The sequence below is a fragment of the Oncorhynchus mykiss genome, chromosome 7, assembly GCF_057628025.1.
Source record: "Oncorhynchus mykiss isolate SJ-2025 chromosome 7, ASM5762802v1, whole genome shotgun sequence".
NCBI lineage: Eukaryota > Metazoa > Chordata > Actinopteri > Salmoniformes > Salmonidae > Oncorhynchus > Oncorhynchus mykiss.
Genome location: NC_143028.1, coordinates 22358059 through 22430147, shown reverse-complemented (window position 1 = coordinate 22430147; position 72089 = coordinate 22358059). Strand labels below are relative to the sequence as shown.

At 41.0% G+C, this 72089-nt stretch overlaps 1 protein-coding gene and 1 long non-coding RNA gene across 3 annotated transcripts; both read right to left on the bottom strand.

Annotated features, from left to right (window-relative positions):
- Positions 1-1315: 1315 nt before the first annotated feature.
- Positions 1316-7546, bottom strand: LOC149982348 (uncharacterized). Its single transcript, XR_016497480.1, has 4 exons — positions 7459-7546; positions 4562-4618; positions 2095-2196; positions 1316-1768 (listed from the first exon to the last, which is right to left on the bottom strand). It is a non-coding gene; the product is annotated as an uncharacterized LOC149982348 (long non-coding RNA).
- A 5643-nt stretch (positions 7547-13189) lies between these two features.
- Positions 13190-45129, bottom strand: LOC110527592 (interleukin-10 receptor subunit beta). 2 transcript variants are annotated; one of them, XM_021608977.3, is made up of 11 exons: positions 44951-45129; positions 44547-44667; positions 38311-38483; positions 38054-38217; positions 34632-34800; positions 32619-32739; positions 26417-26589; positions 26160-26323; positions 17653-17821; positions 17269-17417; positions 13190-17027 (listed from the first exon to the last, which is right to left on the bottom strand). In XM_021608977.3, exons 1-11 carry the CDS (start codon positions 44994-44996, stop codon positions 16794-16796), a joined length of 1683 nt encoding a protein of 560 aa, XP_021464652.3. In that variant the 5' UTR covers positions 44997-45129; the 3' UTR covers positions 13190-16793. The 2 variants fall into 2 exon arrangements, with proteins under 2 accessions (XP_021464652.3, XP_090096668.1); XM_090240542.1 differs by lacking the exons at positions 34632-34800; positions 38054-38217; positions 38311-38483; positions 44547-44667; positions 44951-45129 and adding an exon at positions 33023-33159.
- Positions 45130-72089: the final 26960 nt, after the last annotated feature.

Here is a 72089-nt window from a genome sequence, read left to right as displayed (position 1 = left end):
TTAATGGCCATGTACTCTTATAATCTCCACCCAGCACAGACAGAAGAGGACTGGCCACCCCTTAAAGCCTTGTTCCTCTCTATGTTCCTGCATTTCTAGGGAGTTTTTCCTAGCCACTATGCTTCTACATCAGCATTGCTTGCTGTTTGGGGTTTTAGGCTGTGTTTCTGTATAAGCACTTTGTGACATCTGCTGATGTAAAAAGAGCTTTATAAATAATTTGATTGATTTATGGATATTTATTGCACTACTTGTGACCAGGGCCTATAGGGCTCTGGTCAAAAGTAGTGCACTAGACTAGGGAATAGGGTGCCATTTGGAATGTACTTACTCCGCTGCCTGTCCTATTGTGTACTACTTTGTATTGAGTCAGTGACCAATCAGAGAGGGCGCTAAGCATCCTGGGTAATGATGGGAGTGACAGTGATGAAAGGAGAAAGCCATTTAATTGGATCATTTTTTAGGACCAATCTGAGTGGGAGTCTGACGGAGAAGCCTTGTAAATCACAGCAGTGTGTGTGCACAGACATGCATCTGTGTGTGTGTGTGCGCCTGCGTGTGTGTGATGCATGAGCACAGGAGAGTGCACCTTTATTCTGAGAATGTACCTTCATCATTAGGTCTTTCATCCATCTATTATTTGGATGAAGGGATATGTCATCTTCTTTGATCCTTTCTGTCTGTGTCCGTATTCTCTGCTGGAGGCAAAAGCAGCCTGATGTCTGAGCAAAAGTTAATGAATCCCTCTGATGTAATTGAATAACCATAATTTTATGAATAAATAGCTACCGATTAATGTTTGAAAATGAGCACAGAATTAAAGGGGCAATCGGCGATTCAAACAACAACAAAGCGATCACCCTGGTCAAATTCCCAAATTGATGTACCATTCCCAGATTTCCCCTTCAATAGATAGAGGTTCAGAGTTTGTGTATTAGGCTATTTGCTTATTCTCTCTCTCTTCCCTAGTTAGCTTCATCCATAGTAGGTTCTGTCTTACCTGGTAGGTTCAAATTTGGACAAATACTAAAAGTGAAAAGGGAGTAGATTTAACACACATTGGTCTTGCTCTTCGCTGGCATGTAATTGGCACTTTATTCTCCCTAACAAAGAAATCGGAGGGGAGACTATGGCTCTGTCTCCGTCCGTTCGTACATTAGTAATTCCAAACTTTGAACAAGCATATCTCCTGTCCCATTTGAGCATGAAATGTTGTCACTAATTGGCGAAAGGGGAGGTGCTGCATCATTCGCAAGGGATGACATCTTTACTGTTGCCTTGTTATTAATTAAAGCGATTGAACGGGATCTTAAGCACTTACAAATTCATAATATATATGAATTGCAGGATTTTATTAAAAAAACATTTTCCGGGATGTAACATATCATACGAAATGGTTGGCGTTGTACACAATCGTGTACATTTCCTGTGAACCTGTTTTGGCTCGTGAGCAATGCTTTCAAAAACTCTGCTGCATCACTTTAACAATATGATTTTAACTGGCAATCTATCTAGATAAATGTATTTAAAATGAATAAAAGCACATGACTTAATATAGACTTTTGTATTATTGTATAGTATTTCTCAGATCAGCATCACACACAGTCATCATAATCTTCTTCAGAGGAGTCTTCTGGGGAGTCATCCATTGCAGCTGCAGCCATCGTGGTCATCTCCATGTTAGACGGGCCAGCCTGTGGGGATTCTTCATTGGAACACTGCATTATACTGCCCTCTGGTGGTGGGATCCACACAGGACAGCATTTTCCTGCAGGTCACAGGGGTGACATTCAGTAACATAAGCGGACCACTAGACCCAACACGCTATGCACTTGTGGAGATCTGAGAGGATTTGACAGGTGCAATCAATATGATAACAACTCCTACTTGCCCTCGGGAAAGGCTAGGTTAAAGTGTTTTAACTTTGCTTATAGCGATCAAATAATCCCAAAAGTTTTAGGTATCCATTTGGGATTGGTCCAAAGTCTCCCAACAACGATTTCATAACAAAACATAAAAGGAAATGTAAAACATGGATATTGTCCTCTGTTCGTTTAGATTATTTTAGCTGAAGTAGGAAGATTGGTACCATACCTTTCTCTTTCATAACCCAACGCCCACACAACCCCATGACAACCAAAGTGAGAGACACGAACAAGACGATGCGCATGATGTTCCCGATGACACTGAGCTTGTCTTTAGAAAAGGCAAAAAATAAATAAAAAAGTGTTAGGTAATCTGTTGGATGTCTACATTGTTATGCATTGCAAAAATAATTGCAATATAAACAGAAAAGTAAATGTGATGATAATAGGTTAAAACGTCTCCCCAGCAGTGTGTGAGTGAGATTTAAAAAGTACAGAATTTTTTGGGGATGAATAACTGTAGGTTAAGGGGATTTGTTCATTCTGAAATGTCATGACTCTCCTGTGAAAATCCAAAGGATCAGGTTACAGTGGGTCGAAGTTGGCCAGTTTTATGATGGAACTGTCTCTCATTTACCATGCAGGCTTGAGGGGAAATAACCTTTTTGTTAAAAGGAGATTGGTGTTTTGTGATATCATTAAGGACTGTATAACAAAAGTCTGGTAACTCTACAAATGTATACGTCCCAGTTATCAGATTTACATTTAGATGTTGTAAAACTTATATGATTTAATATGAACCAATTTGTGAGAAGATTAAATGTGATTTTAGCCTTCCAAATGAGATTTGTTTTTCATGTAAAGTTTTACCCAGTCAGTAACCACGCCCACGTGAGCACAGACATCATGCCAAAAGGATGGAACACCCTTTTTGCCAGAGTGCTTATAAAGGGCTCCTAAATAATTAACATATTAGACCAAGCAGGTGGACGGTGTTGAGACAGACGTCACGAATGGTTAGACTATACCAGACCAGCGTGACAGACAGCGTGAGCTGAACGTTACGAAATGGGTTAAAACTAAAGACCAGTATATGTGCACCGCGAGCTGAATACTTTACGAAATGGTTTAAAGACTACAATACCAGAAAATAGTAAGACTCTGAAACTCTCCAGAAGAAGAAGACTACACAGGAACATTCTGCAGCTGTTTATGCGCAGTTAGCCTAGGAAACTCGACTGAAGACGAGAGACAAAGAACAATTTCCTCTCACCACTATAGGTATCTCTCGGGTATCAATGCTAAACAAACAGAGCGAAGGACAAGGCCCGCGGAACACAGTGTGGTACACCTCTGAAAGATCCGTTCTAACAGACAATACCAGACTTTCTGTCAACTGACTCCCCAGGAAATGGACAGGGCGTTTTCAACAAAGTAAGAAGACAAAGACATACAAGCGTAAATATGTACAATGCATTTCTAAATTTGAATGAGTGGTTGTTAGGGTGCTAAATATCTAAATTTACGATGAGCACATTATTTAACTGCATGTACGATAGTTGAATTCCTTTGTCTCTCCTTCTCCCTCTCTTTCTTTCCCCACCCCCTCACCATAACAACCACTCATTCGGATTTAGAAATGCAGTGCTCTCTGCTGCCAATGACTGTAATGAATTGCAAAAATCTCTGAAGATGGAGTCTTAAATCTCCCTTTCTAACTTTAAGCATCAGCTGTCAGAGCAGCTTACCGATCACTGTACCTGTACACAGCCGATCTGTAAATAGCACACCCGACTACCTCATCCCCATATTATTACTTACCCTAGATCTTTCTATTTTTATTTTATTTCATGTTATTGACTATATGTTTGTTTATGTGCAACTTCGTGTTGTTTTTGTCGCACTGCTTTGCTTAAACTTGGCCAGGTCGCTGTTGTAAATGAGAACTTGTTCTCAACTGGCCTACCTGGTTAAATAAAGTTGAAATAATAAATAAATAAATTGTGTAACAAGCCGTCATAATGGTTTAGTCCACTAGGGACTTTTCATTGCATTATGTTAATATTCAATTATATCCTGTGTGTGTGTTTATTTCTGTGTGATTATTTCATTAGTCAGTAAATAAATAATTAAGTCAATCTGATTCATCATGGAGACTAGGGTTCGTGCAGATTTCTAGGATATTACGACATTCAGAATGAGACTGAAATAGGAGCAAATGATTGATGGATGACGGCTATGATATCGAGATATTTTGAGTTAATTTGGGAAATGGTATCTCGTTAAATGAACTTTTCCCGTGGTGCCCCAGACTACTACTTAATAAATTGTTATATTTTTAATTTAATTGCGTAGTAATTACAAATAGTTAATTATTTTATAAATAGCATTTGATTCGCATTAATGGTAGTCATGACAGAACTTAGTGAGAGGGAATGTCATACCTCCCCTGCTTATTCTCATTCTCTTCACCCTGATCTACCACAAATTTCCTCTATCCTGCTAAACAGAACCTTTTCATCATTGACCAACTGAACAATCACTCATGGATCAAACATCAATGATATTATAGCAAGTCCGTTTGGGTGAGGTGACGAGATTTGAAAAAGTACATTATTATTTATTGACTAGCTAGCTATAAGCAAAGGTGATTTGGTCATACAGAAAGCATAGTGAGTGAGAGGGTCATACTGTACCTTAACCTGGGTTATTGTCATTCTCTTCCCCACGCTCTACCACAAGTTTCCTCTCGCCTGCAAAACAGAACATATTCATCACCCACTGGGCACTGAAAATACATTGGATTTGAAAAAAGTTATCAAAGTAAAATGTTTTTTTTTTAGGGTAAAATTTAAATCACAGGATTATCTCATCATAGTAACCAATTTTCAACAGAGCACCTTCTGTCTACATAAACCTACTATTGTGTACCTTCAGCAGAGCTGATTTGATTTAGTCCTATTCTTTAACTTAGATTTTTTGGGTAAGATGGAGACATGAATCCAACATATGAATAATTATTTTGCAGACAACTGGAATTAAAACCAGACTAAGACAGTGGTAGAAAAGGTACATCTCCTTCAAATGTTGATATTTGGTTGCATTGATAACCAAACACAATTCAGTATCACAATTGCAATACAATAAATAGCCTATTAATTAACTTGTCGATAAGTTAAGAAATTGTTGTCGTGACGTCTCCATCCAAACAAAAAAATAAAAGTTAAAGAATAGGATTAAGCGAGGGGCTCAGATAAAATGTATAATCATTTATTCTACTTTTATAGTGCTACTCATAATATTAAAAAAATATCAAAGGGCTGCACAACAACAACAACAACAACAACAACAACAAATAACGAGCAAATTAAAAACAACATAATTAATAATCATGAGTAATCACAGTCCAGAGACAGAAGGTTGAGAAAGTTAATGGGTTCAGTAAGGTCAGTAAGGTCAACTGGCATTAGACACATCACCTTAAAAATTTTAAGATTTAGTTGCGTTGTCAACCAAACAATTCAATATGACTTTTGTAATACAGTAAATAGCCTAGAGTTCAAGCTATCTTACAAACTAATTTATCAGCATTTATTCAACCTTAAAATGAGTAACACATCCACGGCCACATTTTGAGGTCAATGTGACTATACATTTCTTATGTAAATCATAGAAAGCGTGCATCTTCAAGACAACATGCAAAGGTCGCTGGTCTGTGGAGAGCTTGTTATAATAACGTGCAGAATCTCAAACACCATTGATCACTTGCACTAACCAACATTTTTTGAATTTGGTTGTGCTTTTAAATGGTTAAAAGCACGATAACACATTGGGAATTCAACACACTTCTAGCTATCTTTTTTGAGTGGGTTAATACGATTTTGAATTCTCATTGATCAGCATCTCAACCAAATATTACCCACATTTTCACTTTGAAATGACGTGGTGTGCCCAGTGACCAACTCAACACTTACGGAATCAAATATCAATGGTGTCTAAGTAAAGCTGAGTTTGTGTAACAAAATAAGATAACATTATATCCTTTGACTGATGCAATATGTATTACAATCTGAGAACGGTGATTAATGAACTGCTTACCTGAGACGATAACCTTGATGGAATGACTTACAAAACTGAGAGATTCACACCTGTATAGACCAGAATCTGCATTGGATATGTTGACAAAAACTAGAAATGGCATCCCTGTAATGTTTGTCAAATCTCTCCACCATGTTTGAACGTGAGCATTAATGTTGACAGCAACGCAATGCATTTCTTCATCCCATTTACACCATGAGACTGATGATGATAATGAGTTGGGACATAAACCAATAGAACAGTTAATCTTCAGGTGATTCCCCGGTGAAGTTTTCCACACAATGTTCCGTGGCACTCTAATTTCTGGGAAACATTCATAATCTTCTCCTAAAGACAAATATGAGAATGAACTGCAATCAAATTATTCTGAACACAGTGGACTTGATGCTAGAACTTACATTGTGACATGTGTGTTCCCCATTCTTGTGTATATAAAACAATCCAAAGGAAATTACCGAAGACTGTTTTACATTATCATCAGCTACATTTTGCCAAGGGAATATCAAATCAAATTGTATTTATCACATGCGCCGAATACAACTGAAGAGATTTACGTGAAATTCTTGCTATCCAGCCCTTCCCAAAAATGCAGAATGTATGTGTGTGGTACAGAGATTGGGTAGTCATTCAAAAATCATGTTCACCACTATTATTGAACACAGAATGAGTCAATTAAACTTATTACGCGATTTGTTAATTAAGCACATTTTTATTCCTAAATGTATTTTGGGCTTGCCATAACAAAGGGTTTGAATACTTATAGACAAGACATTTTAGCTTTGTATTTTGTATGAACGACAAAACATTTCTAAAAACAAATTCCACTTTGACATTATGGGTGCAGGCTGTAAAACAACAAAAGGTGGAAAAACTCCAGGTGTGTAAATACTATTTGAATGCACTGTATATATATATATATATATATATGTATATATATATACAGAGTTTTAGTCTGAATTTTACATAGACCTTAGCCAAATACATTTAAACTCAGTTTTTCACAATTCCTGACATTTAAGGTAAAAAAGAAAATCCCTGTTTTAGGTCAGTTATTTGAGGTATTTGAGGTAGATAATGTAGGCAGGATAACGTGACATGACGGCAGGGTAACGTTACATGACATGAAGGCAAGGTAACGTGACTAGGCATCAGGATAGATAATACGAGTAAAGTAAATTACAGAGCAGAAAATGTGTAAAAGTGTGTATGTAGGTTTTTGTGTGTGTTCGTGTGTGTGTATGTATTTGTTTGAGTGTTGTCGGTGTCTGTATTCATATGTAGTGTTTAAGTATGTAGTTTATAAGATAGAAAAACAAATCAAATATTTTGTAACAGTAAACACGAAGGCATACAAAAACAACAATATTATTTCCCCAACAAGAAAATACAATTGTGCCGTTCATACATTCGTTACTTATAATATATAATAAACACATATGTCAAATTTGAACATTATATACACAATTTGGATACAATGAAAGACTAAAATGTTTACCTTGAATTTGGTTTCCTAATAAGATGATGATACCAACCAAGGCATTCAACATGATCATTGTATTGGTGTGGCCCCTGGTTGTTCTCTAGCGTGGTAACAAATGTTATCTGAATGCATAGCATACTTTTCCCCTCCCCATGCTGTAAGGCGGAGGAGATCATTTGAACAAATATAGACTTCTTGTAGATGTGGTTTTAACTGAGACATTCAAGTGTGTAAACTCATTGTTAATTACAACTGTGATCGCCATTGTTTCCATGTTTTAGGTAACACTTTACAGTATTTTTCATTATATGTATTAGAAACATTTCTTCATCTTATTGTCTTCTTTGGAACAAATCTTTTTTTGTAATATTCATTTTTTTTATACACAAAACTTACAAATACAAAAAACATACATAAGCATACAAACATCCACAAAATTAGCCCTACCCAGACCCACCTGCCCACATCATCTCCAGCTCCTGAATCACCCTATCACATAGCCTCAAACTGCACCATTTAGTTTTTTTCCGTCACCCACGGACATTCCACATTTAGGTGATAAAGCATTGTGTTATCGATAGAGGATTAGCTGATTTCCAGTTTAAGTTTAAGTTTTTCCAAGATGATTGACGAGAAAAAGTATTGTCCAACCCATCGGGTTTCTCACTGCACTCTCATATGCCATGTCTTGAACTATGCAGACAGACAGATTAAAAGTACATTTATATTGTAATACTTCTGACAGCCAACTTTCTAACTCTGCCCTTGAATTTTGGACTTCATATCATTCCCAGAAGGCATAGCTTATTGAGTCATTGTTAGTTTTACACATAAGACATGACTCTGCCATTGTGCTGTTGAATTTGTGAATTTTGTCTCGTGTCATACATTAGTTTATGTTGGACTTATGAAGGGTACATTTTCATTAAATGTAATTTTGTTAGCAATGGTAAACATTAAAACATTTTAAATGTCCCTGTTCTCATGATTTGTTCCAGGGTGTGCATGGCGCAACCATCCCGTTAGCGGGATCATTTTCATCAACATCCACTTTGGCAGAGCGCCAAATTCAAATTAAATTACAGAAAATATTTTATTTTCATGAAATCACAAGTGCAATATAACAAACCACAGCTTAGCTTGTTGTTAATCCACCTGGCGTGTCAGATTTCAAAAAAGCTTTACAGCACAAGCTATCCAAGCGTTTATGTTAGGATATCTCTCTCAGCAGACAAAACATTACAAACAGCTAGCTGCAAAATAGACTGGTCACGAAAGTCAGAAAAGCAATAAAATGAATCACTTACCTTTGATGATCTTCGGATGCTTGCACTCTTGAGACTCCCAGTTACACAATAAATGTTCCTTTTGTTCGATAAAGATTATTTTTTATATCCAAATACCTCCATTTGGTTGGCACACTTTGTTCAGAAATCCACAGGCTCGTGCAGGTCATGACGGGCAGATGAAAATTCCAAATAGTATCCGTAAAGTTCGTAGAAACATGTCAAACGTTTTTCATAATCAATCCTCAGGTTGTTTTTACAATAAATAATTGATAATATTTCAACTGGACCATAGCTTTTTCAATAGGAGAGAGAGAGAAAATGTCTGCTCCAAGCTGTTGTGCATGTAAAATTCTGCTTGCACCCAGCCATCCACAGACGCGATGTGATCGGACTCGCTCATTTTTCAGAATAAAAGACTGAAACTATGTCTAAAGACTGTTCACACCATGTGGAAGCCATAGGGAAAGGAATCTGGTTGATATCCCTTTAAATGGAGGGAAGGCATGCAATGGAACAGGGAGATTCGTTTTTCTTAGGCACTTCCTGGTTGGATTTGCTTCAGGTTTTCGCCGACAATATCAGTTCTGTTATACTCACAGACAATATTTTAACAGTTTTGGAAACTTAAGAGTGTTTTCTATCCTAATATGACAATTATATCCATATTCTAGATTCTGGGCCTGAGAAATAGGAAGTTTCATTTGGATACGTTTTTCATCCAAACATCAAAATACTGCACCCTACACTCAACAGGTAAAAAAAACATCTAGACATTATCTGACATTTCTTTTAGACTAACATTTATAAAAAACATACAGAAGCACTCAAACATCCACAATATCACCCTTAATCGAATACAAAGTACTACGCATGGTGTGTATGCCTGTTTGAAAGCATACACAGGGGGAGATTATTAGGGAGAAAAGATGGAGAATCTTCAGACCACAAAGTTTAAAACCCCCCCACCCCTTTCCATCAGCAGTAAGCATCATGTTTTCATGTGTCGTATTTACCATGTCTGCTAACTCTACTTTGACATTTCCGGCCTCCACAACTCGGAGGAAAATAAATGAATTGATGTGGTCAATTGCATCAGAAGCGAGAGAGGACATGGAGAGCGAGAGAAAGAGGGGTAGAGAGTGTGGGAAAGAGATTGTGAGTGTGCAAGAGAGAGAGAGATAGAGAGAGTGTGCTTGTGTGTGAGGGAGTGCCTTGTATGCTTGCGGGTAGAATAACAATGGTCTATGACTCCATCGCCCCTAGTGGTAAAGGATAGGTGTTGATGGATGTTGGGCATCATGCGTCTTAATGACGCGGAATTAAAATCCTCCGGCAATCAGAAAAGCAGTCTCTGGATGAACGATTTCCCACTTGTTTATAGCCTTGCACAGTTCGTAAGTGACAGCTTATTATTTTTCTTGTCCTGGGGTGGAATGTATACGAAGGGTCATGATAACAGCTGAAAACTCCATTGGGAGGTAGAAGTGACTTTATGCTACTATTGGAACAGGAACAATGGTGGCCCTGTTGAAGCATGTGGGAACAGCAGACTGGGATAAGGATTTATTGAATATGTCTGTAAACACACCAGCAAGCTGGTCTGCGCATGCTCTGAGGACGCGGCCGGGGATGCCGTCTGGGCCTGCAGCCTTGCGAGAGTTAACGTGTTTAAATGTTTTGGAGGCGGGCCGTGTCAGTGGCACTGTATTGTCCTCAAAGCGAGCAAAAAAGTTGTTTAGTCTGTCTGGGATTAAGGCATCGTGGTCCGCGATGGGGCTGGGTCTTCTTTTGTAGCCCGTGATTGACTGTAGACCCTGCCACATACATCTCGTGTCTGAGCCGTTGAATTGCGACTCCACTTTGTCGAAATACTGAAGCTTAGCTTGTTTGATTGCCCTGCGGAGGGAATAGCTACACTGTTTGTATTTGGTCATTTTTCCGGTCACCTTTCCATGATTAAAAGCAGTGGTTCGCACTTTCAGTTTTACACGAATGCTGCCATCAATCCACGGTTTCTGGTTGGGGAATGTTTTAATAGACGCTGCGGGTACAACATCACCGATGCACTTGCTAATAAACTCACCGAATCAGCGTATTCGTCAATGTTGTTGTTCGACGTTATGCGGAACATATCCCAGTCCACGTGATCAAAGCAATCTTGAAGCGTGAAATCCGATTGGTCGGAACAGTGTTGAACAGACCTGAGTGCGGGTGCTTCCTGTTTTAGTTTCTGTCTATAGGCTAGGATAGCTTTTCCAAAGGGAGCGCGATGGAGGGCCTTATATGCGTCGCGGAAGATAGAATAACAGTGATCTAGGGTTTTGCCAGCCCTGGTAGCACAATCGATATGCTGATAGAATTTGGGGAGCCTTGTTTTCAGATTAACCTTGTTAAAATCCCCAGCTACAATAGATGCAGCCTCAGGATATCTGGTTTCCCGTTTACATAGAGTCGAATGAAGTTCTTTCAGGGCCTTGATGTGTCTGCTTAGGGGGGAATATAACTGTGATTGTGATCGAAGAGAATTCTCTTGGTAGATAATGCGGTCGGCATTTGATTGTGAGGAATTTTAAGTCATGAGATCCTGTATGTTGTTATGATCACACCACGTCTCGTTAATCATAAAGCATATACACCCCCGCCCTTCTTCTAACCAGAGAGATGCTTGTTTCTGTCGGCGCGATGCGTGAAGAAACCAGGTGGCTGTACCGACTCAGATAGCGTGTCTCGAGTGAGCCATGTTTCCGTGAAGCAAAGAACGTTACAGTCTCTGATGTCTCTCTGGAATGCTAGCCCTGCTCGGATTTCGTCTACCTTGTTGTCAAGAGACTGGACATTGGCGAGTAGTTTGCTCGGGAGCGGTGAGCGATGTGCCTGTCTACGGAGCCTGACCAGAAGACCTCTCCGTCTGCCTCTTCTACGGTGCCGTTGTTTTGGGTCGCCGGCTGGAATCCGATCCATTGTCCTGGGTGGTAGGGCAAACAGAGGATCCGCTTCGGGAAAGTCGTATTCCTGGTCTTAATGTTGGTGAGTTGACATTGCTCTTATATCCCATAGTTCCTCCCGATTGTATGTAATAAAACCTAAGATTTTCTGGGGTAACATTGTAAGAAATAATACATTAAAAAACAAAATACTGCATAGTTTCCTAGGAACGCGATGCGAGACGGCCATCTCTGTCGGCGCCGGAAGTAGTCCTCATCATTCCATAGAGGGGTCATAATAGTTACACATGATGTTGTAAGAAGATCGATTTTCAGGATGGCTCATGGCATGACAAATACTACACTTTCACCGCAGAAGTAGAACCTCTTAAGGATCGGACCCTTTTTTTCAATTTTCGCCTAAAATTACATACCCAAATCTAACTGCCTGTAGCTCAGGACCTGAAGCAAGGATATGTATATTCTTGATACCATTTAAATAGGAAACACTTTGAAGTTTGTGGGAATGTGAAATTAATGTAGGAGAATATAACACATTGGATCTGGTAAAATAAATTGTGCAAAGTTTTAGACTGATCCAATGAACCATTGCATATATGTTCCAAATGTTGTATGAATACTGCCCAAATGTGCTTAATTGGTTTATTAATTTAAAAATCAACTACATTGTTGTTACCATTATATAGCCCTTCTGTTTGCCAAAACTTGACTACAGTAGCTAGCTAGCTACTTGCTGAAGTTAGCAATGCAAATTGAAATAAATTGCACTAATTTGACACAAGAAGTTCTAAATCCAAGATTACAATATATAATCTTCCTCCTCCATCTCCTGTAGTTTGAAGAAACTAATTTGAAATGAATAATATCCAAAAAATTCTCAACTATCACTCTTTCGCTCTCAATCAATATGTCACCAACTCACCAAGCTTCTCAACACATAGAACTCCAATAATGCTCTGCGGCACAACCCCAGTACACCACACTAGGTTAGTTCTTTGATCTTAAATCTATGACTGGATGAACAACATGTCAGTTCCTATTGCAAAAGCTTTGCTTTTTTGGAGGATATCCTCCGTAGGTGATCATAATTACCATGTATCCATGTGTCCATGGATGTGGGTGAGGCCTACGAGCCTCCTAGGTATTGTATTGAAGTCAATATAGCCAGAGGAGGACGGAAAATAGCTGTCCTCCGGCTACACTATGGTGCTATCCTAAAGTGTGTTGTTGAGACTACTGTTAGACCTTCAACGCAAAACAGTGTGTTTTATTCAGGTATTTGGTGACATGAATATGTTTAGTATAGTTTTATCTAACAAGAATACATTTTTTTATATTTCATTATTCTTTGAGTAGGATGGCATTCCTCGTCCTCGTCCACTTTGTGAGAGGTGTTGATGGATGAGTGGAGGATCTTGATAGTAAGTTGAAGCAGACATATGCACTACCAGAGCAAGAATAATGCAGTGAATTTGGTCCAAAAGGGGGAAGTGAACATTAAAAACAAACACATTTACACAACTCATGACTCCTTTATTATGAATCATCTAAATGAACGACTATTGTAGCTGGAAACTGATGATTTTTAATGGAATATCTACATAGGCGTACAGAGGCCCTTTATCAGCTATCATCACCCCTATGTTCCAATAGCACATTGTGTTAGCTAATCCAAATTATCATTTTAAAAGGCTAATTGATCATTACAAAACCCTTTTGCCATTATGTTAGCACAGCTGAAAACTATTGTGCTGATTTAAAGAAGCAACAAAACTGCCTTCTTTAGACTAGTTGAGTATCTGGAGCACCAGCATTTGTGGGTTTGATTACAGGCTCAAAATGTCCAGAAACAAATAACGTTATTCTGAAACTCTTTCAGTTTATTCTTGTTCTGAGAAATGAAGGCTATTCCATGTGAGAAATTGCCAAGAAACTGAAGATCTCATACAACGCTATGTACTACTCCCTTCACAGAACACGGCAAACTGGCTCAAAACCAGAATATAAAGAGGAGTGGGATGCACCAGTGCACAACTGAGCAAGAGGACAATTAAATTAGTGTGTTTAGTTTGAGAAACAGACACCTCACAAGTCCTCAACTGGCAGCTTCAGTAAATAGTACCCGCAAAACACCAGTCTCAACATCAACAGTGAAGAGGCGTCTCCGGAATGCTGGCCTTTTAGGCAGAGTTGCAAAGAAAAAGCCATATCTCAGACTGGCCAATAAAAATAAAATACTAAGATGGGCAAAAGAACATAGACACTGGACAGAGGAAGATTGGAAAAAAAGTGTTATGGACAGACAAGTCTAAGTTTGAGGTTTTCGGATCACAAAGAGGAACATTCATGAGACGCAGAAAAAATGAAAAGATGCTGGAGGAGTGCTTGATGCCATCTGTCAAGTATGGTGGAGGTAATGTGATGGTCTGGGGGTGCTTTGGTGGTGGTCAAGTGGGAAATTTGTAGAGGGTGAAAGGAATTTTGAAGAAGGAAGGCTATCACTACATTTTGCATCGCCATGCCATACCCTGTGGAGGGCGCTTTATTGGAGACAATTTCCTCCTACAACAGGACAATGATCCAAAGCAAAACATCAAACTACGGAAGAAGCAGTCGGCTGGTAATCTGTCTATAATGGAGTGGCCAGCACAGTCACCGGATCTCAACCCTATTGAGCTGTTGTGGGAGCAGCTTGACCGTATGGTACATAAGAAGTGCCCATGAAGCCAATCCAATTTGTGGGAGGTGCTTCAGGAGCATGGGGTGAAATCTCTTCAGATTACCTCAACAAATTGACAACTAGAATACCGAAGGTCTGCAAGGCTGTAATTTCTGCAAATGGAGGATTCTTTGACGAAAGCAAAGTTTGAAGGTGTTTATATCTTTATATATACTGTGTATATATATATATATATATGTATATAAAATATATATATATATACAGTGGGGAGAACAAGTATTTGATACACTGCCAATTTGGCAGGTTTTCCTACTTACAAAGCATGTATAGGGCTGTAATTTTTTATCATAGGTACACTTGAACTATGAGAGAAGGAATCTAAAACAAAAATCCAGAAAATCACATTGTAGGATTTTTAAGTAATTCATTTGCATTTTATTGCATGACATACGTATTTGATACCTACCAACCAGTAAGAATTCCGGCTCTCACAGACCTGTTAGTTTTTATTTAAGAATCCCTCCTGTTCTCCACTCATTACCTGTATTAACTGCACCTGTTTGAACTCGTAACCTGTATAAAAGACACCTGTCCACACACTCAATCAAACAGACTCCAACCTCTCCACAATGGCAGAGACCAGAGAGCTGTGTAAGGACATCAGGGTAAAATTGTAGACCTGCACAAGGCTGGGATGGGCTACAGGACAAAAGGCAAGCAGCTTGGTGAGAAGGCAATAACTGTTGGCGCAATTATTAGAAAATGGAAGAAGTTAAAGATGACGGTCAATCACCCTCGGTCTGGGACTCCATGCAAGATCTCACCTCGTGGGGCATCAATGATCATGAGGAAGGTGAGGGATCAGCCCAGAACTACACGGCAGGACCTGGTCAATGACCTGAAGAGAGCTGGGACCACAGTCTCAAAGAAAACCATTAGTAACACACTACGCCGTCATGGATTAAAATCCTGCAGCGCACGCAAGGTCCCCCTGCTCAAGCCAGCGCATGTCCAGGCCCGTCTGAAGTTTGCCAATGACCATCTGGATGATCCAGAGGTGGAATGGGAGAAGGTCATGTGGTCTGATGAGACAAAAGTAGAGCTTTTTGGTCTAAACTCCTCTCGCCATGTTTGGAGGAAGAAGAAGGATGAGTACAACCCCAAGAACACCATCCCAACCGTGAAGCGTGGAGGTGGAAACATAATTCTTTGGGGATGCTTTTCTGCAAAGGGGACAGGACAACTGCACCGTATTGAGGGGAGGATGGATGAGGCCATGTATCGCAAGATCTTGGCCAACAATCTCCTTCCCTCAGTAAGAGCATTGAAGATGGGCATTGAACGACCCGAAACACACAGCCAGGGCAACTAAGGAGTGGCTCCATAAGAAGCATCTCAAGGAGTGGCCTAGCCAGTCTCCAGACCTGAACCCAATAGAAAATCTTTGGAGGGAGCTGAAAGTCCGTAATGCCCAGCGACAGCCCCGAAACCTGAAGGATCTAGAGAAGGTCTGTATGGAGGAGTGGGCCAAAATCCCTGCTGCAGTGTGTGCAAACCTGGTCAAGAACTACAGGAAACGTATGATCTCTGTAATTGCAAACAAAGGTTTCTGTAACAAATATTAAATTCTGCTTTTCTGGTGTATCAAATACTTATGTCATGCGATAAAATGAAAATGAATCACTTAAAAATCATACAATGTGATTTTCTGGATTTTTGTTTTAGATTCCGTCTCTCACAGATGAAGCGTACCTATTATAAAAAATTACAGACCTCTACATGCTTTGTAAGTTGGAAAACCTGCAAAATCGGCAGTGTATCAAATACTTGTTCTCCCCACTGTACATATATATACACATACATATATATATATATATATAAATATATATTTTCACAGATATATACATATATATATATACATTTACATACATATACATGTATATATATATACATATATATACACATTTATACTGAATTTGGATGATATACTGTACATTTATACTTTAATTTGGACACACCTACTCATTCAAGGGTTTTTCTTTATTTTGACTATTTTCTACATTGTAGAATAATAGTGAAGACATCAAAACTATCAAATAACACTGAAAAAATTTCTTCACTTTTATTTTAAAATGTAGAAAATATTTACAACAAAGAAAAACCCTTGAATAAGTAGGTATGTCCAAACTTTTGACTGGTAGTATGTATATATATAAAGTATGTAAAAAAAGCAACTAAAAAGTATGAAGTTGAATACGGTTTTGTAAGCAGGAAACTTTAAGAGAAAAAACACTTAAAAGTTAAAATATTTATGTTGAAGGGTAGGGGCCTATGCTAATGTTAATGGCTTGCAATCCATCATGACTACCTGTTATACTCAGATTCCATATGCCCATATACAGAATGATTACAGTAGCTCATGTCTTGATACCATTGTCAGATATTCTTGTAGGGCATGTAAAAAATGGCATTTTCAGCAACAGCATTGTAGTATTTAGGCATCTCCACAGAGACCCCACTATCCACATGGTAAAGGTTGTCCTCTGGTATGTCAGTCAGCACATTGTATGGATTTTCCTCACACAGAGCGCTGATCTGATCATACTTCTCTTGTAGAGGAGAGGTGATCTGCGAGGCCAGGTAAGGGTATTCATGAGAATCAATCAGGTGCTGTGGGGGAGAAAAACTTTCAGTCAATCAACCATCCAATGAATGGATGGATGAATGGGTGGGTGAATAGATGGATGGATTGATTAATTAATTAATTGAACACAGACCCACACAGATGTGCACCAAGTACGCAGGGGTGCACACACACACAAACACACACACACAAACACACACACACACACACACACACACACACACACACACACACACACACACACACACACACACACACACACAGTACCTGTTTCAAATGCTCAGGCAGCTTAACCTTGGGATGGAGAAACCTTTTCCCTTTGTAGATGACCCAGGGGACTAGGAGTAGTAGTGGAAAAGCCACAGCTACCGTCACCAAACTGACCACCAGGCCCTCAGACAACCTTCGCTCCCCATCTAAAGCACAGACACAGGTGGACACCAGTTAGAACGACCCTCAGAAACTGAACTGATGGCAGAGATCATTTAAATTTCTGTTTTGCTGAGGAAGTTTTACGTTCCATTTGCAACAAGGAACACAAATGCTCTTTGGTATCATCAAATTATGAAGGGTGGGGAAAAAAAGTGGAAGAAAGGGGGGAAGGGTGCGTGAGGGAGAAGGGAGAAGTGGTGGAGGAGGTGGAGAGCTCACCTGTGGTTGTGTTGTTTGTGGTGCTCATCACACACGCAGCCTTGCTGTACTGCCCCGTATTGTTGTGCGGCATTGGTATGTACACCTGGACCTGAACACAGTATCTGGTGTTGGGCTCCAGTGGCTTCAGCCTAACACGTTGCTCAGTCACCATCTCTCTCTCAGACACCTGTGATAACACATGGAGTGAGTGAGTGAGTGAGTGAGTGAGTGAGTGAGTGAGTGAGTGAGTGAGTGATGGGTGAGTTGAGTGAGTGAGGGGGTGGTGTGTGGGTGGGTGAGAGAAATAGTGGGAGTATGTGTGTGTTTGTGTGTGTGTATATACACTCACTGTATAAACATTAGGAATACCTGCTGTTTCCATGACATAGACTGAAAAGGTGAATTTAGGTGAAAGCTATTATCCCATTTCAATCAGTGTAGAAGAAGGGAAGGATTTTAAAGAAGGATGTTTTAGCCTTGAGACAATTGAGGCATGGATTGCATACATTGAATTCGGAAAGAATTCAGACCCCTTCCCTATTTCTAAATCTTATTCTAAAATGTATTTAAAAAAAACATACAGTTGAGGTCGGATGTTTATATACACCTTAACCAAAAACATTTAAACTAATTTTTTCACAATTCCTGACATTTAATCCAAGTAAAAATCCCCTGTTTTAGGTCAGTTAGGATCACCACTTAATTTTAAGAATGTGAAATGTCAGAATAATAGTAGAGAGAATGATTTACTTCAGCTTTTATTTCTTTTAAGATTTACATACACTCAATTGGTATTTGGTAGCATTGCCTTTAACAAAATGTTCCAAGATGGCGTAGCAGTAGGACGTGTTGTCGTGTTCCTTGTATATATCGTTTGTTTTCGTTTCGTTTTCTTTTCTTCACATATCTTTAAAACTTTTTGCTGAACCTCAACTTCTTCTAAATACTCTCCTGCAACCCGCCTCACCCAACGTAGCTTTTTTTCCTAAAGTATTTATATTTACTTCGGATCTGGAACCCCTCAACTGAAGCTAGCCAACTAGCAAACTAACTACCAGCTTAAGCAAAACATTGCTAGCGGTCTTCAGCTAACCGGTCAGCTAACCGGTCATCAGCTAACCTTTAGCTCGGAAAGCTCTCGCCAGTTCGAACAACGCGACTCTAACCAGAGCATAACGGACCTATCTATTATTTTATTTTTATTTTTCACCCCCCGGATTCCCATCGCAAACGGAACATTTTGAGCTCCTGGGCTACAATATCCAGACCCACGACCGGTCCATTGATGTCACCGCATGAAGAGGAATAAACAGACTCCCCCCATCGCGACGTCCCCAAAGGCTAACTCTCTAGCCCTTGCTATCTCCTTGCTTGCAAATTCGGCCTGCTAACTGCTAGCTTGTTTAGCCCGGTCCGCTAACTGCTACCGTGTTTAGCACCGTCTACTAACTGTTAGCTTGTTAGCACAGGCCTGCTAACCATCTGAATCGCCGCGTCCCAAACACTCACTGAACCCATATTTACTTTCTATCCCTTTTCGATTTTTTATTTGTTTATACCTTCCGGTAACCTGCCTCACCCAATGTGATACGGAACCGCTATTATCTTTACACTTTTAGAACACACTCAAGAACCTTCAGAAGCTAACCAGCTAACTGGCTACAAGCTATTTAGTCATTGTTAGTTTTCTAACCTGGATAACACTCGCCAGTCCAGCTTCCCTGCCCCATCCACCGCTGCCCCTTGGACACTGATCACTTGGCTACATAGCTGATGCATGCTGGACTGTCCATTAATTCACGGTAATCCATTCTGCTTGTTTATGTTTTATCTGTCGGCCCCAGCCGCATTTAGGCTCTGTGTGTAGTTAATCCGACCCTCTCTGCCTAATCAATCGCCATTCTACCTGCTGTTGTTGTGCTAGCTGATTAGCTGTTGTTGTCTCACCTACTGTTTTAGCTAGCTCTCCCAATTCAACACCTGTGATTACTGTATGCCTTGCTGTATGTCTCTCTCAAATGTCAATATGCCTTGTATACTGTTGTGCAGGTTAGTTATCATTGTTTTAGTTTACAATGGAGCCCCTAGTTCCACTCTTTATACCCCTGATACCTCCTTTGTCCCACCCCCCACACATGCGGTGACCTCACCCATTACAACCAGCATGTCCAGAGATACAACCTCTCTCATCATCACCCAGTGCCTGGGCTTACCTCCGCTGTACCCGCACCCCACCATACCCCTGTCTGCGCATTATGCCCTGAATATATTCTACCATGCCCAGAAACCTGCTCCTCTTATTCTCTGTCCCCAACGCCCTAGGCGACCAGTTTTGATAGCCTTCAGCCGCACCCTCATACTACTCCTTCTCTGTTCCGCGGGTGATGTGGAGGTAAACCCAGGCCCTGCATGTCCCCAGGCACCCTCATTTGTTGACTTCTGTGATCGAAAAAGCCTTGGTTTCATGCATGTCAACATCAGAAGCCTCCTCCCTAAGTGTGTCTTACTCACTGCTCTAGCACACTCTGCTAACCCTGATGTCCTTGCCGTGTCTGAATCCTGGCTCAGGAAGGCCACCAAAAATTCTGAGATTTCCATACCCAACTATAACATCTTCCGTCAAGATAGAACTGCCAAAGGGGGAGGAGTTGCAGTCTACTGCAGAGATAGCCTGCAAAGTAATGTCATACTCTCCAGGTCCATACCCAAACAGTTCGAACTACTAATTTTGAAAATTACTCTCTCCAGAAATAAGTCTCTCACTGTTGCCGCCTGCTACCGACCCCCCTCAGCTCCCAGCTGTGCCCTGGACACCATTTGTGAATTGATCGCCCCCCATCTAGCTTCAGAGTTTGTTCTGTTAGGTGACCTAAACTGGGATATGCTTAACACCCCGGCAGTCCTACAATCTAAGCTAGATGCCCTCAATCTCACTCAAATCATCAAGGAACCCACCAGGTACAACCCTAACTCTGTAAACAAGGGCACCCTCATTGACGTCATCCTGACCAACTGGCCCTCCAAATACACCTCCGCTGTCTACAACCAGGATCTCAGCGATCACTGCCTCATTGCCTGTATCCGCTACGGAGCCGCAGTCAAACGACCACCCCTCATCACTGTCAAACGCTCCCTAAAACACTTCTGTGAGCAGGCCTTTCTAATCGACCTGGCCCGGGTATCCTGGAAGGACATTGACCTCATCCCGTCAGTTGAGGATGCCTGGTCTTTCTTTAAAAGTAACTTCCTCACCATTTTAGATAAGCATGCTCCGTTCAAAAAATGCAGAACTAAGAACAGATATAGCCCCTGGTTCACTCCAGACCTGACTGCCCTCGACCAGCACAAAAACATCCTGTGGCGGACTGCGCTAACATCGAATAGTCCCCGCGATATGCAACTGTTCAGGGAAGTCAGGAACCAATACACACAGTCAGTCAGGAAAGCTAAAGCCAACTTCTTCAGGCAGAAGTTTGCATCCTGTAGCTCCAACTCCAAAAAGTTCTGGGACACTGTGAAGTCCATGGAGAACAAGAGCACCTCCTCCCAGCTGCCCACTGCACTGAGACTAGGTAACATGGTCACCACCGATAAATCCATGATTATCGAAAACTTCAACAAGCATTTCTCAACGGCTGGCCATGCCTTCCGCCTGGCTACTCCAACCTCGGACAACAGCTCCCCCCCCCCCGCAGCTACTCGCCCAAGCCTCTCCAGGTTCTCCTTTACCCAAATCCAGATAGCAGATGTCCTGAAAGAGCTGCAAAACCTGGACCCGTACAAATCAGCTGGGCTGGACAATCTGGACCCTCTATTCCTGAAACTATCCGCCGCCATTGTCGCAACCCCTATTACCAGCCTGTTCAACCTCTCTTTCATATCGTCTGAGATCCCCAAGGATTGGAAAGCTGCCGCAGTCATCCCCCTCTTCAAAGGGGGCGACACCCTGGACCCAAACTGTTACAGACCTATATCCATCCTGCCCTGCCTATCTAAGGTCTTCGAAAGCCAAGTCAACAAACAGGTCACTGACCATCTTGAATCCCACCGTACCTTCTCCGCTGTGCAATCTGGTTTCCGAGCCGGTCACGGGTGTACCTCAGCCACGCTCAAGGTACTAAACGATATCATAACCGCCATCGATAAAAGACAGTACTGTGCAGCCGTCTTCATAGACCTTGCCAAGGCTTTCGACTCTGTCAATCACCGTATTCTTATCGGCAGACTCAGTAGCCTCGGTTTTTCGGATGACTGCCTTGCCTGGTTCACCAATTACTTTGCAGACAGAGTTCAGTGTGTCAAATCGGAGGGCATGCTGTCCGGTCCTCTGGCAGTCTCTATGGGGGTGCCACAGGGTTCAATTCTCGGGCCGACTCTTTTCTCTGTATATATCAATGATGTTTCTCATGCTGCGGGCGATTCCCTGATCCACCTCTACGCAGACGACACCATTCTATATACTTCCGGCCCGTCCTTGGACACTGTGCTATCTAACCTCCAAACGAGCTTCAATGCCATACAGCACTCCTTCCGTGGCCTCCAACTGCTCTTAAACGCTAGTAAAACCAAATGCATGCTTTTCAACCGTTCGCTGCCTGCACCCGCACGCCTGACCAGCATCACCACCCTGGATGGTTCCGACCTTGAATATGTGGACATCTATAAGTACCTAGGTGTCTGGCTAGACTCTAAACTCTCCTTCCAGACCCATATCAAACATCTCCAATCGAAAATCAAATCAAGAGTCGGCTTTCTATTCCGCAACAAAGCCTCCTTCACTCACGCCGCCAAACTTACCCTAGTAAAACTGACTATCCTACCGATCCTCGACTTCGGCGACGTCATCTACAAAATTGCTTCCAACACTCTACTCAGCAAACTGGATGCAGTTTATCACAGTGCCATCCGTTTTGTCACTAAAGCACCTTATACCACCCACCACTGCGACTTGTATGCTCTAGTCGGCTGGCCCTCGCTACATATTCGTCGCCAGACCCACTGGCTCCAGGTCATCTACAAGTCCATGCTAGGTAAAGCTCCGCCTTATCTCAGTTCACTGGTTACGATGGCAACACCCATCCGTAGCACGCGCTCCAGCAGGTGTATCTCACTGATCATCCCTAAAGCCAACACCTCATTTGGCCGCCTTTCGTTCCAGTTCTCTGCTGCCTGTGACTGGAACGAATTGCAAAAATCGCTGAAGTTGGAGACTTTTATCTCCCTCACCAACTTCAAACATCTGCTATCTGAGCAGCTAACCGATCGCTGCAGCTGTACATAGTCTATTGGTAAATAGCCCACCCATTTTCACCTACCTCATCCCCATACTGTTTTTATTTATTTATTTTTATTTTTCTGCTCTTTTGCACACCAATATCTCTACCTGTACATAACCATCTGATCATTTATCACTCCAGTGTTAATCTGCATAATTGTAATTATTTGCCTACCTCATGCCTTTTGCACACAATGTATATATAGACTCCCCTTTTTTTCTACTGTGTTATTGACTTGTTAATTGTTTACTCCATGTGTAACTCTGTGTTGTCTGTTCACACTGCTATGCCTTATCTTGGCCAGGTCGCAGTTGCAAATGAGAACTTGTTCTCAACTAGCCTACCTGGTTAAATAAAGGTGAAATAAAAATAAAAAAATAAAAAATAAAAAACTTGTTTAACTTGGGTCAAATGTTCGGGGTAGCCTTCCACAAGCTTCCCACAATAAATTCGGGGAGTTTTGGCCCTCCTGACAGAGCTGCTGTAACTGAGTCAGGTTTGTAGGACTCCTTGCTCACACACGATTTTTCAGGTCTGCCCACACATTTTCAATCGAATTGAGTTCAGTGCTTTGTGATGACCACTCCAACACCTTGACTTTGTTGTCCTTAAGCCATTTTACCACAACTTTGGAAGTATGCTTGGAGTCATTCTCCATTTGGAAGACCCATTTGCAGTTTTAACTGATGTCTTGAGATCTTCAATATATCCACATAATTTCGCTGCCTCACGATGCCATTAGTTTTGTGAAGTGCACCGGTCCCTCCTGCAGCAAAGCACCCCCACAACATGATGCTGCCACCCCTGTGCTTCACCGTTGGGATGGTGTTCTTCGGCTTGCAAGCCTCCTCCTTTTTCCTCCAAACATAACGATGGTCATTATGGTCAAACAGTTCTGTTTTTGTTTCATCAGAGGACATTTCTCCAAAAAGTATGATCTTTGTCCCCATGTGCAGTTGCAAGCCGTAGTTTGGCTTTTTTATGGTGGTTTTGGAGCAGTTGCTTCTTCCTCGCTGAGTGGCCTTTCAGGTTCTGTCGATATAGGACTCGTTTGACACTGGATACAAATACTTTTGTACCTTTCCTCCATCATCTTCACAAGGTCCTTTAATGTTGTTCTGGGATTGATTTGCGTTTTTTTTTTTTTTTTTTTTCTGTAAACAACAATTGTTGGAAAAAAATACTTGTGTCATGCACAAAGTAGATGTCCTAACTGACTTGGCAAAACTATAGTTTGTTAACAAGAGATTTGTGTAGTGGTTGAAACAAGTGTATGTAAACTTTCGACTTCACTGTACATCCTCATCAATCTTCACACAATACCCCATAATGACAAAGCAAAAACACGTTTTTAGAAATGTTTGCAAATGTATACATTTAAAAAAAACAGAAATAACCTCTTTACTTAAGTATTCAGACCCTTTGCTATGAGACTCGAAATTGATCATCATGATTCCATTGGTCATCCTTCAGATGTTTCTACAACTTGATTGGAGTCCACCCGTGGTAAATTCAATTGATTGGACATGATTTGGAAACCTGTCTATGTAAGGTCCCACTGTTGACAGTGCATGTCAGAGTAAAAAGCAAGCCATGAGGTTGAAGGAATTGGTCTGCAAAGCTCCAAGACAGGATTGTGTCAAGGAAAAGATCTGGGGAACATTATCAAAACATTTCTGCAGCATTGAAGGTCCCGAAGAACAGTGGCCTCCATCATTCTTAAATAGAAGAAGTTTGAAATCACCAAGACTCTTTCTAGAACTGGCCACCTAGCCAAACTGAGCAATCGGGGGAGAAGGGCCATAGTCAGGGAGATGGCCAATAACCTTATGGTCACTCTGACAAAGCTCCAGAGTTCCTCTGTGGAGATGGGAGAACATTCCAGAAAGACAACCTTCTTTGTCAGCACCCTACCAAACAGGTCTTTATGGTAGAGTGACCAGAAGCCACCTCCTCAGTAAAAGGCACATGAAAGCCCATTTGGAATTTGCCAAAAGATACCTAAAGGACTCTCAGACCATAAGAAACAAAATTCTCTGGACTGGTGAAACCAAGATTAAACTCTTTGGCCTGAATGCCAAACGTCACGTCTGGAAGAAACCTGGCACCATCCCTACAGTGAAGCATGGTGGTGGCAGCATCATGTTTTTCAGTGGCAGGGACTTGGAGACTAGTCAGGATCGAAGGAAAGATGAACAGAGCAAAGAACAGAGAGATCCTTGATGAAAACCTTCTCCAGTGCACTGAGGACCTCAGACTGGGGTGATGGTTCACCTTCCAACAGGACAATGACACTAAGCACACTGCCAAAACAACGCAGAAGTGGCTTTTGGACAAGTCTCTGAATGTCTTTGAGTGGCCCAGCCAGAGCCTGGACTTGAACCCGATCAAACATATCTGGAGAGACTTGAAAATATCTGTGCAGCGACGCTCCCCATCCAACCTGACAGAGCTTGAGTGGATCTGTAGAGAAGAATGGGAGAAACTCCCCAAATACAAGTGTGCCAAGCTTGTAGCGTCATACCCAAGAAGACTCAAGGCAGTAATTTCTGCCAAAGGTGCATCAACAAAGTACTGAGAAAAGGGTCAAAATACTTATGTAAATGCAATATTTGCATTTTTCATTCCTAAAAACCTGTTTTTGCATTGTCTTTATGGGGTTGTGTGTGTAGATTAACAATAAACGTTTTAATCAATTTTAGAATACGTCTGTAACGTAACAAAATGTGGAAAAAGTCAAGGTGTCTGAATACTTTCCGAATGCACTGTAGCTTCTGAATGAAAGGTGAAAAGGTAGTTTTAAACATTGAGACAATTAAGACATGGATTGTGTATGTGTGCGTTCAGAGCTTGAATAGGCAAGACATCAGATTTAAGTGCCTTTGGATGGGGTATGGTTCTAGGTGCCAGGCACACCGGTTTGAGTGTCAAGAACTGCAACGCTAATGGGTTTTTCATGCTCAACAGTTTCCTGTGTGAATCAAGAATGTTCCACCGCCCAAAGGACATCCAACCAACTTGACACAACTGTGGGAAGCATTGGAGTCAACATGAGCCAGCATCCCTGTGGAACACTTTCGACACCTTGTAGAGTCTATGTCCCGACGAATGCAGGCTGTTCTGAGGGCAAAAGGGGGTGCGATAGTAGGAAGGTATTTTGTACACTCAATGTAAATAGTTTGTGTGTGTGTATGTATGTGTGTGTGTGTGTGTTTGTGTGTGTGTTTGACTGTCATATGTTTCTCTTACATCCTTCTTGTCAGTCTTCTTCCAGTATCTGATATTGTATTCCACTTTGCTGTAGGCTTCATTCAGTGATGAGATCTTTAGCACTGGATTCTGAATGTTCACCTCCACAGCTCCTAAAGCTCCTCCCTTGGTGACCAAGGTTACGTTTGGAGGACCAATTACGGCTGAGGAGACACAATACAGGAAGTCAAAGATAGGATGTCAAGAATGAGAGAGCTACAATGAACAATGTCACCAAAGTGCATGATGGTACTCACTTCCTTTCTTAAGAGAGAAGTTTGGGGTTTCCGCCCAACTGGAGGTATTTCCCTCTAACTCTATCCTCACTCTGAATTTATAATTTCCATGGCAACTGGGAAGTTTACCGAAGTCACACCTGTGCTCTTTGGTGGCTTTACATACGGTGTAGAAGGAGGCAGTTGAAGTCATTCTGAGTATCAGACAATAACAAGAGGTTAACATTTTAATTGCATTTTTTTGTGGCATCGATGTGTTATAACAGTGCCTTTATGTTGCTTTACTATTAAGTAGAGAGGAGAAAACACACAGCTGATTTGGCAAGGTATTCCAAAATAACATAACACTTGTTAATTAATGAATGTCAAAAAAAGTAGCTACAAACTCAATAGCTCTGATGCAATTGATTCATTTGACAGGAAATCCTCTTCATTCGCTTAATTTCTCAAGGTTATGTTACTACCTGTTTTATAAAAATCCAAAAAGTGCTGTTTTTTTTTGCGTTTTGTGTGCGTCTTGTTCTCTTCCAGAAAAGACGGGACGTTTTTAGTTCCTATACTGTATGTATGGTCATATCAATGCCCTATCATTGTTCACAACTTCCCCTCTCAGTGAAGTTCCTCATGCAGATTTAGAATCTTAATTTGAGTCAGTTTGCTAAAGCAGGAAAATAATCCTGCAGCATCAGGACATTTGAATTATTAAGTGGATGTATAATTATTATTATTTTCTTGTAGGGGCTGTTAGGGCAATCAAGTCTGACATTTTAAACCTTGAATACACTGAGAAAATTCTCAGGCACAAAAGAGTGATCAAATTAAGATCCTACATCTGTATAACCACAGACATAATGGTACTGATACTCTCACACTATGGCAAAATTTCAACATGTCAATGAAGTGCATGGCCCTATTCCCTGTACGATAGATATGGCGAAAGAGATTTCTCCTTATCAATTCTTTGTCCACAGCTCAAATTGACCATAAATATCACAGTGGCCACTAGCCAGGGAGCACAAACTATTTAACAATATTGAATAATTCAACCACGCCATATTACACTCTTAAATAATGCAACAATCCACAAGCATGTGGAGACAATGGAAGTTAGCAGCTTACTCCTGCTAACTAACAACATGATTCATGATCAAGTAACGTTGACGTATTGTTAATAAACATATTCATTTAAATGTACAGTGAAGTATTATAACTTTGTTATTCACAGTTGAAGTCGTAAGATTACATACACTTAGGTTGGAGTCATTAAAACTCGTTTTTCAACCACTCCACAAATTTCCTGTTAATTAACATAGGTTGGAGTCATTAAAACTCGTTTTTCAACCACTCCACAAATTTCCTGTTAACAAACTAAAGTTTTGGCAAGTCAGTTAGGATATCTACTTTGTGCGTGACCAGTATTTTTCCAACAATTCTTTACAGACAGATTATATCATCAAATCACAATTCCAGTGAGTCAGAAGTTTTCATACACTAAGTTGACTGTGCCTTTAAACAGCTTGGAACGTTTCATAACATTATGTAATGTCTTTAGAAGCTTCTGATAGGCTAATTGACATCATTTGAGTCAATTGGAGGTGTACCTGTGGATGTATTTCAAGGCCAACCTTCAATCTCAGTGGCTCTTCGCTTGACATCATGGGAAAATCCAAAAAATCAGCCAAGACCTCTGAAAAAAATTATAGACCTCCACAAGTCTGGTTCATCCTTGGAAGCAATTTCAAAATGCCTGAAGGTACCACGTTCATCTCTACAAACAATAGTACGCAAGTATAAACACCATGGGACCATGCAGCCGTCATACCGCTCAGTAAGGAGACGGGTTCTGTCTCCTAGAGATGAACGTACTTTGGTGTGAAAAGTGCAAATCTATCACAGAACAACAGGAAAGGACCTTGTGAAGATGCAGGAGGAAACAATTACAAAAGTATCTATATTCACAGTAAAACAGTCCTTTATCGACATAATCTGAAAGGCCGCTCAGCAAGGAAGAAGACACTGCTCCAAAACCGCAATAAAAAAGCCAGACTACGGTTTGCAACTGCACATGGGAACAAAGATCTTACTTTTTGGAGAATTGTCTTCTGGTCAGATGAAAGAAAAATAGAACTGTTTGGCCATAATGACCATTGTTATGTTTGGAGGTGAAAGGGGGAGGCTTGCAAGCCGAAGAACACCATCCCAACCATGAAGCATGAGGATACCAGCATCATGTTGTGGGGGTGCTTTGCTGCAGGAGGGACTGGTGCACTTCACAAAATAGATGGCATCATGAGATAGGAAAATGATGTGGATATATTGAAGCAACAGCTCAAGACATCAGTCAGGAAGTTAAAGCTTGGTTGCAAATGGGTTTTCAAAATGGACAATGACCCCAAGCATACTTCCAAAGTTGTGGCAAAATGGCTTAAGGACAACAAAGTCAAGGCATTGGAGTGGCCATCACAAGCCCTGTCTTCAAGCTGTCAGTAAATGTGTGGTCAGACCTGAAAAAGCGTGTGTGAGCAAGGAGTCCTACAAACCTGACTCAGTTACACCAGCACTGTCAGGAGGAATGGGACAAAATTCACCCAACTTATTGTGGGAAGCTTGTTAAACAATTTAAAGGCAATGCTACCAAATACTAATTGAGTGTTTGTAAACTTCTGACCCACTGGGAATGTGTTGAAATAAATAAAAGCTGAAATAAATCATTCTCTCTACTATTATTCTGACATGTCACATTCTTATAATAAAGTGGTGATCCTAACTGACCTAAAACAGGGATTTTTTACTAGGATTAAATGTCAGGAATTGTGAAAAACTGAGTATAAATGTATTTGGCTAAGGTGTATGTAAACTTCCGACTTCTACTGTATATAGGCTACACAGCTAGGTAATGTTATCTACCTAGCTTAACAAAGTAATTTCTGTATCCTCACGTAAACGTGCTGGCTGTAGCTGAATGCTGAGGTTTCGGTGAACCAAAGCTAGATAGGAGCTCTGAGGCTTACACTATCTACCATATTAAAGTTACACTAGAACAAAACAGGCTTCATTTTATAAATATCATGGAAATCAAAAGCATATTGCAATTGAAAACATTGATGAATCCCTCAGAGTTGCTTCTTGCCTGGATCTCAGGGGAAGGGTGCAATTGCATCCAGCAATTATTGACGTTCCTGCATGTAGTCATTCCTGCATCTGCAGGAACCCCTCTTTATACTTCTATTGGGACATTTTTAATTTAGGACAGGTAGGAGGCAGGGGCGGTACAGTACAGGTCCAGTACAGTAGGTGGCATTAATGCACAATAACGTTGAATGCCAGACGCCGACAAACCCCACAGAACTGCTAAACATTGCTATGCTATTACAATTTTTACTGTAATAGTGTTGGCTCGACAAGACATTTCTGTTTACGTTGCCTTGCATACAGGGGAGCAACTATCGTGAGTGTCATGCCCTACCTCCAGACGTAATGGTCGAGACAAGTTCGCAAGTATACATTGCAGTATATTGTCATGGAAATTCTAATCAAATAATGAGGAGAGACAAGATCAATCACCAATCAGGATATTACTTTATTCGAAATGTATTAATAACTTTCATGAATTATTGCAATAATGAAGCTTGTCAATGACCCAACCGTAGGTGATTCGTTAAGAGCCCAACGAGCGAATTTGAGCAACATCCTTTTATAGCAAAGTACATCCTCTTGAATGTTCATGACAAACAACAGATGTATGGAATGGGTCACAAGGTTAGTATTCGTATGAAAGATGCTAATAATTCACAACAGACAGTATCTGTTGAAAAGACTGTTCTCATTATGTAGAATTCAGGGTCTGGCCCCTAAAACAAAATTCCTCTCACAATGATCCATACTGGAGCTATCTCCACCCTGGTACCTCAGTACAGAAACACCAACTCATGCTATGGAATGCAGTTTGTTAGGTTTATCACTCAAGGCATCGTAAATCTTCTGTCAGCATTAAGCCCCCAGAGGTCCCTTCTCAGATGAGAATGAGAGTGTTCTTTGAACCCCCTATTCCAGCCTTTCTTTAGGTATGGGTCGCGAGCCAAAGTGGGTCGCGGACCTGTTAATGGTGGGTCGCAATGTGTTAGAGTAAATTCCTTCAATATTTCAAAGTAAATGTTATTTAATTAATTGCTGGAATTGATTTGGCAAAGTTCATCTGTCCTCTCCATTCGCGTTTCACCGGATCTTTTTTCTGCAGTTTTCACCCTGTGACACACAATGCAGCGCTGTCGTTCAGCAGCAGATGATGCCCTGTCAGCCACTGACTTGTCATTCCCACTCGCCATCACTCACCGCCATCATCAAATGGACTCATGCTAGCCACAAGTTCTGACTGAGCTCAATTGTCATGAAATACAAATACAGGGCTGAGTTTCTATGTCTTTCATACAAACTTTGAGAAATAACGAGGAGCGCCCACAATGTGTTTTGTGCGGGGAAGTGCTTGATGTTAGTATTGAGTCTCGCAAAACCAACAAATTAATAAAATGACACGTCCTGACCAAACATACAGCATGATGATAAACCCAGGGAGTTCATTCAGAACAGGGCATCATGCTTCCGGAAGCAGTGCTTTGACAGTGGAAAAGTAAGTCAGCTAGCAAGGCATTGTTGTCATTATATAACAGGCGATAAGCAGAAATAACGGAGTACTAACTCTAATAGTAGTAGATGTGAGTTTCTCTTTCAAACATTCCCGTGGCCTTGTAAGGTACACAACTAATAGCTAACATTAGCCAAAGGAAAGAAAGCTAGCTAGTTACTGATGGTGCAACCCTTAGTAACAGTGCAGATGAATATGAAAAATGATCAAGCCTACTGTACATCTTACTGTAGAAATGATTGTTGAAAACTAGTCTTGGTTGGAACTGTTGCTGTTAAAATACAATTAATAATTAGTATTCTAAACTGGAATAAACTGATTGAAGTACGATTCTTTTTTAGGCAAACACAGTTCTGGGTTGCTCATCTACAGCAGGAAGCGGCCTCCTGCCTGACTGAGAAAGCAGTAGAAGTTCTGATCCAGTTTGGCACCACATACCTATGTGAGTCATGGTTCTCAACTCTGACATACTTTAAAAAACAGATACAGAAACGGTCATATTGCTGAGTTTGACCTCAGTGTTGCACTGAAAAAAACTGAGCCCAGAATAGACATGCTTTTTTGAAAATTTCAACCAGCCACACACCTCTCATTAGGACTGTGTGTGTGAGAGTTTTCTGATCTACATCTGTGTGATGTGATCAATCAGTGTCTTCTAGTTCAGAATAAAATAATGTACTGTATTTTAAACAGCAACAGTTCCAACCTTGATTTTCTATCAACAATAATTTCTACAGTAAGATGTACAGTAGGCCTGATAATTTTCCATCTGTACGGTTAGTGTTGCCCTATCAAAAAGCATGTGTGTGCATTCTGTTACTCATCTGTGTGATATGATCAATCAGTTTATTCCAGTTCAGAATGAAAATTATTTATTGTATTTTAACTGCAACAGTTCCAACCTAGACAGATATCTAAGAGTGTTTTTAATGGGGGAAAATTAACATGAATATACATTTATATAAAAATGTACCGATATTTACATATAGTTGCATATTTTCCTAAGCTTGTCCCAGGGACACAACATTTCTAATTTGGGTCCCAGGCTGAACAAGTTTAAGAATCCCTGCCCTATTCTGTTGCATAAAACAACCATTTGATGCAATTACAGTATTATTACATAATCGTGCAATTTTGCTCTCACAGTATGTGTAGCTGAGGATATTTTTGCTAAAAATGCTAGTAAGTGTGAACAACCTCTAAGTATGATGTCAAAGACAAAACATTTAAACCAGAAGTATTTGTGTGTCATAAAAATGTATGATCTTAACTGGAGCCAGTCTCCTACAGCAGGAAAATAATCCCGCAGCAAAATAAAACGTGAATTATTATGTCCATTAAAATTAATGGAATTTTTGAGCAGTTGATCATTTTTTTTGTAAGGGAAAATCAAATTAAGATCCTACATCTGTATACGTGTGTATTTGGTTCTTCGGTTTGGTCTGGTAAAAAGATCTCGTCCAGTATAGTCCAGGAATGGATGTACCAGTCTAAATGCCTCTGAGACACTGCGGGAGGAAAACTGCATCCAGAATGAGCAATACTTTTTATTGTGTGTGTGTGTGTGTGTGTGTGTCTCACCTGTATTCAGCTGTGTAGGTAAGGTTTTTCAGTGAAGTAAGGGGAGCTTCCCACTTAACTATGGCATCCATGTTGTAAGAGACCACCTCAACGTTTTGTGGTTGAGGCAGAAGTGACTCCGCTATAGAATGAAAGAAACCAACACTCAGTTGATTACCAGAATTAGACTGAGACAGAAAGACACTCTTCAGATACAAGAGTCCAGTGAGACGAAATAACACTCAAATACTAGAGTCAGACCTGGGTCAAATACTGTCAAGTACTTTGTCTGATTGATTTAGCTTGCCACAAAGGAATCAAAAGTTAGAAAGGAATCAAAAAGGAATCAAAAGTTAAACAGTGACACTGCAACAATGATATTACTGTATCTAGGCTACAGTAAGTTAAGGCCTGAAAACACAAACCTGAAATGAATCGAAATCCCAGAGTGATAAGAAGATAAAATGCCATCACATTGTTCTATGGTGTGTTCCAATTGTAACAACAGCTTTAAGTAACACTGGATATGAGGGCCTGCTAAATGTGCAAAATGTCAAAATGTAAGGGGAAGAAACTGATAACTGCTCTTTTTATGGGCGGGCATAGGGAAGAAAGAAGAACCATCTTATTTCCTCATTGGCACTGAGACAGTTGCCCTAGCCCAAATGATGTATTACCATTGTGGAGGCCACTGATTTTGACATATCAATTATTATATCAGGTATCAGTGGGCTTCCAAACAATTAATTATCATCTGGAAGTACATACGTTTTTCACATGCTCCACCGCAAACTGTCATAAACAAATCTCACAAAAATCAGACACTGCAAAATCCTGGTTACTATCCAATCAAAGCCACGATGACACTACTACCAACGGTTCACCACATTTGGCTTAAAAGGCCAAACGTAACATAATATCTACCAATTCATTTCCAGCAATATTGCACCTGCCTGCGTGTTGCGCACATCTGTCTATCATGATGTGTAACCAGTTAGCGATGCTCATGATTACCATCTTGTGGGTAGACAGAAAGGTTTTCCTCGAAACCTTCTCAAATAAATGTTCACTTCAAAGTAGGCCTATCTGGCTATAATGATATAAATATTATTTGTATCAATTTGTTGCCATCACATATGCAGTTGCAGTAGCTGCACAGAAACACTGCTAGTCAAACACATTCCTCTCTCGCTAGGTGTGCCCTTGAAATATTTATTTGTATTTTTTAATTCTCGCTTTTTCCAGTCTTCGGAGTTATTATTCACCCTTATTTGACCAGGTATCTTGACAGAAAACACATCTCTTGTACAGTAAGGATCCGGGAAAGAGAAGAGAAGAATGTGTATATTTGAAAGCTAGATTGGTAGAAAAGGTTGGAGACCCCTGTTCTAGTTGGTCTAGATCTATAGGGGTAGGTGCTAAGGAGTAAGGGGTCGTTTCTAGTTGTATTAGTCGTATGTACAGGATACGCATGGTATACTGTACATCGTCCAAGGTTTCTTCTTGACAATGCAACAACAATAAAAAAATATTAAAGATAAGTATATGAACATAAAGTAAATGGCTCATCAAAATAAAATACAAATGTTAGTACAAGTATAATACAGGATGGCACAATTTATGATTTAGTATTTACATGTGTATTGGGGAATAGGGCGATGGAGGGGCAGTGTATAAACTGAGCAGTATAATATGAGTCTGGTAGCTGCAGTTGTGATGTGTGTGTAGCATGAATGTATATGTGTGTGTGTCTGTGTATGTGTGTCTATGTCTGTGTGTGTGTCTATGTCTGTGTGTGTGTGTGAGCATGAGTGAGTGCATGTACATGTATGCTAAGGTGCGGAGAATAAGAGCAAGTGGTCAGTCCAGTTGGTATCAGACCTCATGCTCTGATACCATCTACCAGACGGTAAGAGTGAGAACAGCTTGTGCTTGGGTGTGTGGGGTCCTTGATGATGAGGAAAAAAGTGGAAGAAAGGGGGGAAGGGTGCGTGAGGGAGAAGGGAGAAGTGGTGGAGGAGGTGGAGAGCTCACCTGTGGCTGTGTTGTTTGTGGTGCTCATCACACACGCAGCCTTGCTGTACTGCCCCGTATTGTTGTGCGGCATTGGTATGTACACCTGGACCTGAACGCAGTATCTGGTGTTGGGCTCCAGTGGCTTCAGCCTAACACGTTGCTCAGTCACCATCTCTCTCTCAGACACCTGTGATAACACATGGAGTGAGTGAGTGAGTGAGTGAGTGAGTGAGTGAGTGAGTGAGTGATGGGTGAGTTGAGTGAGTGAGGGGGTGGTGTGTGGGTGGGTGAGAGAAATAGTGGGAGTATGTGTGTGTTTGTGTGTGTGTATATACACTCACTGTATAAACATTAGGAATACCTGCTGTTTCCATGACATAGACTGAAAAGGTGTTTTTAGGTGAAAGCTATTTTGTTGCCATTTTACCACAACTTTGGAAGTATGCTTGGAGTCATTGTCCATTTGGAAGACCCATTTGCAGTTTTAACTGATGTCTTGAGATGTTGCTTCAATATATCCACATAATTTTGCTGCCTCACGATGCCATTAGTTTTGTGAAGTGCACCGGTCCCTCCTGCAGCAAAGCACCCCCACAACATGATGCTGCCACCCCTGTGCTTCACCGTTGGGATGGTGTTCTTCGGCTTGCAAGCCTCCCCCTTTTTCCTCCAAACATAACGATGGTCATTATGGTCAAACAGTTCTGTTTTTGTTTCATCAGAGGACATTTCTCCAAAAAGTATGATCTTTGTCCCCATGTGCAGTTGCAAGCCGTAGTTTGGCTTTTTTATGGTGGTTTTGGAGCAGTTGCTTCTTCCTCGCTGAGTGGCCTTTCAGGTTCTGTCGATATAGGACTCGTTTGACACTGGATACAAATACTTTTGTACCTTTCCTCCATCATCTTCACAAGGTCCTTTAATGTTGTTCTGGGATTGATTTGCGCTTTTTGCCTCAAAGTACGTTAATCTCTAGGAGACAGACCGTGTTTCCTGAGCGGTATGACGGCTGCATGGTCGCATGGTGTTTAAACTTGCGTACTATTGTTTGTACAGATGAACGTGGTACCTTCAGGCATTTGGAAATTGCTCCCAAGGATGAAGGTGATTATTTAGATTTTCCCATGATGTTCAGAAAAGAGGCACTGAGTTTGAAGGGAAGCCTTGAAATACATCCACAGGTACACCTCCAGTGGACTCAAATGATGTCAATTAGCCTATCAAAGCCATTACATAATTTTGGGGAATTTTCCAAGCTGTTTAAAGGCACTTTCAACTTAGTCTATGTAAACTTCTGACCCAATGGAATTGAGATACAGTAAATTATAAGTGAAATAATCTGTCTGTAAACAACAATTGTTGGAAAAAAAATACTTGTGTCATGCACAAAGTAGATGTCCTAACTGACTTGGCAAAACTATAGTTTGTTAACAAGAGATTTGTGTAGTGGTTGAAACAAGTGTATGTAAACTTTCGACTTCACTGTACATCCTCATCAATCTTCACACAATACCCCATAATGACAAAGCAAAAACACGTTTTTAGAAATGTTTGCAAATGTATACATTTAAAAAAAACAGAAATAACCTCTTTACTTAAGTATTCAGACCCTTTGCTATGAGACTCGAAATTTATCATCATGATTCCATTGGTCATCCTTCAGATGTTTCTACAACTTGATTGGAGTCCACCCATGGTAAATTCAATTGATTGGACATGATTTGGAAACCTGTCTATGTAAGGTCCCACTGTTGACAGTACATGTTAGAGTAAAAAGCAAGCCATGAGGTTGAAGGAATTGGTCTGCAAAGCTCCGAGACAGGATTGTGTCAAGGAAAAGATCTGGGGAACATTATCAAAACATTTCTGCAGCATTGAAGGTCCCGAAGAACAGTGGCCTCCATCATTCTTAAATAGAAGAAGTTTGAAATCACCAAGACTCTTTCTAGAACTGGCCACCTAGCCAAACTGAGCAATCGGGGGAGAAGGGCCATAGTCAGGGAGATGACCAATAACCTTATGGTCACTCTGACAAAGCTCCAGAGTTCCTCTGTGGAGATGGGAGAACATTCCAGAAAGACAACCTTCTTTGTCAGCACCCTACCAAACAGGTCTTTATGGTAGAGTGACCAGACGGAAGCCACCTCCTCAGTAAAAGGCACATGAAAGCCCATTTGGAATTTGCCAACAGATACCTAAAGGACTCTCAGACCATAAGAAACAAAATTCTCTGGACTGGTGAAACCAAGATTAAACTCTTTGGCCTGAATGCCAAACGTCACGTCTGGAAGAAACCTGGCACCATCCCTACAGTGAAGCATGGTGGTGGCAGCATCATGTTTTTCAGTGGCAGGGACTTGGAGACTAGTCAGGATCGAAGGAAAGATGAACAGAGCAAAGAACAGAGAGATCCTTGATGAAAACCTTCTCCAGTGCACTGAGGACCTCAGACTGGGGTGATGGTTCACCTTCCAACAGGACAATGACACTAAGCACACTGCCAAAACAACGCAGAAGTGGCTTTTGGACAAGTCTCTGAATGTCTTTGAGTGGCCCAGCCAGAGCCTGGACTTGAACCCGATCAAACATATCTGGAGAGACTTGAAAATATCTGTGCAGCGACGCTCCCCATCCAACCTGACAGAGCTTGAGTGGATCTGTAGAGAAGAATGGGAGAAACTCCCCAAATACAAGTGTGCCAAGCTTGTAGCGTCATACCCAAGAAGACTCAAGGCAGTAATTTCTGCCAAAGGTGCATCAACAAAGTACTGAGAAAAGGGTCAAAATACTTATGTAAATGCAATATTTGCATTTTTCATTCCTAAAAACCTGTTTTTGCATTGTCTTTATGGGGTTGTGTGTGTAGATTAACAATAAACGTTTTAATCAATTTTAGAATACGTCTGTAACGTAACAAAATTTGGAAAAAGTCAAGGTGTCTGAATACTTTCCGAATGCACTGTAGCTTCTGAATGAAAGGTGAAAAGGTAGTTTTAAACATTGAGACAATTAAGACATGGATTGTGTATGTGTGCGTTCAGAGCTTGAATAGGCAAGACATCAGATTTAAGTGCCTTTGGATGGGGTATGGTTCTAGGTGCCAGGCACACCGGTTTGAGTGTCAAGAACTGCAACGCTAATGGGTTTTTCATGCTCAACAGTTTCCTGTGTGAATCAAGAATGTTCCACCGCCCAAAGGACATCCAACCAACTTGACACAACTGTGGGAAGCATTGGAGTCAACATGAGCCAGCATCCCTGTGGAACACTTTCGACACCTTGTAGAGTCTATGTCCCGACGAATGCAGGCTGTTCTGAGGGCAAAAGGGGGTGCGATAGTAGGAAGGTATTTTGTACACTCAATGTAAATAGTTTGTGTGTGTGTATGTATGTGTGTGTGTGTGTGTTTGTGTGTGTGTTTGACTGTCATATGTTTCTCTTACATCCTTCTTGTCAGTCTTCTTCCAGTATCTGATATTGTATTCCACTTTGCTGTAGGCTTCTTTCAGTGATGAGATCTTTAGCACCGGATTCTGAATGTTCACCTCCACAGCTCCTAAAGCTCCTCCCTTGGTGACCAAGGTTACGTTTGGAGGACCAATTACGGCTGAGGAGACACAATACAGGAAGTCAAAGATAGGATGTCAAGAATGAGAGAGCTACAATGAACAATGTCACCAAAGTGCATGTTGGTACTCACTTCCTTTCTTAAGAGAGAAGTTTGGGGTTTCCGCCCAACTGGAGGTATTTCCCTCTAACTCTATCCTCACTCTGAATTGATAATTTCCATGGCAACTGGGAAGTTTACCGAAGTCACACCTGTGCTCTTTGGTGGCTTTACATACGGTGTAGAAGGAGGCAGTTGAAGGCATTCTGAGTATCAGACAATAACAAGAGGTTAACATTTTAATTGCATTTTTTTGTGGCATCGATGTGTAATAACAGTGCCTTTATGTTGCTTTACTATTAAGTAGAGAGGAGAAAACACACAGCTGATTTGGCAAGGTATTCCAAAATAACATAACACTTGTTAATGAATGTCAAAAAAAGTAGCTACAAACTCAATAGCTCTGATGCAATTGATTCATTCGACAGGAAATCCTCTTCATTCTCTTAATTTCTCAGTGTTATGTTACTACCTGTTTTATAAAAATCCAAAAAGTGCTGTTTTTTTTTGCGTTTTGTGTGCGTCTTGTTCTCTTCCAGAAAAGACGGGACGTTTTTAGTTCCTATACTGTATGTATGGTCATATCAATGCCCTATCATTGTTCACAACTTCCCCTCTCAGTGAAGTTCCTCATGCAGATTTAGAATCTTAATTTGAGTCAGTTTGCTAAAGCAGGAAAATAATCCTGCAGCATCAGGACATTTGAATTATTAAGTGGATGTATAATTATTATTATTTTCTTGTAGGGGCTGTTAGGGCAATCAAGTCTGACATTTTAAACCTTGAATACACTGAGAAAATTCTCAGGCACAAAAGAGTGATCAAATTAAGATCCTACATCTGTATAACCACAGACATAATGGTACTGATACTCTCACACTATGGCAAAATTTCAACATGTCAATGAAGTGCATGGCCCTATTCCCTGTACAATAGATATGGCGAAAGAGATTTCTCCTTATCAATTCTTTGTCCACAGCTCAAATTGACCATAAATATCACAGTAGCCACTAGCCAGGGAGCACAAACTATTTAACAATATTGAATAATTCAACCACGCCATATTACACTCTTAAATAATGCAACAATCCACAAGCATGTGGAGACAATGGAAGTTAGCAGCTTACTCCTGCTAACTAACAACATGATTCATGATCAAGTAACGTTGACGTATTGTTAATAAACATATTCATATAAATGTACAGTGAAGTATTATAACTTTGTTATTCACAGTTGAAGTCGTAAGATTACATACACTTAGGTTGGAGTCATTAAAACTCGTTTTTCAACCACTCCACAAATTTCCTGTTAACAAACTAAAGTTTTGGCAAGTCAGTTAGGATATCTACTTTGTGCGTGACCAGTATTTTTCCAACAATTGTTTACAGACAGATTATATCATCGAATCACAATTCCAGTGAGTCAGAAGTTTTCATACACTAAGTTGACTGTGCCTTTAAACAGCTTGGAACGTTTCATGTCTTTAGAAGCTTCTGATAGGCTAATTGACATCATTTGAGTCAATTGGAGGTGTACCTGTGGATGTATTTCAAGGCCAACCTTCAAACTCAGTGGCTCTTCGCTTGACATCATGGGAAAATCAAAAAAATCAGCCAAGACCTCTGAAAAAAATTATAGACCTCCACAAGTCTGGTTCATCCTTGGGAGCAATTTCAAAATGCCTGAAGGTACCACGTTCATCTCTACAAACAATAGTACGCAAGTATAAACACCATGGGACCATGCAGCCGTCATACCGCTCAGTAAGGAGACGGGTTCTGTTTCCTAGAGATGAACGTACTTTGGTTTGAAAAGTGCAAATCTATCACAGAACAACAGGAAAGGACCTTGTGAAGATGCAGGAGGAAACAATTACAAAAGTATCTATATTCACAGTAAAACAGTCCTTTATCGACATAATCTGAAAGGCCGCTCAGCAAGGAAGAAGCCACTGCTCCAAGACCGCGATAAAAAAGCCAGACTAAGGTTTGCAACCGCACATGGGAACAAAGATCTTACTTTTTGGAGAATTGTCTTCTGGTCAGATGAAAGAAAAATAGAACTGTTTGGCCATAATGACCATTGTTATGTTTGGAGGTAAAAGGGGGAGGCTTGCAAGCCGAAGAACACCATCCCAACCATGACGCATGAGGATACCAGCATCATGTTGTGGGGGTGCTTTGCTGCAGGAGGGACTGGTGCACTTCACAAAATAGATGGCATCATGAGATAGGAAAATTATGTGGATATATTGAAGCAACAGCTCAAGACATCAGTCAGGAAGTTAAAGCTTGGTTGCAAATGGGTTTTCAAAATGGACAATGACCCCAAGCATACTTCCAAAGTTGTGGCAAAATGGCTTAAGGACAACAAAGTCAAGGCATTGGAGTGGCCATCACAAGCCCTGTCTTCAAGCTGTCAGTAAATGTGTGGTCAGACCTGAAAAAGCGTGTGTGAGCAAGGAGTCCTACAAACCTGACTCAGTTACACAAGCTCTGTCAGGAGGAATGGGACAAAATTCACCCAACTTATTGTGGGAAGCTTGTGGAAAGATACCCAAAATGTTTGACCCAAGTTAAACAATTTAAAGGCAATGCTACCAACTACTAATTGAGTGTATGTAAACTTCTGACCCACTGGGAATGTGTTGAAATAAATAAAAGCTGAAATAAATCATTCTCTCAACTATTATTCTGACATTTCACATTCTTATAATAAAGTGGTGATCCTAACTGACCTAAAACAGGGATTTTTTACTAGGATTAAATGTCAGGAATTGTGAAAAACTGAGTATAAATGCATTTGGCTAAGGTGTATGTAAACTTCCGACTTCTACTGTATATAGGCTACACAGCTAGGTAATGTTATCTACCTAGCTTAACAAAGTAATTTCTGTATCCTCACGTAAACGTGCTGGCTGTAGCTGAATGCTGAGGTTTCGGTGAACCAAAGCTAGATAGGAGCTCTGAGGCTTACACTATCTACCATATTAAAGGTACACTAGAACAAAACAGGCTTCATTTTATAAATATCATGGAAATCAAAAGCATATTGCAATTGAAAACATTGATGAATCCCTCAGAGTTGCTTCTTGCCTGGATCTCAGGGGAAGGGTGCAATTGCATCCAGCAATTATTGACGTTCCTGCATGTAGTCATTCCTGCATCTGCAGGAACCCCTCTTTATACTTCTATTGGGACATTTTTAATTTAGGACAGGTAGGAGGCAGGGGCGGTACAGTACAGGTCCAGTACAGTAGGTGGCATTAATGCACAATAACGTTGAATGCCAGACGCCGACAAACCCCACAGAACTGCTAAACATTGCTATGCTATTACAATTTTTACTGTAATAGTGTTGGCTCGACAAGACATTTCTGTTTACGTTGCCTTGCATACAGGGGAGCAACTATCGTGAGTGTCATGCCCTACCTCCAGACGTAATGGTCGAGACAAGTTCGCAAGTATACATTGCAGTATATTGTCATGGAAATTCTAATCAAATAATGAGGAGAGACAAGATCAATCACCAATCAGGATATTACTTTATTCGAAATGTATTAATAACTTTCATGAATTATTGCAATAATGAAGCTTGTCAATGACCCAACCGTAGGTGATTCGTTAAGAGCCCAACGAGCGAATTTGAGCAACATCCTTTTATAGCAAAGTACATCCTCTTGAATGTTCATGACAAACAACAGATGTATGGAATGGGTCACAAGGTTAGTATTCGTATGAAAGATGCTAATAATTCACAACAGACAGTATCTGTTGAAAAGACTGTTCTCATTATGTAGAATTCAGGGTCTGGCCCCTAAAACAAAATTCCTCTCACAATGATCCATACTGGAGCTATCTCCACCCTGGTACCTCAGTACAGAAACACCAACTCATGCTATGGAATGCAGTTTGTTAGGTTTATCACTCAAGTCATCGTAAATCTTCTGTCAGCATTAAGCCCCCAGAGGTCCCTTCTCAGATGAGAATGAGAGTGTTCTTTGAACCCCCTATTCCAGCCTTTCTTTAGGTATGGGTCGCGAGCCAAAGTGGGTCGTGGACCTGTTAATGGTGGGTCGCAATGTGTTAGAGTAAATTCCTTCAATATTTCAAAGTAAATGTTATTTAATTAATTGCTGGAATTGATTTGGCAAAGTTCATCTGTCCTCTCCATTCGCGTTTCACCGGATCTTTTTTCTGCAGTTTTCACCCTGTGACACACAATGCAGCGCTGTCGTTCAGCAGCAGATGATGCCCTGTCAGCCACTGACTTGTCATTCCCACTCGCCATCACTCACCGCCATCATCAAATGGACTCATGCTAGCCACAAGTTCTGACTGAGCTCAATTGTCATGAAATACAAATACAGGGCTGAGTTTCTATGTCTTTCATACAAACTTTGAGAAATAACGAGGAGCGCCCACAATGTGTTTTGTGCGGGGAAGTGCTTGATGTTAGTATTGAGTCTCGCAAAACCAACAAATTAATAAAATGACACGTCCTGACCAAACATACAGCATGATGATAAACCCAGGGAGTTCATTCAGAACAGGGCATCATGCTTCCGGAAGCTTTGACAGTGGAAAAGTAAGTCAGCTAGCAAGGCATTGTTGTCATTATATAACAGGCGATAAGCAGAAATAACGGAGTACTAACTCTAATAGTAGTAGATGTGAGTTTCTCTTTCAAACATTCCCGTGGCCTTGTAAGGTACACAACTAATAGCTAACATTAGCCAAAGGAAAGAAAGCTAGCTAGTTACTGATGGTGCAACCCTTAGTAACAGTGCAGATGAATATGAAAAATGATCAAGCCTACTGTACATCTTACTGTAGAAATGATTGTTGAAAACTAGTCTTGGTTGGAACTGTTGCTGTTAAAATACAATTAATAATTAGTATTCTAAACTGGAATAAACTGATTGAAGTACGATTCTTTTTTAGGCAAACACAGTTCTGGGTTGCTCATCTACAGCAGGAAGCGGCCTCCTGCCTGACTGAGAAAGCAGTAGAAGTTCTGATCCAGTTTGGCACCACATACCTATGTGAGTCAGGGTTCTCAACTCTGACATACTTTAAAAAACAGATACAGAAACGGTCGTATTGCTGAGTTTGACCTCAGTGTTGCACTGTAAAAAACTGAGCCCAGAATAGACATGCTTTTTTGAAAATTTCAACCAGCCACACACCTCTCATTAGGACTGTGTGTGTGAGAGTTTTCTGATCTACATCTGTGTGATGTGATCAATCAGTGTCTTCTAGTTCAGAATAAAATAATGTACTGTATTTTAAACAGCAACAGTTCCAACCTTGATTTTCTATCAACAATAATTTCTACAGTAAGATGTACAGTAGGCCTGATAATTTTCCATCTGTACGGTTAGGGTTGCCCTATCAAAAAGCAGTTGTGTGCATTCTGTTACTCATCTGTGTGATATGATCAATCAGTTTATTCCAGTTCAGAATGAAAATTATTTATTGTATTTTAACTGCAACAGTTCCAACCTAGACAGATATCTAAGAGTGTTTTTAATGGGGGAAAATTAACATGAATATACATTTATATGAAAATGTCATTTCATTGTTATTCGTTTTTGTCTATATTGCATTTCTTTTAGGCATAAGTGCAATTAAATGTACCGATATTTACATATAGTTGCATATTTTCCTAAGCTTGTCCCAGGGACACAACATTTCTAATTTGGGTCCCAGGCTGAACAATTTTAAGAATCCCTGCCCTATTCTGTTGCATCAAACAACCATTTGATGCAATTACAGTATTATTACATAATCGTGCAATTTTGCTCTCACAGTATGTGTAGCTGAGGATATTTTTGCTAAAAATGCTAGTAAGTGTGAACAACCTCTAAGTATAATGTCAAAGACAAAACACTTAAACCAGAAGTATTTGTGTGTCATAAAAATGTGTGATCTTAACTGGAGCCAGTCTCCTACAGCAGGAAAATAATCCCGCAGCAAAATAAAACGTGAATTATTATGTCCATTAAAATTAATGGAATTTTTGAGCAGTTGATCATTTTTTTTGTAAGGGAAAATCTAATTAAGATCCTACATCTGTATATGTGTGTATTTGGTTCTTCGGTTTGGTCTGGTAAAAAGATCTCGTCCAGTATAGTCCAGGAATGGATGTACCAGTCTAAATGCCTCTGAGACACTGCGGGAGGAAAACTGCATCCAGAATGAGCAATACTTTTTATTGTGTGTGTGTGTGTGTGTGTGTGTGTGTGTGTGCGCGTGTGTGTGTCTCACCTGTATTCAGCTGTGTAGGTAAGGTTTTTTAGTGAAGTAAGGGGAGCGTCCCACTTAACTATGGCATCCATGTTGTAAGAGACCACCTCAACGTTTTGTGGTTGAGGCAGAAGTGACTCCGCTATAGAATGAAAGAAACCAACACTCAGTTGATTACCAGAATTAGACTGAGACAGAAAGACACTCTTCAGATACAAGAGTCCAGTGAGACGAAATAACACTCAAATACTAGAGTCAGACCTGGGTCAAATACTGTCAAGTACTTTGACTGATTGATTTAGCTTGCCACAAAGGAATCAAAAGTTACAAAGGAATCAAAAAGGAATCAAAAGTTAAACAGTGACACTGCAACAATGATATCACTGTATCTAGGCTACAGTAAGTTAAGGCCTGAAAACACAAACCTGAAATGAATCGAAATCCCAGAGTGATAAGAAGATAAAATGCCATCACATTGTTCTATGGTGTGTTCCAATTGTAACAACAGCTTTAAGTAACACTGGATAAGAGGGCCTGCTAAATGTGCAAAATGTCAAAATGTAAGGGGAAGAAACTGATAACTGCTCTTTTTATGGGCGGGCATAGGGAAGAAAGAAGAACCATCTTATTTCCTCATTGGCACTGAGACAGTTTCCCTAGCCCAAATGATGTATTACCATTGTGGAGGCCACTGATTTTGACATATCAATTATTATGTCAGGTTTTATCATCTGAAAGAACATACGTTTTTCACATGCTCCACCGCAAACTGTCATAAACAAATCTCACACAAATCAGACACTGCAAAATCCTGGTTACTATCCAATCAAAGCCACGATGACACTACTACCAACGGTTAGCCACATTTGGCTTAAAAGGCCAAACGTAACATAATATCTACCAATTCATTTCCAGCGATATTGCACCTGCCTGCGTGTTGCGCACGTCTGTCTATCATGATGTGTAACCAGTTAGCGATGCTCATGATTACCATCTTGTGGGTAGACAGAAAGGTGGAGGGGCGGTGTATAAACTGAGCAGTATAATATGAGTCTGGTAGCTGCAGTGTGTGTAGCATGAATGTATATGTGTGTGTGTCTGTGTATGTGTGTCTATGTCTGTGTGTGTGTGTGTGCATGACTGAGTGCATGTACATGTATGCTAAGGTGCGGAGAATAAGAGCAAGTGGTCAGTCCAGTTGGTATCAGACCTCATGCTCTGATACCATCTACCCGACGGTAAGAGAGAGAACAGCTTGTGGCTGGGGTGTGTGGGGTCCTTGATGATGATGCGTGCCTTCCTCAGGCACCGTTTCAAGTAGATTTCCTAGGTGGGTGGAAGCACTGTCCCTGTGATGTATGGGACAGGGACTAGTGACTAGTGACTAGGGGTGGGGGTTGGGATTGGACAGGTTTGTCAAAGAATGTACTGCAATTTACAAATTACGTAAAAAAAAATGGCATAGAATAAAATGCAAAAAACGATTGAGTGAGTGTTGTCTGATTGATAATGGTACATGGGAACAGGAAATGCCGAGTGATGTATCACAATGTAAGATCTTTGCAATATATTTGTGAGTGTAGCGACTGCTGAAATGACATGGCTGTCAACATTATTCAAACACACGGCATGCTACCGTCCCCATATTGTGTGTGTGTGTACGTGGATGTGTGGGTGAGTGTATGGTCTTGAGAGAAGATGTGATCAGAGAAAAGAGAGAAAGACATAAAATAACTGTGTTGCTGTAACTGTAATACAAAGGTGTTTGTGTGTGTGTATGTGTGTGCGTGTGCGTGCGCGTGCGCGTGTGTGGACGAGTGAACCAGTGGACAAAAAAATTAAATGTGGGATGCATAACAGCAAAGCCACTACACAACACAACACTAAACAATACAACAAGTTGCAGGATCGAATCTCCGAACTGGTAAAAGGTAAAAATACGTTGTTCTTCCCCTGAACAAGGCAGTTAACCCTCTGTTCCCCAGTAGGCCATCATTGTAAATAATAATTTGTTCTTATTAACTGACTTGCCTGGTTAAAATAAAAAAATATAAAAAAAACTCTGACCCCAAACAGCAAAACAGATTTTGAAAGTATGACGTTGACATTATCAGTCCAATCAAAGCTACTGCAATTTCACATAATTGTATTTGTGTCTAATGACCTTGAGCCTTCATGGATGGGCACTTCTAATGTGACTCTATGGCAGCACCAAAGGGGCTTGTAATTTTCTAGCTCTACACTTAGACTTTGCAGTGACGTAGTGTCCCCATGAGTGACAAAACCATGAGTCAATCACGGGCTGAAACACCTGCACTTTGGAACTGTCTTACTCAATAAAACAAAAAAGAGACCATGTTTGTATGTGGCTTTATTATCTCAATAATATATATACATATTTTTTTACATGTTTTTCACACTGATATGTGACACGTATTAATGCCAAAATAGCATGAAAAACAGGAAAAAACATTTGCTAAAAATATGGGGCTCAAAACCGCCCTGAATGACGGATCGCCACTGGAGTGAACTCATTTGTCACTTCAGCATCTGCCACCCTTAGATAGTGCAAACCTTGTACCTGTGTACAGATGCTCCTGGAGCCTCCATTTTGCAGTTATTCAGTATATCCCCCAGAGGGCAGCACAGCCCTACATTTAATCACAGACAACTGCAATACAGAAAAAATATGTCACTTCTCCCTTTGGATGATGTGTCCTTAACATCGACAGATCTCATTACCGAGTCGTGACACAGGATTGTGACATTGATGTGCTTGAGTGGGAATGGAGAAGTTCATCTGATTACGTAATCTCACTCTCACTATATCGGCATCTGGTCTGACACTCCCAAAGCTGTGTCTACAATAAGCTTGACCCCAGGCAGCCAGAGGAGATTACATTTTCTCAACTACTCAGACACAGACCCAGCTAAAGTAAGCCTCGATTCCCTCATCCCTCCCTCGGGAATTAAACAACCAGGCAACTGAAGCCAGAGGAGGCACCTTTTCTCTCAGTGGATGAAAAGATCAGACATTTGAACCCCCCCTCCAATTCACCTGTATCTGGCTTCTCTTCTTCTCCCTTTCTCCCCTCTTTCTATATCGCTCTTTCTCTCTCGCACGCACGCACATGCAAATCATGCACACACATACACACATACACACGCAGTACATTTTCTGCAGTTCTACACATTTTGTCATGGTGTGAGTAATCCATTTTCTTTTAGCAATTTTATAACAAATTTCATGCAATTCTACTCATTTTCCCATGGGGCATAGAGAGATTTTTGCAGTATTAATTAAAGCACGTTTTCAGAAATTCTACACATTTTACCATGACTTATGCCATGATATTGATATCTGACTGAGCGTGATGAGCAAAATCAATGGAGGCCCCCTGAAGGTCAGGATCTCTGGGCATGTGCCTGGTGTGGCCGGTCGGTATTCAGCCATGATTACTACAAGTTTAGATAGCTGGCTAAACTAACTTACCAATTTAAAATTGTTACCTAAAATTGACTGACAAAACAAGTGAGAAATTGCTGATGCACAAACAAATTTTGAACTTACACCTTTTGTATTCTATTGTTCTAAATATCAACAGTAAGTTGAGACCCCAACTGAGTGAGACAGAAAGAATGAGACAATCCATGCGATGTTGGGAGAAAGAAAGATACAGGGATTGAAAAAGAGATCGAAAACAGAGCAAGGGATGGTGAAAGACAGAGAAGGAGAAGAGAGAGTGAGAGATGGATAGCGCGAGGGAGGGAGGGTAGGAGCATGTATCTGTGCTAAGCAAAAACGGGGCTAAAGAGCTGACCGGCGGATAGAGAGGTGCACGCTGCGATGCCGGCGGGGTGTGTAATGATATCCTCAGTCTGTCCTTCGCTTCCTTCGTCTCTGCCCTCGCTCTGCCAATCACTATCCGATGAGGGGGGCCGGGGATGGGACTGGATGCAGCGCAGGAGTCTGCAGCCACTCCAAAAGAGCCCTATAGAGTCAGATAAGGGGTGGAGGGTTAGTGGGAGGAGGGCTGGAGGGTTGGAGGGAGAGAACATGGTTCCATGGCCATGAACAGGATTCCAAAACAGCCTGATGGGAGTGTTGGCACAGGAGGAATGTGGGTGTCTGGGTGGCAGCCCATTTGGGACACTGATGTAGTGAGGAGCTCCGAGCTGAGAACTTTTCACCTACCTCTTTTGGAAAGGTCACCTGACCTCTGTCCCCGCCTTCTACCTTGGGGTGGTAAGAGGGCTTTGGAGGGGGAGAGGATGAGAGAAGACGACCCTATCAGAGGATAATGGCCTAAAGCCAGAGTGGTACATACTGAAACGCCCCCGTGCAATTCCCCTTCCCCTTGAGGAACTTTCATGGCTACATAGGCTATAAGAGCTAGGAGCTTCTGTTAAATGAATATATAAATTCCCCTAAGTGAATTTCAGAAGAGGTATTGCACGAGGATGAATATTGAACTGTTAAAGTGTGGGTTTTATGTGGGTGGTCTCTAGACCAGATTTTTAGTTTCCAATGTTCAGACCTTTTTGGCCTTTTCCGGTAAATGTCCCACTCTAGCAGTGTATCGTCGAACTTGACTTTGTGATCTCAAAAATGGCCTGTCCATAACTGGGTGTCTCAGTCTCCTAGGCAACTCGCTAAATTTAGATAGTAATAACATGATATTTGATTGGGGAATTCAAGCAAAGAGCCACTCCATGGAAACGTGCAATAGGTTCCCCCTCTTCCCTTTCTGCTTCCGCCTTTCTATCTGCTTACTCCTCTTCTACCTCTTCCTCTCCCTCATCATATACATGTTCCTCTCCTCTTCATCTCTCCCTCCTCTTCACTCTGCTCTTCCTCTCTCCCTCCACTCTCCACTTGCTCCACTCCTCCCTCCTCTCTCCACACATCTATCTTTCCAATCATCTCTAACTCCTCTTCCTCCATGCCTTTTGCTGCTGAGCCCGGACTCTCTACATCACTTCCCTATTTTTCACTGACCTAGAGGAACAGAGTAACAGAGGGAGAGGAGAGGAGCAACAAATAGTATCGCTCTCCCTATCTCTCTATTCCTTCCTCAACCATACACATCCTCTCTTCCTAATAATGGGTTTCCATAATACATTGTATGATGCAGTTCTCTCTTTCTCTCTCTCTCTGAGACATTTCAAATGTCATATTTAGTGTACATAGTTAAAGTACAAAAGGGAAAATAAATAAACATAAATATGGGTTGTATTTACAATGGTTTTTGTTCTTCACTAGTTGCCCTTTTCTTGTGGCAACAGGCCACAAAGCATGCTGCTGTGATGGCACACTGTGATTGTAGTGGCGATTACCTATGAAATGCCACCTTCACAGGAGAGAGATAACACGTCCACAAAAATCAGCTTTCCAAATGCATCTCTTTTTGGGTGAATATAATAAAATATAAATAGCTCCAAACACATATTCCTATAGAAAAGGTGCAGACAAATGCATTCTATGACCTGTATCTTTGATATGGTAAGAATGTTATGTGCTCTCCTCTCACCTGTGCTAACCCTTCCTGGTCACCTGTGCTATCTACATACAAACGTGACCAATGACCCATGACACCAACATATAGTGCCATCTAGTGTACAAAACAAGTAAAAATAACCCTTGACAGACAACATACGTACAGTCGTGGCCAAAAGGTTTGAGAATGACACAAATATTAATTTTCACAAAGTCTAATGCCTCAGTTTGTATGATGACAATTTCCATATACTCCAGAATGTTATGAAGAGTGATCAGATGAATTGCAATTAATTTTAGTCCCTCTTTGCCATGCAAATGAGCTGAATCCCCCCCAAAAACATTTCCACTGCATTTCAGCCCTGCCACAAAAGGACCAGCTAACATCATGTCAGTGACTCTCTCATTAACACAGGTGTGAGTTTTGAGGAGGACAAGGCTGGAGATCCCTCTGTCATGCTGATTGAGTTTGAATAACAGACTGGAAGCTTCAACAGGAGGATGGTGCTTGGAATCATTGTTATTCCTCTGTCAACCATGGTTACCTGCAAGGAAACACGTGCCATCATCATTGCTTTGCACAAAAAGGGCTTCACAGGCAAGGATATTGCTGCCAGTAAGCTTGCACCTAAATCAACCATTTATCGGATCATCAAGAACTTTGAGAGCGGTTCAAATGTTGTGAAGAAAGCTTCAGGGTGCCCAAGAAAGTCCAGCAAGCGCCAGGACTGTCTCCTAAAGTTGATTCAGCTGCGGGATCGGGGCACCACCAGTACAGAGCTTGCTCAGGAATGGCAGCAGACAGGTGTGAGTGCATCTGCATGCACAGTGAAGCAAAGACTTTTGGAGGATGGCCTGGTGTCAAGAAGGGCAGCAAAGAAGCCACTTCTCTCCAGGAAAAACATCAGGGACAGACTGATATTCTGCAAAAGGTACAGGGATTGGACTGCTGAGGACTGGGGTAAAGTCATTTTCTCTGATGAATCCCCTTTCCGATTGTTTGGGGCATCCAGAAAAAAGCTTGTCCAGAGAAGACAAGGTGAGCGCTACCATCAGTCCCATGAAATGCTAACAATAAAGCATCCTGAAACCATTCATGTGTGGGGATGCTTCTTAGCCAATGGAGTGCGCTCACTCACAATTTTGCCTAAGATCAAAGCTATGAATAAAGAATTTTACCAACACATCCTCCGAGAGCAACTTCTCCCAACCATCCAGGAACAGTTTGGTGACAAACAACACCTTTTCCAGCATGATGGAGCACCTTGCCATAAGGCAAAAGTGATAAATAAGTGGCTCGGGGAACAAAACATTGATATTTTGGGTCCATGGCCAGGAAACACCCCAGACCTTAATCCCATTGAGAACTTGTGGTCAATCCTCAAGAGGCGGGTGGACAAACAAAAACCTACAAATTCTGACAAACTCCAAGCATTGATTATGCAAGAATGGGCTGCCATCAGTCAGGATGTGGCCTAGAAGTTAATTGACAGCATGCCAGGGCGGATTGCAGAGGTCTTGAAAAAAAGGGTCAACAGTGCAAATATTGACTCTTTGCATCAACTTCATGTAATTGTCAATAAAAGCCTTTGACACTTGTAATTATATGCTTGTAATTATACTTCAGTATTCCATAGTAACATCTGACAAAAATATAAAGACACGTTCTGACCTTAGTTCTTTTCTTATGTCTTTGTTTTAGGTTGGGCAGGGTGTGAGTTGTCTATGTTTGTTTTTCTATGTTGTGAAGGTTTCCCGCGAGAGAGTAAAAGTTAATATAATTGGATGTTAATTATTTGACTTGGCTACCTGTATTTTTTATTTACCTTTATTTAACTAGGCAAGTCATTGACGGTTTTCAATGACAGCCTATGAACAGTGGGTTAACTGCCTGTTTAGGGGCAAAACAACAGATTTGTACTTTGGCAGCTCGGGGGTTTGAACTAGCAAACTTCCAGTTACTAGTCCACCGCTCTAACCACTAGGCTACGCTTGGCCTGGTATGGTTCTCAATCAGAGGCAGGTGTCGTTAGTTGTCTCTGATTGAGAATCATACTTAGGTAGCCTTTTCCCACCTGTGTGGTGTGGGTGATTGTTTCCTGTTTTGTTGTTTGTGTCACCATTCAGGACTGTTTCGGTTTTCGTTTTCGTTATTTTTGTATTTTGTCGTGTTCAGTGATTATTAAAGTATCATGGACACTTACCACGCTGCGTATTGGTCCGATCCTTGCTACTCCTCCTCAGACGAAGAGGAGGAAATCTGTTACAAAAGACACTAAAGCAGCAAACGTTGTTAGAAATTAATATTTGTGTCATTCTCAAAACTTTTGGCATCTTGGCGACTTGGCGACTTAATATATTTATATATTTATTTATTTTATTTTACCTTTATTTAACTAGGCAAGTCATTATTTACAATGACGAAGTACCAAAAGGAAGTACCAAAAGGCAAAATGCCTCCTGCAGGGACGGTGGACTGGGATTAAAATGAATAAATAAATACAGTATAAATATAGGACAAAACACACATCACAACGAGAAAGACAACACAACACCACATAAAGAGAGACCTAGACAACAACATAGCAAATCAGTATTTTCACATGTTATTTTCACATCCGGATGAAAAGTGTGCCCAAAGTAAACTGCCTGCTACTCAGGCCCAAAACCTAGGATATGCAAATTATTAGAATATTTGGATAGAAAACACTCTGAAGTTTATACATCTGTTTGAATGATGTCTGTGAGTATAACAGAACCTATTTGGCAGGCGAAACCCAGAGGACAAACCATTCAGGATTGTTTCTTTTTAAGGTCACTCTTTTCAATGAGTTTTCTATGTGGATCTAGATTTCTAAGGCACTTGCTTGCAGTTCCTATCGCTTCCACTGGATGTCAACAGTCTTTAGAAATTGGTTGATGTTTTTCCTTTGAGAAATGAAGAAGTAGGGCTGTTCAGAACGAGGGTCGAGTCTAGTGTACTGTTGTGGTTGCGGCGCGTGACCTGAAAGCTTGCTCCACTTTGTTTTTATCCTCTATTGAACGCAGTTTATCCCGTCTTAAATTGTATTGATTATTTACTTTAAAAAATACCTAAAGTTGTATTAGGAAAGTTGTTTGAAATGTTTGGACAAAGATTACAGGTAACTTTTTAGATATTTTTTTGTCATGTTGCGCGAGTTCCGGTGTTTTTCTGTATCAAACGTGCCAAATAAATTGACATTTTGAAGATATAACAACAGAATTAATCAAACAAAAGGACCATTTGTGATGTTTATGGGACATATTGGAGTGCCAACAGAGGAAGCTCTTCAAAGGTAAGGCATGAATTGTATAATTATTTCTGACGTTTGTGTCGCGCCTGGCGGGATAAAATATAATTGTCTGTGTTTGTTTGATGGGGTGGTGTCCTCAGATAATCGCAAAGTCGTTTTGAAATCTGACTGGATTAAAAAGCTGGATTAACAAGAAGTTAAGCTTTATTTTGACATATTGCATATGTATTTTCAAGAATGTTAAATATTTACAATTCTGTAGTTTGAATTTGGCGCCCTGCACTTTCACTGGATGTTGGTCAGGTGGGACGGTAGCGTCCCATCTAGCCTAGAGAGGTTAGGTCTATATTTAAGATTCATCTCTTCAGTAGGTCCTATGATTGAGTGTAGTCTGGCCCAGGAGTGTGAAGGTGAACGGAAAGGCACTAGAGCAACAAACCGCCCTTGCTGTCTCTGTCTGGCCGATTCCCCTCTCTCCACTGGGATTCTCTGCCTCAAACCCTATTACAGGAGCTGAGTCACTGGCTTACTGGTGCTCTTCCATGCTGTCTCTAGGAGGGGTGCGTCACTTGAGTGGGTTGAGTCACTGACATGATCTTCTTGTCCGGGGTGGCGCCCCCCTTTGGGTTTGTGCCATGTTGGAGATCTTGTTGGGCTATTCTCGGCCTTGTCTCAGGATGGTAAGTTGGTGATTGAAGATATCCCTCTAGTGGTGTGGGGGCTGTGGGTTGGCAAAGTGGGTGGGGTTATATCCTGCTTGTTTGGCCCTGTCGGGGGTATCGTCGGAAGGGGCCACAGTGTGTCCCGACCCCTCCTGTCTCAGCTTCCAGAATTCATTCTGCAAAAGTTTGTGTCGGGGGGCTAGGGTCAGTCTGTTATATCTGGAGTATTTATTCTGTGTTATCCTGTGTCCTGTGTGAATTTAAGTATGCTCTCTCTAATTATCTCTCTCTCTCTCTCTCTCTCTCTCTCTCTCTCTCTCTCTCTCTTTCTCTTTCTCTTTCTCTCTCTCTCTTTCTCTCTCTCTTTCTTTCTCTCAGAGGACCTGAGCCCTAGGACCATGCCTCAGGACTACCTGGCCTGATGACTCCTTGCTGTCCCCAGTCTACCTGGTCGTGCTGCTGCTCCAGTTTCAACTGTTCTATGGAACCCTGACCTGTTCACCGGACGTGCTACCTGTTCCAGACCTGCTGTTTTCAACTCTCTAGAGACAGCAGGAGCAGTAGAGATACTCTGAATGATCGGCTATGAAAAGCCAACTGACATTTACTCCTGAGACGCTGCACCATCTACAACCACCGTGATTATTATTATTTGACTCTGCTGGTCATCCATGAAAATTTGAACATCTTGGCCATGTTCTGTTATTATCTCCACCCGGCACAGCCAGAAGAGGACTGGCCACCCCTCAGATCCTGGTTCCTCTCTAAGTTTTTTCATAGGTTCTGGCCTTTCTAGGAAGTTTTTCCTAACCACTGTGCTTCTACACCTGCATTGCTTGCTGTTTGGGGTTTTAGGCTGGGTTTCTGTACAGCACTTTGTCACATCAGCTGATGTAAGAAAAGCTTTATAAATACATTTGATTGATTTGATTGATTGTCTCTCAGATCGTTCACAGCTTTGTGGAAGTTACCTGAGGCGCTAATGTTTAGGACGAGGTATGTATAGTTTTTTATTAAAAAAATAAAATAAAAATTATTTCACCTTTATTTAACCAGGTAGGCTAGTTGAGAACAAGTTCTCATTTGCAACTGCGACCTGGCCAAGATAAAGCATAGCAGTGTGAGCAGACAACACAGAGTTACACATGGAGTAAACAATTAACAAGTCAACAACACAGTAGAAAACAAAGGGGGAGTCTATATACAATGTGTGCAAAAGGCATGAGGAGGTAGGCGAATAATTACAATTTTGCAGATTAACACTGGAGTGATAAATGATCAGATGGTCATGTACAGGTAGAGATATTGGTGTGCAAAAGAGCAGAAAAGTAAATAAATAAAAACAGTATGGGGATGAGGTAGGTGAAAATGGGTGGGCTATTTACCAATAGACTATGTACAGCTGCAGCGATCGATTATGTGCTCCAGGGCAAATGTGTCTAGATGGATTTTGTATTTGTGGTCCTGCAACTGGACCTTTTATGGAACAAAATTATTTTTGTCTTACTGAGATTTACTGTCAGGCCCCAGGTCTGACAGAATCTGTGTAGATAATCTAGGTCCTGCTGTAGGCCCTCCTTGGTTGAGGACAGAAGCACCAGATCATCAGCAAACAGTAGACATTTGACTAGTAGTGTTTTTTTCTGTTTGTCTACCTGGACTTTATCATGTTTTATGTTTTTCCCCCAACCCCACTTGTATAGCAGACCCTCATTCCAAATTTAGTCAAAAGCTTTTTTTGAAATCAAAAGATCATGAGAAGACTTTGCCTTTGTTTTGGTTTGTTTGTTTGTCAATGAGGGTGTTCAAGGGGAATACATGGTCTGTCGTACCGTAATTTGGTAAAAAGCCAATTTGACATTTGCTCAGTATATTGTTTTCACTGCGGAAATCAGTGAAAACAAGTCGGCTGTTAATGAAAATGCAGAGGATTTTCCAAAGGTTGCTGTTGACGCATATCCCACTGTAACGATCTTCGTCTTCATCGGATGAGGAGAAGGAAGGTTCAGACCAAAACGCAGCGTGTTAAGTGTCCATGATCATTTATTAACACAGAACACGAAAATACAAAATAACAAAGTGTATGTAAGAAATGAAAATCGAAAGGTGAAAACACAAAACAGGAAACAACTACCCACAAACAAGGCTACCTACCTCTGATTTCGGTGTGGGGTTATCTTTCTCAAGACAGCTCAACAGGATAAACTCTCTCTCTTTGATTATGTGAAAGTCCAGCTGAAACTGTTTGTGGTTTCCCTGGACCATTATTGTTCCAGACTTGTAGAGGTTGACATTGGCTCACTCAGTTTCCACCCATTGCTAACACCCTCCCTCTTAACAGATGGGTAGTGTGCTAATATAGTACTGCGCCATGCCAGGGGATGGTCTGTAAAAGTTGCTTATGTTCCCATTTGTATAATAGTCAGCATTGTCTTTGGAATGTACAGGGGTGTATATGTTTAATAACAACCTGAGAGCCATTTTCTGTCATGACTCTAAGAGTACTCCTGTCATGTCAAATTTCAAATCAATCAAATGTATTTATGAAGCCCTTTTTACATCAGCAGATGTCACAACCTGCTTTCTACATAAACCCAGCTTAAAACCCCAAAGAGCAAGCAATGTAGATGTAGAAGCACGGTGGCTAGGAAACTCCTTAGAAAGGCAGGTACCTATGAAGAAATCTAGAGAGGATCAAGGCTCTGAGGGGTGATCAGTCCTCTTCTGGCTATGCCGGTAGAGATTATAAGAGTACATGGTCATTAAGGCTAGACGTCATACTCCTTCCACCTTCCACTGCGCTAGCCAGCAACTTTAATAATTACACACACATCCATTTAGTCCTGTTAGCCTAGTCCCTGAAAACAAGTTTTGAATTCAATTTACATCTCAACCTTACGCCTGGCTGTCCCTAATTACTGCAGCTAATTGTTGACTACTTTCCCTTACTTGATGTGGCCCTGTAGTCACCACCAACCACTATGGTTGTTTAAAAGAGACTACATAGTACATCATAGAATAGGGGGGCGCAACATACACATGGTGGCAAAACATACAGAAGGCCGCTGGTTCAAATCCTGCTGTTGCTCTTTTGTTTTCTAACCTTAACCCTAACTCTAAACTTCACCTGAAACTGTTTGGTCTCAAGAGTTCTGGTCTTGGCTTCGTCTCTGATATGACCTATAGTTGAGGAAGTTTTTGTAGCATCTCATGCGAGTAGACATTGCCATGTTTATATAAATAAATAAAATAAAGGAGAATGTCAAATATGTGCTCCAGTTGACACAAACATAAGACAATTAATTTGCACAGTGAATCAATAAGTTAAAAATAAAGAAATTCAGCCAGCATGGAAAGTGTTTTCCTTTCTCCTACTGTTTCATTGAGATGTATCTGTGTGTGTGTGTGTGTGTGTGAGTATGTGCTTGCACACACTGAATGACACACTGGGACAGACAGACATACTCATAGTACACACGCACACATACAGTAGCCAAGGCTTGTTCCAGGCATAAGAAGTCCAGCCCCACACGCAGCATGTGTTCCATGCTGAGCTGTGGTGATAAAAATGACTAATTGTCAGACAGGTTTAGAATTGAGCTCAGAGAAGCCAAAGGACATAATTACAGAGCTGTCAGCTGCTAAAACACTGGGATAGTGATGCATGATAATCACTGTGGCTGAGCTGAGCTTCATATGCCCTAACAAGCTTCATTCTTTTCTGCCACACCATCGACAAGGGTAGCTTATGACGAGCTATATCTTATTTCCAGTCTAAGCCAGAAACTAAATCAGAAGCACTGAAACCGAGTCTAAAATATGGAAAGCTGTTTTGAAATGGAATATGTAATACCTTAATAATAATAATAATCACACTGTATCACAGCCCATATATACAGTACCAGTCAAAAGTTTGGACACACCTACTCATTACAGGGTTTTTCTTTATTTTCACTATGTTCTACATTGTAGAATAATAGTGAAGACATCAAAACTATGAAATAAAACATATGGAATCATGTAGTAACCAAATAAGTGTTGAACAAATAAAAATACATGTTATATTTGAGATTCTTCAAAGTAGCCACTCTTTGCCTTGGTGATAGCTTTGCACATTCTTGGCATTCTCTCAATCAGCTTCATGAGTTAGTCACCTGGAATGCAATTCAATTAACAGGTGTGCCCTGTTAAAAGTTAATTTGTCGAATTTATTTCCTTCTTAATGTGTTTGAGCCAATCAGTTGTGTTGTGACAAGGTAGCGGTGGTATACAGAAGATAGCCCTATTTGGTAAAATACCATGTCCATATTATGGCAAGAACAGCTCAAATAAGCAAAGAGAAGCCACAGTGCATCATTACTTTAAGACATGAAGGTCAGTCAATCCGGATAATGTCAAGTGCAGTCTCAAAAACAATCAAGTGCTATGATGAAGCTGACTTTCATGGGGACCGCCACAGGAAAGGAAGACCCAAAGTTACCTCTGCTGCAGAGAATAAGTTCATTTGATTTAACTGCACCTCAGATTTCATCCCAAATAAATGCTTCACACATCTCAACATCAACTGTTCAGAGGAGACTGTGTGGATTTCTGCAAAGAAACCATTACTAAAGGACACCAATAATAAGAAGAGACTTGCTTAGGCCAAGAAACACGAGCAATGTACATTAGCCTGGTGGAAATCTGTTCTTTTGTCTGATGAGTACAAATGTGCGATTTTTGGTTCCAACCCCCATGTTTTTGTGAGATGTAGAGTAGGTGAATGGATGATCTCCGCTTGTGTGGATCCCACTGTGAAGCATGGAGGAGGAGGTGTGATGGTGTGGGGGTGCTTTGCTTGTGACACTGTCTGTGATTTATTTAGAATTCAAGGCCAGCATGGCTCCCACAGCATTCTGCAGCGATACACCATCCCATCTGGCTTGCGCTTAGTGGGACTATCATTTGTTTTTCAACAGGACAATGACCCAAAACACACATCCAGGCTATGTATGCACTTTTTGACCAAGAAGGAGATTTATGGAGTGCTCCAACAGATGACGTGACCTCCAAAATCACCCAACCTCAACCCAATTGAGATGATTTGGGATGAGTTGGACTGCAGATTAAAGGAAAAGCAGCCAACAAGTGCTCAAGACTGCTGAAAAAGCATTCCTCATTAAGCTGTTTGAGAGAATGCCAAGAGTGTGCAAGCTGTCATCAAGGCAACTTCGAAGAATCCCAAATATAAAACACATTTTGATTTCTTTAACACTTGTTTGGTTACTACATGATTCCATACGTGTTATGTCATAGTGTTGATGTCTTCACTATTATTCTACAATGTAGAAACTAGTAAAAAATAAAGAAAAACGCTTGAATAAGTAGGTGTGGTACTTTACATTGTTATGGGTGTTTTGTAGCTAATACATTCTGATATTTGTCCATGACAGTGAGAAGATAGACAATTTACAAATACACATAAAAGACACTTCAAGTATAATATTTGCCTCTATTATGCTTGACATTTGTTGATAAAAAATGACTGAGAATGAGACAAAGACAGAATACAAAAAGGAACAAAATAGGAATAGGAATACATAGGAATATACACCCACATTTTCAGGATGAGTCAAAACAGATGATTTCAAACCATACTGTCCCCCTGGCACCATAGTCATCCTAAATCAGCACACAATAAATGTCAAAACCTCACAATGTTTCCAATGATCATTTTTATTCTCACCGGCACTAATATTGCTTGATAGCGACTATTTGGAAGGAGCTTTTACAATTCAGGTGTGGGATCTTATTTTGAGACATTTTGCAGCAGCAGTAAAATAAATCTGCAAGCCACAGACAATGTGAATTATTATGTGGATGATGTTTATGAAAGGGCTGATCATTTTTTCGTATCCTGAACATTTCAAAGAGGAAATGAGCAACTTCCGAAGCCTTTTTAGACCTCAAACACACGGCACGTTTCAAAAAGTTATCCTGCAACCGGGTGATCAGATTGCCATCCTAACATCTGTTCTTGCAGTGGTCGAGATACTGTGCGTGTTTTACCTACTTATTGTAAGAAGGCTAGCTCTGGATAAAAAAAAGATATGCTAAGGTAACTGTAAAGGTCATTGTAAAAATGTGTAAATGGGAAGAATGCAATTCATATATGAAAAATGAGCACAGTGTTAAGGCTGTAACAATAGTGATCTAGTTGATTTTGAGGAGAAAGACATTCCTTCTTTTGGAGGAATGTGATTTATCCCTTAACGGAAATAAAAAAAAAGTCTGTATTTAGCAACTGGTCACCTCATACAACCAGAACCAGAATTCTCATGAGTTTACATTCCAGTAATCTGTCTGGTAATTATGAGGCTAAGTAACTGGTACGCATACTGTCCCATTTCAAATGAGTCCCATTCAATGGTTGTCGTCTGGGATTGGTACGTCCATTTTTGGAATCATACAGAATCATCATTTATTTGAAAGTTCAATGTATCAATCCCAGATTGCCCCTTTAAAGCCATTCTGAATAACTAATTTGTCATTTCAAACTGTGTGAAGCCATGTGTATAACACAGTATCATACTTCTCTCCTAAACATTCACCCTTTCCACTGCCTGCTGTGGATCTGATTCATTTGCGTGAATGGTGTGTGTGGGCATGTACCACAAGTGCACAGGCACACTGTCAGCGATTGGGTGCAGAGTGAAAGCGGAGTCAGGCGCAGGACACAGGTATAGAGTAATCCAACTGAGTTTACTCAAAGAATAAAGCAAAATTCCAAATAGGAACATACAAACACAACTCTAACACAACCACTAACGACATGAACAATCACGGACAGAACAGAAATGTATGTCAGATGGTTAAATAGGGAATGTAATGAGGGAATGTAAAACAGGTGTGTGTGTAATCAGACAGAACAAAACGAAACAGATAAATGGATCAGTAGTGACTAGAAAGCCGGTGACGTCGACCGCCGAACACCACCCGAACAAGGCGAAGGGCCGACTTCGGCGGAAGTCGTGACACACACACACACGCACGCATACACACTGTATCTGGGGCAGTTTGTAGCAGATTTGACTGACTCTTCTCTGTGTGACATGCGGTGACATTCAAAGCGGTGAATCTGTGAATCGTGTGACATTGTACGTTTAACATCTCTGCGCTGGAGAAGAGAGGTGAGAGATTACTCGGTTCACCTTCACAAACCGAGAGGCAAATTACACTTGAATTTGTGATGACCAATCTCTCTCCATCCTGCTCTTTTTCATTCTAAACGAGTGAAGTAAACTAATGGCCTGTGTGGGTAAATGTCCCGGGGGCTCCAGAAGATGACTGACAGAGGGACAGATACCGAACAAGAGAAAGATAGCGAGAGAGACACAGACGTTAATAAAAGAGACAGGAGGAAGGGTGGGGGAGGAGTGGGATAGAGGACAAATGCAGAGTGGGTGAACGGAGGCATTGATCATACGATCCGCCCACGCCCAAGATAGACCATTAGGTTATGTGAAGAGATACAAGTGGTTAAGTGTAGGAGAAGCATGAGGCAGATGAGAGAACAGAGATAGCGAGAGAAAGACAGAGAGACGGACAAGTGTCAGAAAGAGCACGTTAAAGAAACGAGATGAGAGAGAGGGGTGAGAAGGCGTCCTGTCCTTTTCCTACTGACACAGTTTCTCCATCAATCAATTACTTCCTGTCAGAGTGGGCTCAGTGAAGAGGTTGCTGGAGGTCACAAATCTCCCCAGGTGAAATGAAGAACACTGGTCACTTTAATAATGTTTACATACTGTTTTTCCATATTTATATGTACTGTATATACTATATTCTAGTCATGGCTTATCCTATATAACTACTGCTATAGACACCTTTTCTATGCACTTACTGTCCATACTGTCTATACAAACCATTCACATACATACAGTATATATTTATATTCCAGACTTTGGTCAGGAAGCTAATTCCCTGCAATTCTATCCATTTTGCCAGTGTAGTGTGTCTTTAAATACTGCATTCTCAATATACCTCATTCCAATATACACCCTACTGTACATTGCAATTTAGTTACACTGTTTATAAACACCCCATATTAATTTATATACTGGATTCTTGACATAGCTCACTCTACTATCTACTGCTGTACATAACATTCTTAGATAGCTTGTGTAAATTCATCAGATATAGATACAGTATGTATAGATTGTATTTGGATTACTGTTACAGTGCTATTTTGATTGTAAATTGGATTTATTCTGACATTTCGCGATTTCCTGTGTTTTATTTCAAATTTTTGATTATTTGTGTACATTTTACTGCAATGTTAGGAGCTAGAAACAAGGATTTCTCTGCACCTACTATAACATCTTCTCAACTGTCTACGCGACCAATAAAATTTGATTTGAATATGTTAAATAGGGAAGGGCAAGGCATGGTCCACATCGTAATAAACAATGAAGCATTTCAGAAAGGAGGTGGTGGCATCGCCCCATATTAGAATGAGTCAAAACATTAAAAGCCATGTTTCTCATTGTCCAAACTTCCCCGTCAGTAAACTCTAATTCTAATTAATGAGTTCAGGAGGAGGACTGAACTGCATCTGAGCGAGGACACACTCATCATGTCATAATCCTCTTACTGGGCTAGTTTAATTAAAATATTAAGCACACACATCTGAGCATGAGAAAGCAAAGGGATAATGCTATTTTCAGGATGTGCTGCAAGGTTCTTTGAAGCCACCAGGGAAAATGACAGTCATCCAATCAAGGCTCGACTGCAAGGTTTATTTGTTACTTTCGAAACTCGGGAATGTCCAGGTAGAAAAATATCAACAAGCTCATTGAGAGCTTTTGGATGTGGTTCCTCTACATTCCAAGTATGATTCAGCAAATCTACCTGACAGTAAATTGTTGCCTTATGCGATTCCAAACCAAAACCTTTGGGGTTACTGAAATGTTCTTGTTTTCCTCATTGTGTCTTCGAGAATATATTTGACCCTAGGAATTCAAAGCTGTAGAATCTCCAGACATTGTCAGATATCCTCTCTCATTCATATTCTGTGTCTGTCTCCCCTCTCTCCATCTCTCTTCCTCCATGTCATCCAACTCCTCTCCCTACACATCACAGCCGTCACTCAGAGAGCTACTGACTTGTTCAATGACATTGTCATTCTGCCCATGCTAGGACAGTGAACACGTTGTTCATGGGATAAACATGATTGAAAAAAATGCAGTGCTTATCTACTGGACTATCTTGATAATGGAAAACCCCTTCTATTGCTGCCTGTGTGTGTGTGTGTGTGTGTGTGTGTGTGTGTGTGTGTGTGTGTGTGTGTGTGTGTGTGTGTGTGTGTGTGTGTGTGTGCGTTTAGTTTGTCTATTTGCTCTGGTAAATAGTCAGTCTCCAGTTCAGTGTAGTCCAGGATGCTGCTAAGTGTTTGTGTGCTGACTGACTGGAATGGATGTACCAGTATAAATGCCTCTGAGACACTGCAGGAGGAAAACTGCTTCCAGAATGAGCAATGCCCTCTCCATCTGTTTATGTCATTCCATCTCTTACAGGGATATCCCTCTTTAGTGGCTCAAATTGTACTTTTTATAAAACAATATCAAAACATGGAGTATGTTTCCTGCTGACTGTAAAAGCAAACAATGCCGCCAAAACAATCATGTTACCTTGTCCCCAGGCTCAAAATGCTGGCACATAGTGCCTGCTAACACTGTGCCTCAAAGTGGAGTGTGGTTAACATTGAGGCAGGAGAGGGAGCAAGCCTGCAACAGCTCTATTAGATGGAATTTTGAAAAATGACAAAAGTCACCTATCAAAATAACACCATGGTGACCATTTTATTTTTGGAGCTCAATTGAGTTCGGCAAATAAAGTTTATACGTGAGAACAATTCCTTAGATGCACTCATTCCAAATTCCAAAACTCACTTCCTTATTTAGCCCATTACTTGAATTTAGCCAATTAAAACCTGTCACTCCTGCCACTCAAGTCTACCATTCAAGGCGTTCTGAAACCACACGTCTCGACAGAGAGAGAGCCGGCTGGTAGGCGAGATTTAAAAAATATGTGACGATGTGCATAGGTGTACAGTGCATTCGGAAAGTATTCAGACCCCTTGACTTTTCCCACATTTTATTAAGTTATAGCCTTATTCTAAAATGTATTAAATATATATTTTTCTCAGCAATCTACACACAATACCCCACAATGACAAAGCAGAAACAAAAATACCTTATTTAAATCATTTTTCAGACCCTTTGCTATGAGAATGAAATTGAGCCTAGGTGCATCCTGTTTCCATTGATTATCCTTGAGATGTTTCTACAACTTGATTGGAGTCCACCTGTGCTAAATGGAATTGATTTGACATGATTTGGAAAGGCACACACCTGTCTATATAAGGTCCCACAGTTGACAGTGCATGTCAGAGCAAAAGTCAAGTCACGAGGTCGAAGGAATTGTCTGTAGAGCTCTGAGACAGGATTGTGTTGAGACACAGATCTGGGGAAGGGTATCAAAACATTTCTGCAGCATTGAAGGTCCGCAAGAACACAGTGGCTTACATAATTCTTAAATGGAAGAAGTTTGGAACCACCAAGACTCTTCCTAGAGCTGGCCGCCCGTCCAAACTGAGCAATCTGGGGAAAAGGGCCTTGGTCAAGGAGGTTCCTCTGTGGAGATGGGAGAACCTTCGAGAAGGACAACCATCACTGCCGCGCTCCACCAATCAGGCCTTGATGCTAAAGTGGAAAGAAATTAGGTAGCACATATCAAGTCTGAGGGAGTTAAGACAAAACATAAAACCACCTGTTACAACTAAATCCTTAATCTCGCTTCTCCATGCACAACTTAATCCCTGGCATTTTGCTCTGAAATCAACTGTTTAAATGACTAAAGATGAAAAGAGCAGAGTTTAGCTGCAGCATATCAAATTGGCCAGACTGAAGCTACTTCTGGAGGAAACCTGGCACCATCCTTACGCTGAAGTATGGTGGTGGCAGCGTCATACTGTGGGGATTTTTTTCAGTGGCAGGGACTGGGAGACTAGTCAGGATCGAGGGAAAAATGAATGAAGCATAGTACAGCGAGATCCTTGATGAAAACCTGCTCCAGAGCTACTTGGACCTCAGACTGAGGTAAAGGTTCACCTTCCAACAGGACAATGGTCCTAAGCACGCAGCCAATACAATGCAGGAGTGGCTTTGGGACAAGTCTCTGAATGTCCTTGAGTGGCCCAGCCAGAGCCCGGACTCGAACTCCGATCTAACATCTCTGAAGAGACCTGAAATAGCTGTGCAGCAATGCTCCCCATCCAACCTGACAGAGTTTGAGAGGATCTGCAGAGAAGAATGGGAGAAACTCCCCAAATACAGGTGTTCCAAGCTTGTAGCGTCATACCCAAGAAGATGCAAAGCTGCAATCACTGCCAAAGGTTCTTCAAAAAAGAACTGAGTAAAGGGTCTGAATAGTTATGTAAATAAATATTTAAAAACAGTTTTTGCTTTGTCATTATGGGTATTGTGTATAGATTGAAGTGGGTAAAAAAAACAATTTAATCAATTTTAGAATAAGGTGGTAACGTAACAAAATGTGGAAAATATCAAGGTGTCTGAAAACTTTCCAAATGCCCAGTTAGTAGGTATAAAACCTTCAAATCAAGTCAAATTTTGTCTTTGTCTCTATTGACATCAATGCTTCACTCAGGGAACATTTGACTTATAGTAAGTGGAAGTTAAGACTTGTATCATGAAACAGCAAAACAGAGAAAATATTGTTCTTCTCTTGCTCTTGGTGACGGAGAGCCATTACTGAAGAATCCTCCCCTGAAACGATGGAGGTGCAGACAAACTATTAGTCTGGAAGTATTCATCACATTACACACACACACGGCTGGGTATCTAAACAACCTCAGGTTAGAAGTGTCATTAGTTGTGTCCATTATCTTAACAAGACTGGGATACTTTGAGGGGTCGCTGTCGCAGTCAGACTGAACACTCACTTATATCTGCACCTTTGTAAAGCGAAACATGAAGGAATTGAGTAGAGCTACTGGGGAGTTGGCCAGGGTAATTTCCATAAAACCGAAAATGTGATGCGCTAATAGTCCTTTAATAATGACCTTGCTGATTGTGGTTGATATAACACCCATCCCTTCCGACGGGGGCTTCTGACGGCTGCTGCTGCATTTTTTAGCGAGACGAATGAACGCGCAGCATGCAGCCTCAGGAGGAGACCAATGACATTGTCAGATAAATGGGTCCCTTTCTAATTTGAACAAAACAGCAGTTTAAATGTCACCAGCAAGGTCTAACAGGCTGATTGTGGTTGTGTTTGATGCACCTTCTGCCTGATTACCAGGACTGTGTTTGATGTGCAGCACGACATGCACACACACAACCGCACACACCACCGCACGTATGCACGCAGACATGTACTCATACACACACACACACACACACACACACACACGTACACACACACACACACACACACACACTGAAATTAGGTTTCACAGTGTGTCTGTCTGTTGTCGAAAGTTCCAACTGCTCCCTGCTTTGGATGGCCATCTCACACAGAGTGGCATCAAATAGATATGAAAAGGGCGTACTAGGGAAAGAAGCCCTCTCCTCTCTCTCTTTTCTCTGTCTGCACATCGAAGTTTGCCTGCCTGCTGCATTTATCAATGTTGGAATCCATTGTTAAGCTGGTTTAATGCACTTCTACATCATGCCATTATATTACATGTCAAATAGGTAGGCATTGTGAGAAATGAGTCAAAAGAGTCTACCAGCGCTTAGACACACATCAATTTGTTCCTGTCGAACAACTTCTGCCATTTTGTACAATGTACATGTCAGTCAAAGCAAAGCACAGTAAGATTAATTTAGCTTGAATGGATAGAGCAAGAGGTAGTGGGGTATCAGGCAAATGTTTTCTGAGGAAAACATGGAAATGGTCTTCATGTCGCTCCAACTTAAAATGGCACAGCTCAATTCCTAACAAATTAACCTGATGTCTGTGATATGGCCTGTTCCAGGGTGCAAATTCCAGGGGAGTCGGGGGTCATAGCTCCCCTGACTGAAACAAAAGTCAAACTTTGTGTGTGTGTGTGTGTGTGTGTGGGGGGGGGGGGGGGGGTGGCTCTAAACGTTGCTAATTTAACCACTCTTCTATTCTGTTTTACAGTGGTACATATTAAAATAAAAGCTTCTAAATGAAACAAACACCCCCATTTCTCTGTCATGGTTTAAACCATTTATTTCTATGTGGCTGCACACACGTCACCCTGTCCACTGCACTGTCCACTCAGTAGTGCTAGATTTGGCCTCGACTGGCCTCCTTTAAACGCGTAGATTTTCCTTTGTACTTTCTAATTTTCACCATTTGTTTCCCAATGCACCCTAGATAAAAAATAGCCTATCACTTTATTCCAATGAATTTGATTTATCTGTTGATTCATCATTTGCTTTTGTCAGTCGGTTGTTTATAGCGGTCATTGCTTTGTTTTCAGGTGCCCGTGGGTATTGGTGTTCTTTGTGCTGTCTGTGGCCAGAAAAACGATGGCTACCGGTAGGCCTATTTACAGTTCATGGTAATAGGCCTACACATTGTACATAGCTTAGTCTAGTAAATTGACCTGTGTGTAAGGGTGACCATCCTGTTTTTCACGGGACAGTTTCAGACCCGTTTCTAGTGTCCCGATTTTCCAGGCTACAAAAAAAATGTCAATTTGTCAGCACGACGCATCAATTAATGTACTGTAGGCCTAATCAATGGCAATTGCAGAATGTCATTAAGCGCACTTTTTGGTGTTTTGTAAACAGCCTATTTCCATTCATAAAATGTTGCGAGCATATATGCATTGTACTGTTTGGATTATTTTGGAGTGGACGAACATGCACAAGCCGCCTACATTCTGAAAATATTTTTTTGACAATCAGATCATGACTGGTTTTGTTCATCCCACATTAAATGGTAATATTTGTTCCTCTTAAATGACATCTTCATTATTAGGCCCATAAGCGAGTGCACCCAATAGAAACCCTCTCGAACGTCACGGTATAGTTCGAACTCTGGCATGATCATAACCTATTCACAATCCATCCAGCAAAAACCTTGGTCAAGTGTCAAGGTTGAAATTCCCTGCATTTTGACCACACTTACAGCTCACTATAAACCAGCTCAATGGTTATAGTGATGCTGGTGTGTTGACAGTAAGAGAGAACCAGTGGCAGATTCTATCCATGAAGTGCTTTAAAAGGCTGGTCATGGCTCACATGAACACCATTCCCAGAAACCCTTGCATACCACCCCAACAGAACCACAGATGATGCAGTCTCTATTGCACTCCACACTGCCCTTTCCCACCTGGACAGAAGGAATACCTATGTGAAAATGCTAATCATTGACTACAGCTCAGCGTTCAACACCATAGTGCCCTCAAAGCTCATCAATAAGCTAAGGACCCTGGGACAAAACACCTCCCTCTGCAACTGGATCCTGGACTTCCTGACGAGCCGCCCCCAGGTGGTAAGGGTAGGAGTGCCAACAAATCATCCGCCACGCTGATCCTCAAAACAGGACCTCAACACACATCCAGGACCTCGATACCAGGCGGTGTCAGAGGAAGGCCCTGAAAATTGTCATAGACTCCAGACAACCTTGTCATAGACTTTTCTCTCTGCTACCGCAGGACAAGTGGTACCGGAGCACCAAGAGGCTTCTAAACAGCTTTTACCCCCAAGTCAAATGGCTACCCAGACTATTCACATTGTCGTCACCCCCCCCCCCCCCCCCCCCCCCCCCCCCTTAACTCTACCTATATGTGCATACTACCTCAACTAACCGGTGGCCCCGCACATTGACTCTGTACCGGCACCCCCCTGTATATATTGTTATTTTTACTGCTCCTCTTTAATTACTTCTTACTTTTCTCTTATTCTTATCCGTATTTTTTAAATCTGCACTGTCGGTTAGGGGCTCGTAGGTAAGCTTTTCACTGTAAGGTGAAACCTGTTGTATTCGGCAGATGTGACGAATAGCATTTGATTTGATTTGATCTTGTGTACAGATGAGGCACAATCGGCATTGATCAACACATATTAAGGCTTCTTGAGCTTGATCGCATCAATCACCTTCACATTCAGATCCTCTTGCCACTCACTTCCTGTGGCATAGCTGTGGTATTTGATACTTGTACTTGTCTACATCTACTGTACCACCATCTCCCAACTCATTATATCTCATTATATCTGGGACATATCTGGGACATTGTTATGCTCTTTCCTCCTCCACCCCACCCTCTCTCTCTTTCCCTCTCTCTCATGAACAAGAACAATCAAGTTTGCCAAGAGGGCGCAAATGACAAGAACAAATAGTAGCAGTCTTTACAGATTTGAGTGTTGTTTATGTCTGTAAGCAAGAAGTATCCCCACCGTGTATGAAAATGTCATATTACTGAGTCTATCTTTAAGGTGTAAACTTGCATCAGATAGACTATTTCAATTTTGATACCCTATAGTCCTCAAGGTTTCTTTAAAAAAAATATGTAAGTTCTGTTGAGCAGTCCCCATTGCGGTTCTGCCAACTTCTGATGTATTTTCAGACTTCTCAAACATGAAACTTGCTTAAATAACGGAACTTTCAAAGAATGCCACATTTGTATAATTTATGCATCTGGAAATTCTTTCCCTCCTGCAGAGATGGAGTCCAGAATGTTGAAAAAGGATAGAGCACATTCAGTACAGAAGCATTTAAATGAACTCTTCATTCCTATCAGGATTTTTTTTTTACGGAAGACCACCAAGCTATTTTAAGGAAAGGGTAGAATATAAGAAAAAATATAAAAATATGTTACCATCATTTTCAGTAGCATGGCTACATTATGGAGTTGGCTGGTCAGCTGAAAGAACATCTACACTTAAACACATTCAGGCTTTTACCAATCCTTCCACTTACTCACACTTGAGAGAGAAGGGGAGAAAGAGAATGAAAAAGAGAGAAAAAGAGAAAGAAAGAAAATAAGAACGAAAGAGAGAGAGATTGGAGGGAGGTTGTTTAATTTAGTCTTTTAATCCGGTGTTGTGTTGTTGCAGTGGAATCGCTGGCTGCAATTTCAGAGAGGCAGCAGACAGAGCAATAAATCATATGTCTACTGATGGCAGTTCCAAATGAGCTCTCTCATTGGGCGAGACAAGTACATCGCTTTGTGTGTTACTTACTTCAGGCTCCACCGCACCATCTGTCTGAGCACTCCAAAACCAGCTGAGCGTACAGTGTGAGTGCGTGTGTTTGTGTGCGTGTGTATCAGAGTATGGGTAGTATTGGTAAAGGATAAAGTAGGCATTGTTTGAACATGTTATGTGTACAGACATGGATATGTTTCAGATGATGGATGGGTCTCTGGGCAATCATACCGTAGGATAGATGGAGTCTGTGTAATGACTAGGGTTGCAAAGCTACCGGTAATTTACCAAAGTTCCATGAATCTTCAGTAAAGTTATAGGTCATCTATGGTAATTTAGGTAATTTACACTTGAATAACTTTAAAAAAAAATAGTAGTATTCATACAGTGTGGTGGAAAAGTATTTGCCCTCTTTCTGACTTTTTACCATTTTTACATCTTTTTGACACTGAATGTATCTTCAACCAAAACCTAATATTAGATAAAGGGAACCTGAGTTATGCAACACCCAATTCCCCTGTGTGAAAAAGGAGTTGACCCCTTACACTCAATAACTGGTTGTTTCACCTTTAGCTGCAATATCTCCAAACAAATGCCTCCTAATTGCCCCCTTTGAGAATTAGAGAAAATTAGAAAATACTTTTTCAAAGCGCTGTATAGTTTTATTGATCTTTGCCCATATTGTCCTTGAGTTTCTAGTGGCTAGACCATATGGTTCAAAGAGAAAATAGCCTAATTAATGAAAAAGGAATCTTATCAACAATGCGATTAATTTCAATTAACTTTTCCAACGCTTCACTTTTTTTTTTACAATTTCCAAAAGATTTACAACAAATACATATTGATACAGTCAAATAAATAAATGGGTGTATACAATTGAGCACAGTGACTTTCAACGTGGCACCGTCATAGGATACCACCTTCCCAACAAGTCAGTTCGTAAAATTTCTGCCCCGCTAGAACTGTTGTTATTGTGACTTGACTGCCATGTTCTGAAGCGCAAGCTCCCTGCCATTGGTCTCTGGAGCAGAGGAAATGCGTTCCCTGGAGTGAGGAGTCATGCTTCACCATCTGGCAGTCCGATGGACAAATCTGGGTTTGGCAGATGCCAGGAGAACGCTACCTGCCAAATGCATATTGTCAACTGTAAAGTTTGGTGGAGGAGGAATAATGGTTTGGGCCCGTTTTTCATGGTTCGGGCTAGGCCCCTTAGTTTCAGTGAAGGGAAATCTTAACGCAACAGCATACAATGACATTCCAGACGATTCTGCGCTTCCAACTTTGTGGCAATAGTTTGGGAAAGGCCCTTTCCTGTTTCAGCCTGACAATGCCCCTGTGCACAAAGCAAGGTCCATACAGCAATGGATTGTCAAGATCGGTGTGGAAGAACTTGACTGGCCTGCACAGAGCCCTGAACTTAACCCAATCAAACACCTTTGGGATGAATTGGAACGCCAACTGTGAGCCAGGCCTATTCGCCCAACATCAGTGCCTGATCTCACTAATGCTCTTGTGGTTGAATAGAAGCATGTCCCTGCAGCAATGTTCCAACATCTAGTGGAAAGTGTAGAGGCTGTTATGGCAGCAAAGGGGGGGACCAACTCCATATTAATGCCCGTGATTTTGGAGTGAGATCTTCGACGAGCAGATATCCACATACTTTTGTCATGTCGTGTATATTCCCCTTCAATTATACTGAGTTTAAAAAACGTTAGGAACACTTGGTCTCTTTTTGATGTCACTTTTTATATCCACTTTAATCAGTGTAGATGAAGGGGAGAAGACAGGTTAAAGAAGGAATTTTAAATCTTGAGAGAATTGAGACATGGATTGTGTATCTGCGCCATTCAGAGGGTGAATGTTCTAAAAAAAAAATCATAATTTCATAATTAATAAACATTATTTAAAATAAACTGCCGACAGTCCGGTGTTTCTATGTCAAACGG

Coding starts and splice junctions, on each gene's coding strand:
- LOC110527592 (XM_021608977.3), bottom strand. CDS start 44,996: ATGGCATTTTATCTTCTTATCACTCTGGGATTTCGATTCATTTCAG. Junction 38,484..44,546: donor ACCTACACAGCTGAATACAG/GTGAGACACACA, acceptor TCTGATACTCAG/AATGCCTTCAACTGCCTCCT. Junction 17,822..26,159: donor AGAAGACTGACAAGAAGGAT/GTAAGAGAAACA, acceptor GTGTTATCACAG/GTGTCTGAGAGAGAGATGGT.